The following is a 72,089-nucleotide window of genomic DNA, read 5'->3' on the forward strand; positions in this document are numbered from 1 at the left end:
CCAATGAAGACCAGTCCCTAGTGGTGGTAGGCCCTGGAGCAACTATTATACCAGCATTGTCGTCTGGCACCCACATTCCAAGCACTACCATCTGTCTTCCTACCACCCCAGATCATTGTAGCTACCCCCTGAAAGTGGCAGAGTCACCTTTGCACAGGCACCTCTGCCCCTGCCCGGTGTCCCAGTCTGTGCTTAATCAGGAGGCTGTAGACCTATTATGGACTTCCACTGTAGGCCAGAATGCACTTCTGAATGCCATCCCAGGGCTGGCTGGCCAGAACACCCAGATGCTAGCTTACCTGGATGGCACTCATAGTGCCCTGTCTGGCCTACAGTGGTCATTCCAGGGCCTGGCCTCCTCTTTGGGTACAGCCTCCCAACCACCCCCAACCTTGTGCTCAGACTCCCACCCTTTCCCCATCCAAAATCCCTCCACCCAGCCCTATCCCAAGGACATGCAAACATTTGCATGGATCTACTACAACGCTCAAAAGCAGTACATCCTCACACCGACACATCAAAAAACACAGGCACACACCCCACCACAACCACAAGCATACACACAGGCATCCCACCTACATTGACACAACACACATGCCCACCATGAGCACACCCACAGACACAACACCCCACCACACCAACACCCACACTCACCACAAGTATACCCCCATTCAGCGCACCCACCACTACACCAACACTAACATACACCACAAGCACACTCCCAGTCAGTGCACACATCCCTACACATGCATGCACCAGCACACACAGACACCACATCAACACACACCACATCCACAACACACACATTCACACACACATATTGATTCCAAATGCCCACACTCACCCACCCAACAGACAATCAGCAAGAAAAACAAATCTAAACACACAGCACATACATCAGATCCTCAGGCGCCCACACCTTCAACACACATGCACAACAGACACCGACACTCCCCCTTCCTCTCAACCAGAAGGGAAGCATTGTTTTCAGCAATGCATTTACCACAAAATGTGTTTACAACAATGCCATTACCACGAATATGCCTTTACCACGCATGCCTTTAAAACAAATTTAATCCTAGAAACATGAATGGTAAAGGTATATGTGTGGTAAATGTTTTAAAGGTAAGTATTATTTTTTTGTTTTCTAAAGGCATGAATGGTAAAGAGCTGTATGAGTGGTAAAGGTTTTGCAGGTAAAAGAGAGACAGAGTGCTTTTAGATTGGATATGGTTCTTGGGGTGTTATGGGCATTTTTAGATTTCAGGGGAGTTCTGGGTTTTGGGGTGGTAAGGGCATTTTTAGCTGTTAGGGTGAGTATGGGTTTTGAGGTGGTAAGGGTATTTTTAGTTTTTAGGGTGTCTATGGGATTTAAGGTGGTAAAGATATTTTTACGTTTTAGGGTGGGTATGGGTTTTGGGGTGGTAAGGAAATTTTTAGGTTTTAGGTGGGTATTTGATTTGGGGGTAAGGGTATTTTTAGGGTTTCGGTTGGGTATGGGTTTTGGGGTGGTAAAGCATTTTTGGTTGTAGGGTGGGTGTATTTTAGTGTGGTAAGGGCATTTTTAGGTTTTAGGGTGGTTATTGGTTTTGGGGCGGTAAAAGTATTTTTAGGTTTTAGGTTGAGTATGCGATTTAGGATTGCAAGGGTATTTTTAGGTTTTAGGGTGGATATGGGTTTTGGTGTGGTAAGGGCATTTTTAAATTTTAGGGTGGGTATAGGATTTAGGGTGGTAAGGGCATTTTTTGGTTTTAGGGTGGCTATGGATTTTGGGGTGGTAAGGGTATTTTTAGGTCTTAGGGTGGTATGGGATTTAGGGCAGTAAGGGAATTATTAGGGCTTAGGGTGGGTAAGGTTTGTGGGTGGCAACTTGTGTGTGCATACACATAAATATATTTATGTATATGCAAATATATATAATAAATAGGATGGGTGTGGGCTTTGGGGTTGTAAGGGCATTTTTAGGTTTGAAGGTCGGTATGGGTTTTTGGAGTGGTAAGGGCATTTTTAGGTTTTAGAGTGGGTATGGGCTTTGGGGTGGTAGGGCATTTTTTTAGGTTTTAGGGTGGGTATGGGTTTTGGGGTGGTAAGAGTATTTTTAGGTTTTAGAGTGGGTATGGGTTTTAGGGTGAAAGGGCATTTTATGGGTTTAGGGAGGGTATGGGTTTTGGGGGGTAAGGGCATTTTTAGGTTTTAGGGTGGTATGGGATTTAGGGTGGTAAGGGAATTATTAGGGCTTATGGTGGGTAAGGTTTGTGGGTGGCAACGTGTGTGTGCATACACATAAATATATTTATGTATATGCAAATACATATAATAAATATATAATATACATAAAATATATAATAAGGTAACTGAGTTACTAAGGTAACTATAACTCACATCCCCACCATGCACAGTTTTTTCATACAATTCTTTCCTGCAAATATTACTTTGACATTATCAATGATGCTTTGAAAAATGGCATGATTGCTGTAATTCGTGGGGTAATTTGCAGTGTATGGCAAGGGTGAGAGTTATAGTTACCTTAGGGCACAAATTATAGTTACTTAAGGTTATTCTAACTGTAACTGTTGAATTTCTATCCTTCACTCATGTGCAGGGGAGTTTGCCCGCAAGACCTGGCCTGCAGCCAGACCCAGTGGTCAACACCCCCAACCACCCAAACCCACACTGTGCATAGCTCTTTGCTGTCCGTGGCAGGAGTTAGCCGCAGCTTCTTTGGGTGTCACAATAAGTGTGAGAGGGTGTATCTGGAGGTTGGAGTAGCTGCAAGATTGTCTGTCTGGGTGTGAGAGTTCATACATCAGTGTTTTAGTGGGTGAGTTAGTCTGTGCATGAGTCTGTGAGTGGCTACATGAGGGTGTCAGTGGGTCTGTGAATGTGTGCGTGAGTGGCTGAGTTGCTGTGAGTGGGCGTGTGAGTGTCTGAGTGGGTCTTTGAGTGGGTGTGTAAGTGTCTAAGTAGGTGTGTGAGTGAGAGAAACTGAAAGAGAGACAGAAAGAAAGAAAGTGAGAGAGATTTTTTAGGCTTTAATATCTCACATACTTATAATGGTATTTTTTTGTTGGATTTAACAAAAACATGCATTTAATATATTTAAAAAACTATATTTTTTAAATTAAAAAAGTGAAGAAAAAAAAAGAAATGAATCCAGCTGGACCCAAACCCCATAGCTCAGTGTGAATGGCTTTGACCATTACACTGAGCTATGGGGATTTTCTTTTTTGGCTTTTTTTTTAGCCTTTTGTGGGCTACATGGTCCCTACTTTATGTTTTAATTTTTTTAATTTTTATTTTTATTTCAAAGCCCTTTACAAGCTCTAAGGGACTGCGTGGGAGCCCTCAAGAGATCTCCCACAGTGCCTACTTTATTTATTTATATTTTTAAATTTGTATAACCAAGCCCTTTATGGGCTATGAGACAACGCAAGGGAGCCCTTAAGGGCTGCCCCCGTGGTCCTTTTTTTTTTTAATACAAAGCCCTTCTGGGCTACCTGGCATTTCAGCGCTTCCCTCACAGTGCCAATGCTTCAGCAACCATGGAGCTGCTTTGACTGCAGTTTTGTGCTTTCTTAAGCTTTCGTCTCTGTCCTCTGCATGCATGCGTGCAAGGGGCAGAGATGAAACTTCAGATTTTGACAGCTGGACCTGCTTTAATGGTCCTGCTGTTGAGACCTGAAGTGTTTGCTGTGGCTTGGCTGCAGCTGCAGTGCTGCAGTGCTGCAGCCAAGCCAAAGCAAACAGTAATGTTTTGGGGGTGAGCACTCCAGGACATAGGGGGTGGCGGTCCCCAGGGCCATCAGAGGATCCTAGATGGGGGCCCCCCACTCCAACAAGAACTTAGTCCCGGGGGTGGTGGGACCCAGGGCACGGGGGTCCCACAGGGACCCTCTTTCTTTTTGTAAACATTTGTCCTAGGGGGGTATTGGTCCCCAGGGCAGCAGGTGGGGCACATGCCCCAATCCAAATATAGTGTTGCCCCGGGGGTGGTGGTCCCCAGGGCACTGGGGGGGTGTGCCACTCCACTTCAAATAATGTGTTGCCAGAGAGAGTGTTGGTCCCCAGGGCAGCCGGAGGGGGCCATAAGGCCCCCCCTCTTTGTTTTAAAAAAATGCCTCCTGGACTTGGTCTACCCAGGTCATTAGGCTAAAGAAGCACAGGAGCTTCATTTTTTATTTTTTTATTTTACGAGTGGATTTGCGGGTCCACCGTGTCTCCACTCAAACAAAAAATGCTCTTTATCCCTGGGGAGTCCCTTTGGGACCCCACCACCAGAGCTCAGGGACCAGGGTGTCATGCCTTGGCCCCTTTTATTTTATTTTTCTTCTGTTGTTGAAGTGTTACCAGCCAATCAGATCTCAGCACAAGATCATTATGGGTCACGAATCCTTCGCATCCCTAGATATACAAATTTGTTTTCCCCTTAATTTCTCAGAAACTACTGAACAGAATTACACCAAAACAAAAAAAGCATTCTTTCTTGACCATGACCTACCTTCCTGCCAAATTTGGTATAATTCCGTCTAGTAGTATTTACGCTATCGTTGTTCAAAATCCCTATGGAAAAATGAATGGGGAAAACATGTTTTTGCCCCCCCCCATTTTTTCTCTGCCCCCCTGGACAGATCACTCTGAAACTTTCCAGGCAGCAGCTGATGGGACTGACACTTTTTTTTGGAAAGTTTTATGAAGATTCTTCAAGCGGCGCCAAAGATATAGGCAAGTAAAAGAAGGCTATTTTATAAAGAAACTAGGCTAAAACTATAACTACCTAGCTGTGACAGCCACTAGGTCATATACTGACACTCTTCAATTCATAACTACATTTAATGCAGAATCCCTTGGAGTAAGAATAATTCTGATCAAGAATTGGCATCCTATTAGAGCAGACAAGGTGGCTGGCCAGTTAGTGAGTCCCCAGCCCAGAGTGACATATAGAAGAAGCGGTTCCTTGCGTGAAATGTTAGTACATAGCTATTGCATACGCAACAAAGAGACTTTCCTTGACAAACAACAAGGTTTTTATAGATGCACAAAATGTAAGGCTTGTAAACATAGCAGGAACTGCAAGGATTATGTTTTACCAACTGGAAAAACAGAGAGGATCAGGAAATTCCTCAGTTGTAAGTCAGACTTTGCGATTTACATTATCCTTTGCCCGTGTGGATTACAGTATGTAGGTAGTACCATCTTTCCTTTAAAAAAACGGATTCTTGAACATTGGCTATCAAAATAATAATTCCGCCTATCCGGTAGCCCACCACTGCAATGCAAATCATGCAGGTATGAGTGATAGGGTGTCTTTTTTTGGAATAGACAGGGTACCTCCTACACCACGAGGGGGGACAGAGAAAAAAGACTCAAGAAACTAGAATCTGAATACATTATTCACCTCTATAGTCGCCATCCTTGGGGTATCAATAAGGATGAGGAACTTTTTGTTCATATCGGCTGACATCCGCTAGAAATTTACATGATATGTGGGCTGCATGAAATCAGAGTAATTTGACACGAAATGTTAGGAAAGCTACAAACATATATCTGGGAGCACTTCCTCTGAATTCCCTTTGGCTAATAGATTACAGATACAGGAGTGGGATTTATATTTTTAGGTGTTGTACCATAAAGACTGAATAGTTGGTTAATGAATTTATTTGTGAATTTATTTTTGATTAGGATATCTCATGGGCTTCTGAGGCCGCATATAAAGCAAATATAATACTTTAGGCATAGGGGCAAACTATTACAGGGGGAAGCAACATTGATTGGTATATGTATTTTGGTATTCGTTTTGATTTTATATAATTTTCATAGTATTTTGTTTATGTTTACTCAGGAGGTTATAAAGGTCAAGGGGAGAAGAGACTTTTTGTAATGACTTTGGCTATTGACAAAGACCGTAATGGTCGAAACGCGTTGCCAGGCTTAACAAGCCGGATTGAGGAATGTCTTTGAAGATTTAAATAAACTTTGTCATTATTCAGCAGTTGGTGGGAGTGCCTTTTTTGCTAATATTCAATTCCTGACATATATATATATACCAACCATGCCTTTACCACAAACTTTTTGTGGTAAAGGCATGCGTGGTAAAGGCATTTTCGTGGTAAAAATCTGTCATAGTAAGTGCATTTGTTGTAGTGAGGGATGCGTTGGAATTACCATGTTGTTAAGGCAATCGTGGTAATTGCACTCGTGGTTCCTTCATACAACCCAACCTAAACTCTCTGAAAAACACCATACCCATTTTCATAAGGAGGACCTACTTTTGTCCCTGGCCCTGACCCCACCCAAACCAAAACACCCCTCCCAAACATCTTTCCAGCCCTTCCACCTCCTAACCATCCCTTCCACATCCAAAATAATCCATGCCCCATCCCACCTCACCCCTTCCAAATGTAAATACACTCCTCTCAAATATCTTTCCATCCTTTCCAAATCTCAACCCACCTCTTCCCAATCCCAACCGACCCCTACCAAACCCACCACTCCTCAACCTCACACTACCCGTCTCAAACCCAAAGACTGCCACCCCACTATGATCATTGAGGTGCCTTCACTCTGCACCATAGATGCCTCTTACTTAATGAATGTTGCTAATTGTTTGCTGATAATGTAATTCTGCTAATGTGTGTGCCATGCAGTTACTCTAATTTGTCACAGTTACAAGCATAGTTTGTGGACTGTGGTTAGTTACTAAAAAATGCATACATTAGTGTTGTACGTTTGTGACAGAATTAATAATTTTGGTGCAAGCATTTATGTTGTTACTGGACACACACACCAAAATTATATGTGTTTCTGTTTTTGTGACTGGAGAATGCACGTGTGTTTATTTTCATATGATGTGTAACTGATATGCACATATATGCATTAAACGGAGAACCTGGCACTTTACAGTTAAGTGACATCTAATGTTTATGATATATTGCACACACCAAGGGTACATGTGACCTTCATACATCTCTGTCATGTTTGCATTTTAGAGGTAAAATTGGTAGTACATTCTGTATACACCCATTTGTAGCATGTCATGGAGTAATTGCTACATTATCATGGGATTGTTTAGTTAAGACTGAGTGTACTGTTTCAGTTGATACTTTCAATATTTTGGGGGAATTATTGGGCACACCTGTGTGGAGACATTCCTCTCTGTGATTGGTGTGACTTTCTGTGTAAGTGTCCATTGCCATGAAGTCAGTACTTATAAGTCGAGGTCAGTTCCGAGACATTTTCTAATTACAATATTACACTTAAGCATGGTGCATCATTATGGTGTTGTTTGCAAAACAATACTTCCACATGCACGAATCCAATAACACCCTGAAGCAACAACTCAAAGGATGACATGAATGACCGTGACTCACCTTCTTTTCCGGTGATGACAGGGTTGATTTCTATCTTGGACCTGACCCAGTAGCAACAACAAGACTGGTATTAGTAGGTTCATGGCAACAAGAAATGTGTAAAGCATAAAAAGGTGAGTTTTGTACTTATATACCTCAGAATCTGCCAACTAAGATGTGGAGGTTTAGGTGCCACAGTTGCATCCGCAGGAATGCACATCGTGATTGGCTCAGCGGTAAAAGGGGCTTGCGTCTGGCCGCCAGTAGCTTTAGCCTATGGCGCTGTCGAGGTGAGTGGTGATTTTTGGCAGTGACAGCAGACCATCAGCAGACTTTCGCCTGTGCTCCTGCTAACATCTAACTAGGGCTGGTGGACCTTCACAGAGGCTGACAGGTTTTCAGTTGAAAATTCAACAGCGGGACCATTACCTCTAAGATCTAAATCAGGCTCTTCATTTCTTAAGCTTGTACATAACATCATTTGGTATGCCTCATGAGTGGAAGTGTTCACCTACAGAGGTATATTTTATAACAGCTCGATTGCACAGTTGTGTATTAGTGGTAGACAATGGTGTTCCTGTCTGACATCTGTTTTGAGCGACATGATCAGGCAACTGGCCATCTGTATTAAACCTTGTCACATGAAATACTTTAGCATCCCAAACACTTATGATAGAAACGGCTAGAAATGGAAGAGAACATGCAAAATGCCAGAAGATAATGGTATGAAAGTGGCAATTGAGCAATAAGGTAGTTAGTTAACGAATTACAAACTGCAGGGGAAAGATAAGGGTGTGTGGAGTTCCAAAGACTTTTTTTAGTGTCCTTATGAACATTCCAGTTCCATTGAAACCATGCAGACAGTACGATGGTTTGAAGGTTTTACACTTGGCCACATTCACATGAAAATCTCAATTTGTGACACAATTTATAATGTATATACATCTTTTTTTGAAGGAAAGGATTTTTTTACAGAAAAACTTGTTATTCTAAGTAACCTTAAAAAAAAGCTTGATAAAAGGAAAACCTGAAAAAAAGGTATGTGTACATATTTGCCATTGTGAAAAGTTCTGCAAAAGGTAACTTGTGGAGAATAATTCTGCAGATATTTCCCATTATAAATAAAATAGTTCAGCAAACAGTATATTTGCAATGCGAAGGTCTACATGTACATTTTCCAGCTCAGTTGAGTTTTATTTGATGTGCTTATTAAAATATTTTGTAAAGCACAGGTATGAGAATGAAGCCCACTTGACGCCCTGTACCAGTTTAGAGATGCAACTGTGTGAAAACCCCACTACTCAGGTCAACCCAAAAACTGGTCAATATGTGTGCCTGGTAGGAGTTGATTACAATTGCTCGAAAGTGAACTTCTTTGAATACAGTATTGCACTTTTCTGTGCCCTCTCTCTCATGAAATTGGAGGCACTCCGCAGAATTACAAGATGGATTGGGAATGCCTCTTTGGCAGGTTATTTTCAGTTTTTCTTGCCTGAAGTCAAGTTAAGAATGTTCCTGAAGTCTGAGGATAACGAATTCAAGAATCTGGCATCTAAAGGCCCTATTGATTGTCCTCCATGCTTTTAAGGTCTGGCATTAGCGAAGACCTTTTGATTATATTAAAATCATATGTATAACATATTATTTAAAGGGGCTTTCAGCCACTTCGCTCAATCCATTGGTCTGGTATTGTGTCATTCGCATTTCGCTTCCACCCACTACAGCATGAGGCAATGGGACAGTCTTCTTTAACTACTTTGAGTGACTGCATGTAGCCCTTTCACAAAAAATACATTTACACACAAGATAGTTCCACTCAGTGCCAGTGATTTTGTTTTTACTTTATTATCACTTTAGCGTGGTCTTTGGGTTTAGAGCCTGAAGTAATAGCAGTCTGCTATCTATGGCTCCTCTGGGATCCTCCAGCTGCTCAAACTTGCCTCATCCAGGTCCTCATCCCCCAGCTTCATTGAATTCCTCTCCTCTGATGCACAAGCTCTAAACTGCTAGTATTAATGTTTGGCTGCTTGGTAAGCGATGGCTGTGTAACTTGCGGTACTTACGGGTCTCGCAAGTGCTGAGTATACTGCGCGATGACATTTCTCTTGGAAGCACAGAAAGTTTAATGGGAAGAAATGCATTGGAATCCTTTCTGGTGCTTGTGTGGGTTTCTCTTTACCCTCGTTTGTACAGAAGTGTTTCTTTCTGCCCAGTTGCCTGGATTTTTATATATAGTGATTTGTACCCCTAAAGACCTAAAGAGACGCAGTTGATGGTTTGTTCAGCTTTAGAGAAGGCATCAATAAACAGCACTGAACGAGAATTCAATGTGTAGCTGATTGGATTTCTTTCCCTATCCCTCCTACAAAACACAGCAATGCAGACTGGAATGGTGCCTATGTATTGGTCATTTGGAATAACTTTACACGACGTGGGTACTGTGAATCAGGGCCTGCGGGGCAGTGACAAGGCTTGCGATGGCTCTATAGCCTTTTTTGAGTCTCAGTACCTCTTCCCAAACTCGAAAATCGTTTTTTATTACAAACACGAACTTGACTGTAAGGAATAAAACACATGACCGTGGGAAGCACGCCGGTAGCCGAATGCAGCATTATATTAAATGTCACAATGTCTCTACACCTTACAGAGAGCTGCACACATTTAAATATGGGTTTGCATGTTTTGGGGTTATTCATCTGAGAGGTCCAAGGGGCCTGATTAAGCGTCAGTGCCCTTGAGCTCCGAAATTGAGCCCCTCCTCCATCTGACAGTCGTTCTTTCTCTATGTGTGCTTTTTAAATTTAAACACCAGGTCCCCAAACCAACATTCCAGCTAAAACTGTATTTTAGGCAGTCCCATATTAAAAATGGGCCTTCAAGGGTGAAAAGCCTCCCAGTGACAAGAGCTGTAGGTACTAGTAAACATATAGGGGCGTATTTACAAGAAAGTGGCGCATCAGTCCGCTGCACCAATTTTCGTTCAACCCCTAACGACACCATAGTTGTGCCTCATGTACAGCATTTTTGATGCTATTGTGGTGCTTTGCTGCACTAGCAGCAAAAATGTTGGCGCTAGAACAGCAAAGGACAGGGATGCCCACTGGCCAATACAGGAGCGTCCCTTTAATGCCTGCTTTGGGCAGGCATTAAAAATGACGGAAGAAATGGTGCAGTGAAATCTTGTAAATTTCATTACGCCATTTTTGGGCCTCCCTGTGGGGGAATGCCTCCCTTGCATGCATCATGCCTGGTGCAGGCATAATTTGGTGCAAGGAGTTGCAAGTGGCGCATTGCATGCTTTGCACCACTTTGTAAATATGGCCCAGGGAATGGCCTACTTAGTGCCGCCCTGGCAGAAAAAAAAATTACGTTAAGGCAACACTAAAAGGGGATACAGGCTTGTAAATCTGCCCCTTAATATATTTTAGCAGAACTTTCCAATGATGCGTCTTCGTAATTTTTTGTGACAGTTTCAGTAAACTGCATGTTATGTAAAGTAGAGCACCTGCATCCACATGTTGCTCAAGAAATGGATATGACTTTTGGGGGTTCAAGGAAAATATTGATTTGTATCATTAACTCTGAGCTTGTCTTTAGACAAGTACCCTTATAATTGTGATAGTGATGGCAATATGCTTGACATTTCAATTTCTGAGATGTTCAGTAGTACAGTAGGGAAACTAAGAGACTGTTTGAATATTGGAGAAGCTAAGGAATATTTGCTTTGTCCATCACTGATCTAGTGTCGCCTCTGAAAATAATTTGAAGTGCTTTTGTGCAATTTACTGGAAATTGTATTACTATGTAACTTTAAAAAGAAAGAGGATCATTAACATAAGCCCTCATTATGAGTTTGGCAATCATGAGACTGCCAAACTCGCGCCAGTGGTATACACTGCATTACGAGCTGTGGGGTTTGGCCGAAGCCAAACCTCAACAACACTACCACCAGTCTGGCAGTGAGCTCCTCTGGGCCGGTGGCAGGCCTAATGCCACTAGCGTTATTAGGAGGCAGCGGACCACTAGGCTTTTTGCGGCAGTCGCACTGCCACGCAAACCCTGAAGTAACATACTCAGCAAAAGGAATCCCTGGCACATGCACCCCCACACGTCCACTCCCATGCAGACACCTTTCCAAAAACTTCTAAACAGCACACATCCATACTAACACCCCCACCTGCTCTCACACTGACATACACCCCCCCCACTCACATAACAACCCCCCAGCTATCATCCACATCCAATCATCTGCACACTTGCACACACTCCCCCCATCATCCGCACACTTGCACACATGCATCATAATACGGCGAGCGGAGTCCTGCTGGAGTGCTGGTGCTGGCAGTGGAATTGCCTCTCTTTCTCCTTCAGGGTCAGAAATCCAAAGCAACTTCAAATATGGCGGTCTTCGGACTGCCAACACTGGCAGTCTGTTGGCGGCAGCAGCTTCGGCGGTCTGGCAAAAAGACCGCTGAAGTCACAATGTGGGCCATAGTGTGGCTGAGGGTGTCTGTGCTAAAAGTTGAAGTATCACATGGTGCTTTAAAAACTTCTTTCAGTACTCTCAACTCCGTTATTGATGGCCTTGGCTATTTATACAAAGCACACACATTGTAGGCATTGCCACACAAATTAATGTTTTTTTCTGTCTCAACAGTTGAGGGAGCTAATCCTGTATTACTAGACTATAATTTTTACATAACATTAATTTATCACATACACACATATAGGGGTTTTAAGTCAGCAGGTTTCACTAATTGGCTAGGTAAACTGTCATTCACATTTTACTTGAACCCACTACAGCAGGCAGCATGGGATAACAGGTCAGCCCAGTTTATCCTTTGGCTCCACTGCAATTTGGACAAGTACACAAAGCCTGTTCAAATCCGCCTAAAAATATCTCCTTTCACTTCAATGACAAATCTGTTCAACCTGTGCTTTTTTAATTTGTTGTTTAAAATTCAATACTGGCTATTTATTTTGACGGGGCTTCGCCTGTCCAGTTAGATTTTATTTTTTTCTATTTTCTTTTTAGGTTGAGTATATACTTTTTAGTGTACTTCTTGTGGCTTAAAGCGATTTCATTTGCTGGCTGCAGTGTCCTTTAAAAATTCTTGCTCGCTAGTGGTCAGTTCTGCCTTTTTCTCATTCCTTTTTCTGTTTCAGAGCAGTGACCAACTACTGTATTATTCCACTTTGGTTTCTTTATCTGTTGCTGTGATGGACTATGTTGTTATTTCTTTGATTCCTACCTTTCTCTGTGGGTGTTTTAGGCTGTTAGTTGCCTGCGTTTTATTGCACTATTCCGTTCCTTCCATCTCCTCTAATTCGCTGACATCTGTTTTGGCTTTATTCCGGTGCTGTCCTCGTTTACCTCTGGCTCCTAAAATAAGCTTATTTTACAAAAGGAGCACCAAGTTGTTAACCAAGAAGCAATGATGTGAAACTTGCTTAGCCTTGTATCAGATCTAGTGTCTCTCTCTCCAGGGGCCCTCCCTGCCAGCACTCACAACTCTTTACACAGGGCACTGCTTATCTCCTTTATTGGGGCCATAAATCTTCTCAGGCTGGTCTGCTCATTTTCATTCTGTTAAAATAAAATGATCTGAAATTTTGTGGTGTGTATTGGATGTATGTGGTGCTGCCCCTCATTCACAAGGTCTGTGCATCTCCAGTGTCTTAAAGTCTCATTCTGATGAGTTGTTTAGTGTGTGTGTGTGTGAGTGTGTATATATATATATATATATTTACCAAAAAGAAAGAAAAAAGTAACCACGTGACCAAGGCTGCTGTGTCAGCCGAAACGCGTTGTGCTTTGATTAAACACTGTTTTCACTTGCCCTGAATCCTGAGCGTGCGATTTTTACTTTTTTCTTTCTTGTTTTGGTGAATCATAATTACCGGCTTGCTCGTGCCGGTTTTCGCACCACCCCTCTCGGGCCACATGAGTTCACTTCAAGTATTTGAAGTTTATATATATATATATATATATATATATATATATATATATATATATATATATGTAAGAAATAGGGTCTCTAGTAAGCGTTTGATGTTCTGGTTACCACCAGTGCAGTGACCAGCCACAGAGGGATTGTCTCTGGGTAGCGGCTGGCATGGACCAAAACCAGGAAAAACCTGTTGCCTGGACAAATGAAGTCGATGCTCACCCTTTCAAAGGGGATGCCAACGACAGGAAGGGGGCTCACGGGGGCCTTGAGCCTTTTCCCTGACTTCCCACTAGCCTGGCAGATAGGATGTAGGAGGCTGGCCTGGCTTATAGTGGGTACATTGTGGTACTTACACCTTGTGCCAGGTCCAGTTATCCCTCATTAGTAGAATAGAGGTGTTTCTAGAAGCCTAGGCTGATAGAGGTAGCTATGGCAAAGCAGCTTAGGCTGAACTAGGAGACAAGCAAAGCTCCTACTATACCACTTATATCATATTGCACAGTATCATAAGAAAACACAATACTCAGAGTTACTAAAAATAAAGGTACTTTATTTTAGTGACAATATGCCAAAAGTATCTCAGAGGATACCCTCACTTAGGAGGTAAGTAATATACACAAATTATATGTACACAAACCCGAAACAGGTAAGAAACAGTAAAAAAAAGTAGTGCAAACAATGTAGAATCACAATAGGATGCAATAGGTAGACATAGGTCTAGGGGCAACACAAACCATATACTCCAAAAGTGGAATGCGAATCATGAATAGACCCCAGACCTATGGGAGGTTGTAGAGGGTCGCTGGGACTGTAAGAAAACAGTAAGGGTGTCCAAGATACCCCACCCCAAGACCCTGAAAAGTAGGAGTAAAGTTACCCTACTACCCCAGAAAGACAGAATAGTCGTGATAGGGGATTCTGCAAGAACCACAACCACCAGCAAAACACTTAAGATGTATTCCTGGACCTGAGGACTTGTAAAAGAAGGGGACCAAGTCCAATAGTCACACAAGTGTCCGGGGGGGCAGAAGCCCACCAAACCCAGGATGAAGGTGCAAAAGGGCTGCCTCCAGGTGGAAGAAGCCAAAGATTCTTCAACAACGGAAAGTACCAGGAACTTCCCCTTTGGTGAGAAGATGTCCCATGGAGTTCTGGAGGTTGCAGAAGTGTTTCCACGCAGAAATACCACAAACAAGCCTTGCTAGGTGCAAGAGTCGCGGTTGAGGATTTTGGGTGCTGCTGGGGACCTGTAAGGACCAAGATGTTGCCCCTTAGAGGAGGAGACAGAGGGGGTGCTCAGCAACTCAGAGAGCCCTCGCAAAAGCAGGCAGCACCCGCAGAATTCCCAGAACAGGCACTTAGAAGATCTGAGGACAGTGGTTGACTCCGAGTCACAAAGGAGGGTCCCACAACATCGGAGTCCAACTCAGTGAGTTGGGCAATGCGGGACAGAGTGCTGGGGACCCAGGATGGGCTGTGCACAAAGGAATCCTTGGAAAAGTGCACAGAAGCCAGAGCAGCTGCAGATCACGCAGTGCACAGGATTACTGTCTGGCGTGGGGAGGCAAGGACTTACCTCCAGCAAATTTGGACAGAAGGGCCACTGGACTGTGGGGGACACTTGGACCCAGCTCATGTGTTCCAGGGACCACGCTTGTCAGGATGAGAGGGCACCCAGAGGACAGGTGATGCAGAAGTTTGGTGCCTGCGTTGGCAGGGGGAAGACTCCGTCGACCCACAGGAGATTTCTTCTTGGCTTCCAGTGCAGGGTGAAGGCAGACAGCCCTCAGAGCATGCACCACCAGGAAACAGTTGAGAAAGCCGACAGGATGAGGCGCTACAATGTTGCTGGCAGTCGTCTTGCTACTTTGTTGTGGTTTTCCAGGCGTCCTGGAGCAGTCAGCGGTCGATCCCTGGCAGAAGTCGAAGAGGGAAATGCAGAGGAACTCTGGTGAGCTCTTGCATTCGTTATCTCAGGAATAGCCCAGAGGAGAGACCCTAAATAGCCAGAAAAGGAGGTTTGGCTACTGAGAAAGGAGGCTTGGCTACTGAAAGAGGTAAGCACCTATCAGGAGGGGTCTCTGAAGTCACCTGCTGGCACTGGCCACTCAGAGCTGTCCATTGTGCCCCAACACCTCTGAATTCAAGATGGCAGAGGTCTGGGACACTCTGGAGGAGCTCTGATCACCTCCCCTGGGAGGTGCTGATCAGGGGAGTGGTCACTCCCCTTTCCTTTGTCCAGTTTCATGCCAGAGCAGGGCTGGAGGATCCCTGAACCAGTGTAGACTGGCTTATGCAGGGATGGGCACCATCTGTGCCCATCAAAGCATTTCCAGAGGCTGGGGGAGGCTACTCCTCCCCAGCCCTTCACACCTATTTCCAAAGGGAAAGGGTGTAACACCCACTCTCGGAGGAAATCCTTTCTTCTGCCTTCCTGGGACCAGGTTGCTCAGGCCCCAGGGGGGCAGAAACCTGTCTGAGGGGTTGGCAGCAGTAGTAGCTGCAGTGGAGACCCCGGAAAGTAAGTTTGGCAGTACCCGGGTTCTGTGCTAGAGACCGAGGGATGCATGGAATTGTCTCCTCAATACCAGAATGGTATTGGGGTGACAATTCCATGATCCTAGACATGTTACATAGCCATGTTCGGAGTTGCCATTGTGACGCTATATATAGGTAGTGACCTATATGAAGTGAACGCATGTAATGGTGTCCCCGCACTCACAACGTCCTGGGAATTTGCCCTGATCAATGTGGGAGCACCTTGGCTAGTGCCAGGGTGCCCACACACTAAGTAACTTGGCACCTAACCTTCACCAAGTGAGGGTTAGACATATAGGTGACTTATAAGTTACTTATGTGCAGTGAAAATGGCTGTGAAATAACGTGGACGTTATTTCACTCAGGCTGCAGTGGCAGTCCTGTGTAAGAATTGTCTGAGCTTCCTATGGGTGGCAAAAGAATTGCTGAAGCCCATAGGGATCTCCTGGAACCCCAATACCCTGGGTACCTCGGTACCATATACAAGGGAATTATAAGGGTGTTCCAGTGTGCCAATGAGAATTGGTAAAATTAGTCACTAGCCTGCAGTGACAATTTTAGAAAACAGAGAGAGCATAAACACTGAGGTTCTGGTTAGCAGAGCCTCAGTGATACAGTTAGGCACCAGACAGGGAACACATATAGGCCACAAACGTATGAGCACTGGGGTCCTGGCTAGCAGGATCCCAGTGACATATATCAAACACACTGACAACATAGGGTTTCACTATGAGCACTGGGCCCTGGCTAACAGGATCCCAGTGAGACAGTAAAAACACCATGACATATCCTCACAAACAGGCCAAAAGTGGAGGTAACAAGACTAGAAAGAGGCTACCTTCCTACATAGGACAGGACCTACAGAATGTATCTGAGGCTGTCTGCATTCGGGCCAATAAAAGTGGGTGACAAGCCTGGCAAACGTCTTGTCTTGCCCTAAATGTCCTGCCAGGGGAATGCCGTGAGCTAGGCTCAGTAGGAAGGCTCGATAACACTGGGGGACCACCAGATAACATGCTGCCCCAGCCTCCTGTACCTTAGGCTCACTGTAAAGGAGATCTGTCTCCTAATATATAAGGTGATCACCAGAGGCTTCACTTGCTGCTTGAGCTGAGGCCTGTTGCCTCAAACCCTCAAGAGTGAGGCACACCTTCTGTGCTTTGCAGAATTCTTCCCTGGTAGGCCCACCCTCAACATGCCAGCCAGCAAGCTTAGGCAGTTCAGCTAGGGCAGCAATGTCCTCCCTGATTGGCTCAGGGGCCTCCTCCTCAGGAGCCCCATCAACCATCACAGGAACTTCTGCATCCAGTTACCCTCGCCCCCTGCCCCTCTCCTTGGCAGCTGTCTCAGCCATTCTTTCAGGCTTCAGACGCCCTTGACTCCCCTTATGGGCAGCTAGGGACCTTGTGGTCATACAGACACACTCAGTCAATCCCAACATTTCCACTGAGACCTTCCAGGTAGTGTGTTCAAGGTAATTGTCTAACAGACAATCTACAGGCATGGTAGAACTCACAGCTACTTTTAGAGTACCAGAGACCTCCCCCACTCAAAGGGAATCAGAGCTACCGGTAGGTGGCTCTCACGATTGCCAGCGACTATGACTTGGTGGAATGTATTCAGGAGTTCCTGCTCTGTTGACACCAGGTGACCCCTGCCATTAGTCATGCTGGCTTCGGTGTCATGCAGAGCCTCCACCTGTTGCCCATTGATGGTGACCCACAGCCTATACTTGGAAGTATTGGCAGGCATGTGGGTTTTTGGCACCATCTCTGCATCCCCCAGAGACACTAAGGTTACCTCTATCTGTTCCCCAAAGCTATCTGGGACTACCTTCTCCCCGAGCGCTACACTAGCTAACCCAGGTGTCTGCCCTCCTGTGGGGGGCTGTGCCTTCTTGCGACACTTGGGGTCACCCTTAGAGTGACCATGCTTAGTGCACCCTTTGCATTGGGGTACAAACCTCCCTTTCTTATGATCTCTTTTTAGAATCAGATTGGAACTGGTTACCACTATCCCCTTGGGCATTATTTTGGGGGCCTTTTGAGAACTACTTATTTTTAGGTTTTTCTCCCCCTCTTTCTTCTGGTGGGAACCCTGACCACCTTTGTGTGTGCCCCCCGATACCTTTCTGGACACTCTGGTGCTACCCTAGAGGTCCACTTCCTAAGTAAGCTTCTTCGGATCAGTCAGTTTACTGTCAATCTGGTGATGGAGCAACTCACTAAAGCACATACTGAGCATATGCTCTCTCAGGATCAAATCATATAGCCCCTTATAGTCATCTACTTTACTGCCTTGCACCCATCCATTCAGTGCCTTGCTAGGAGAATCATAAAAGTCTACCCAAGATTGTGCGGAGAGTTTGGTACTGTCCCTGAATTTCTGGCAAAACTTGGGACAGTCCAAACTTGGCAATTAAAATGACTTTCATGAGTGGGTATGTGTTCTGGTCCTTCTTCTCTAATGTGAGGAGTGTGTCCCTCACAATAGCTGGTACATGTTTCCACAGACCTGCCCCCCATTGCTCTTCAGGAACCCTATAAGTCCTTAGTGCAACTTCAGAAGCATCCAACCATTTGTCAATGTCATCTCCACACTACATAACGTGGCACCACATCTCTGGGTATACAAACCTTTTTGTCTCCAGCAGGTCCTGTATGCATCACTGCTGGACTCAGACCTCCTAGACTTGAGGCCCAGCTCCTTTAGACTCAGTTAATGAACCAGTAGTAGTTTCTTTTCAGCCAAGGCACTTTCAGCCTCAGCTCTCCTCTACTCTGCCTCTCTCTCTGCTCTCCTCCAGTTTTAATCTGGCCAATTCAGTTGGAACTCTCTCTCATCCCTCCTTTACTCTGTAGTCAGGCCGTGGCTTGAGACACTGCTCCCTGGTTTAGCACGGGGAACAAAACCTACCATTCAATGTCTTATTGAGCTCTGATCTCTCACAGCTGGAACTTTTCTTTCACGGCTGAGAATAGTTTGTGTTTTAAGGGCATTGTTTGTAATAGTATTGCAGTATGCCTACTAGACCTGAAAATGTGTAAGGCACTACGCCGTCTCGAAGTTACATACATAGTTACAGTGCAATATTTACTGCTATTCTGTTTTCATGTTGTTACGCTCTCTAGGAGCTGACTATATGGTTACATTACCATATTTCTTACAAATGCTATTTTCATTATGGTGTCCGCTATTGGCCTTTCTGAGCATAACAGTGAAGATACTGCAATATTTGCTGCACTCATGCCCCATAATCCTTTCTGGTGCATTTCTTTTACATTTTTTTTTGCCCATAACGCAATGTGTGGTGGTCCTAGAACAAAGGGATCATCATCAAAATTGTCAGCACAGCACACTCTGTCCAGGGGTCTCTGAGTCCCCATACTAGGTTGGGGGGTACCGCAAAATAATAATCCCCCCACCAGTCAGTGTCTTCTTAAGTTCTCTCATGGCTGAAACTTTTGTTCTACAGCTGGGCGTAGATTGTGTTTTAAGGGCCTTGTTGTAATGCACTGCACCCTTTAGGGGCTAAATATATGGTTACACTGCATTACGTTCTGTTTTCTTGTGGTTATGCCCTTTAGGGGCTGACTATATGGTTACATGACTATGTTTTTTACAACTGTTATTTTATAGTGGTTCTGAGTATTACAGTCAAGATACTACAGTATTCGCTGCACTTGGAAAGTCTCCCCATAATGCTTTGTATGGCACTCCTTTTACAAAACATTTTTGCCCATAACTCACACCACGATGTGCTCTTTCTGTCTAGGTCATCTCTGGGTCCCCACACTAGATTGGGGGGCAAAATAATTATATAAAAAATATAGTAAATAATGGCAATATTTTCATTTTTTGCTGAAGATAGAGGAAGAAGGTACATAGAAGTGCTTTAGTTATATGCAAGGCCACTGGTATTATGTGTCAGAGAGGTCCAAATTATGCGGCAGGGTTGACCAATTTATGTGGCAAGAAAAGTCCAGTTCTGCATTTACAACACCAATAGCTCTAACTGAAGCAAATGCAAGACCTAGTGCATTGTAAATGCTCATTTAAGATGCTGTTAAAAAGTGTTTAAGTGACATTTTAAATTGTATCTGCCTATGATTTGAGTATTTAGTTAGTCTGTGATTTATTATTCATTCTGTCATGAACACGAATACTAAAAAATGCATGGAGAAGCTATAAGGTTAGAAGGCTAGTTATTTAACAAAATATCACAAGTAAAACGGCAACGTGACTAAATGTTTTTATAGGAATTTTCATCACTGCAAGCATATTGTGGCCTTGGTTAGTTGTTTGTTTTGTGTTTGTTTTTGTGGCTCATGCCTTGAAATAAAAAAAAAAGCTTGCACCAGCCTACCAAGGCCAGGCGTATTGGCTTTGCCAATGCTTATTGTGGTTGTAGCTGCTTTGGGGGAGCAGATTCTCCTTACCTGATCTTAGATCATAAGTGTGCATGTGAGTTGAAACAGCCTAAAAGTGTTTTGGGTCAAGGTCCGCTGTGTTTTGAAGGCTGGGCAAAAAGTTTGAATTTGACTCTTTGAGTAAATTTAGGCCATTGAAGATCTTTGAAGGTCAAAAAGATTTAGGCATTCATTATGACTTCAGCGGACGGAAACGCCTGCCCGCCCTAGACCAGAGGGGTAGGTTGCCTCCAGTATGGTAGCCTTCCCACCGGGGCCATTATGAATTTCCCGCTGAGTCATCTGGTGGAAACTCAATTTCTGCCTGCTAGTCCAACAGGAAACAGCCTACAGCATTGTCTCCGCCTCATAATAGATGGTTCACCAGCACCCATTGTAATGTTCGCTGTCTGCAAAGCAGACAGTGAACATTGCGACAGGGCTGGCCATAGATCCCTGCCTGCACTGCCCATGCCAAGTTCATGGGCCGTGCAGGGCCCCCCTTGGGGCCCCCTGCACCCCATCTCTGCCAGCCTTTTTATGGTAGTGCTACCGCCATGAAACCGCTGGTGGAGAAGGGGGTCGTAATCCCCAGGGCAGAGCTGGTTGCAGTGCTGCCCCGGAGGATTAGGACCACCTTCACCATCAGACCGACGTGAAGTCGTAATCTGGCGGTGCTGGTGGTCCGATAGTGGCGCTACTGCCTTGGTCTTAATATGGCACTTGGACTGCTCTGTTGGCGGCGGTCCGACCATGACCCTGGTGGTCATCAGACCGCCAGACCTGTAATGAGGCCCTAAGCAACATTTTTTTTAATTAACAGAGTCTGGATGGATATATTTTAGGCTCTGTAACTTTGTAAGGGCTCCAGTAGATACAATATTACAGTAGTTGAGTCTTATCAACACCAAGGCCCTGGTTAACTCATATTCTACTGCAACGAGAGCAGTGACCAGATTATTATCAACATCATAAGAGACAAGTTGGAATGGTTCTCTGCTATATTGTTTTGGTGGTGAGAAGGAAGAATGTTATTGAACGTAATTTCTTGACTGCATGAGTTAAAGGTGGGATTTCTTTGGACAGACGAATTGCAGGGTGTTGCCTGAAAGGCTTCCTAGTCTGGTGGAGCTAGAGGTAGCTGGGTGATGAGCCCAAGAGAACTTCGCATTGCAAATCATTTTTATGCACACCCATATTACCATTTGAAGAACTGACCCTTTCATGGCCAGTTTCTATACTGACCGCTGTGATAGGCTGTCACTCAACATAAGGCAAAAGCTGCCTTCTATACATTGAAGAACAATGAAGAGGGAATGTGTTTGTGATGCATGAGCCATTTAAACAAAATAAACAGATACAAACACCATAGCATTATTTTCAAAGTCTGGGCATATATTTTGAGGATTTGCTAGGTCAATGGATAATCCTATATATATCCACAAAAAAACCTGTAAGATGCTGCAAGAATGGCTGATGATGTACTAAACCAAAAAAGTGTAAATTAATATTGTGTAGCACCTGTCTGCTTTGAGGAATGCTTGTTACAAATCAGCTTCAGGCTCATGTTCACTATTTTCTCAATGGTGGTCATCTGCACAACAGTCCAAGCTGCACTAACCAAGCACTATTCATACACAACGAAAGGCAATAAAATGTCAATAAAAATCTAAACTAAGTGGGTCATTGAGACCCTATTGGATGGTCTGCTGGTCCACCCGGGGATGCCATGACCTACGTTATGCAGGAGTTTGTTGCCTTTTATGAAAAACAAATCAGCCCAAACACAAGTTTTCTCCCTTTGATTAGGCACCATTCCAGTGGTGGTCCATAATACCCAGTGGGATGGGAGGGCACACACACACTCTTACACACACACACACACACACACACAGACACACACACATACTCACACCCAGCACACATACACACACCCATTCAGAGCAAACACACACAAATGCAGAAACATTCATACATACACACGCACCCAACATTAAAAAAAATCATCCCCTGTTGCGTTGGTTATCTAGAGTGGCAGGATTGGTTCTTGGAGGGTTAGGATTGGCATCTCCTCTCAATGGCCCACATTGTGATGGGTCAGCCAATGAGAGGAGGTGGCATTCCCTTACTTGGCAAACTGTAGGATGGCGTCAGTAAGACTCAATCTTGCACAAATTCCAAGTAAATGGAAAACCAAATCCAGTTGTCGAGCCTTCTCCTACACTGCTCCTAAAATGTGAAATTACCTGCCGCTACACATAAGAGCCTCCTCCTCTCTTCTTGATTTCCGCAAGAAGCTAAAGCCCTGGCTTTTCAAATCATCCAGCTAGGCCGCAGGTGTGGCTAAACTCACACCTGGTCAGTGTCAGGATACCCTCCCGAGCGATAGTGCACTCTACAAATCCATACACCATAACATAACTGCTGACCCCAACCCACTTTGTGATGAGTGACACTGATGGACACTCATCCCTGGAAACCTGAGGGCCCAACACTGAAGTGCCCAGGTCTGAGTTTATCAATAAGGCTCCTCCTTGTCATGAGAGGGAGTCTAACAAGAGACCTTGCTGGGCTTAGGAGGTCATGCCAGCTGGCTGTATAATCTTTAGCCCAGCAAATCTCAGGTCAGGCAGCCAGGTGTCTGCCCATTTAGCACATGTACAGTACTTGACTACCTGACTCAACCATGAAGAGAATCTGTTAGGCTGACCTTTGCTCAGCATGGCACTCCTGCTCAGGAAGTGTTGAAGGGATGGAGCCTCCCACCCTTAACGGTGGTCTACTTCTTCACCATTCTACATATAGGGCCTGATTAAGACTTCAGCAGAGGGGATTACTATGGAGGGGGTTACTCCTACGGAACTCGTAACATAAGAGGGGGGATATCCGTCACATTTGGGACGGCATAATCTCCTCCGCCAAAGTCGTAATCAGGGCCATAGGTGGTCATTACAAACATGGCGGTCTGGACAACCATGCCGGCTGTGGCGGTAATTTCCCCCAACGGCATGGCGGTCCAGACAACCATATTACGAACGTGGCAGAACCGCCACAGATGAAACACTGCCAACGCCAGGCTCCCGCACCAGGCAGCCTGGCGGTGGCAGCATTTCAGATCCAACAGGGCAGCACTGCTAGCAACGTTGCCCTCTGGGTAATGAGCCATTTTCCACCAGCCTTTCCCTGGTGGTTTACACTGCCAGGGAAAGGCTGGTGGAATGAGTGACTCAGGGCCCCTTGCACCGCCCCATCACACATTTCACTGCCCGAAACACTGTTTCTGCCCTCTGGCCCAGCTGGATGTTCTTAATGTGGTTCTTCACGCTGGCGGTCTTCTGTGGATCGTCAGTGCCAATCTCAGCGGGTTTAATGACCCCCATAGTGTCAACACAGGCAGGAAAAATGAACAACGGTCACTCCTCCCTTAATACCTGACTATCCCTGGAACCTGGCGATCCCTTTTTGGATGGCCACCTAGGTCAGAACTTTACACTGGTGGAGGCAGATAAGTAAACCTGCTGCTTTCCTCAAATCTAAATAGAGAAGGGGTACCATGTGTTTGGCAGGGCAGGAGCATTGCTGATTTATGGTGTTCCCACTCTGCCAAACTCTAAATAAGGTGCTGCGACTGATATAAATCTAGAAACCAGTGTTTGAAAAATATTTGTAGCTTTCACAGCTTACAGACAATATTATTCTTGACAGACCTATATCTTTAACATGCCTTTTCAACAGGTTCTCCTAGAGAGGACCAAATTCACAAAAGCATTGGTTGAAAAGTGGAAAAGTTCCACTTTTGGTCTAAACTTCCAAATTACCACAACAGCATAATGGTTCTGCAAGTTAAGTAATCAATGCAGCTATTTTCAGTGACCCTAAAGTCACAATTTTGGCAAGGCCAGTAAATTAAAGTAAGAAAATGTAATACTAACTTGCTTTTTGGTAATAATTGGCTGAAGGGACCATTTCCGATATCAATACCAGTAATACTTCAAAGTATTTCTGAAATAGATTCTTGTTAAGACTATTAGTTATGCATTGAACGTTGCTGAACTCTTGTTTTCCCATCAATGACCTCTTTTCTCTTGTGTGTCTCTCATGGATTATACGTTATAGGGGCTGCAAAGATCAACAAGAAATTTATGTAGATCTGTTCTTTAACTTCACCATCTTAGATAAGCTCACAAAATGTTTTAATACATGGGGTCACGAATGCGGTCCTACTGCTGCGAGAGTGGGATTTTCAGCAGCAGGGAATGGAGATGCTGTGGATGTCAATGTGGGAATTGTGCTTACTCACTACAAATCAGATCTAGGCTGGAGTGGAAACTCAGTGGCAGATTTTAAAAAAGTGGCGTTGCACCCAGTGCTGCGCCACTTTTCTTGCACCCCTTAGCACCTCCCTACCGCCACCATGTGTGCACCGTCTTTAAAATATGGTGCACCAATGCGCAGGGTAGGGGGCAATAGCGTCACTTTTTTCACATTATTGATGTACTCTTCAGGGTTAGCGCCAAATTCTGGGGCTAACCTTGAACAGTACATAGGGGCCCATTATAAATAATGATGTGCCCCCTTTTAATGCCTGTTCTGGGCAGGCATTAAAAACACTGCAAAAAATGGAGCAAAGAAATCTTTTTGATTTCTTTGTGCCATGTTTTTGGCCCCCTAATGGGGGAACGCCCCCCTTACATAAACTATGCCTGGGGTTACAAAGTGGCGCAATGCATGCATTGCGTCACTTTGTAAATCTGGCACGACAATTTTGGCCTTGTTGGCCCACAGTAGTGCAAAAAATAAAATATGCTACTGTGGCTCAAGGAGGCGCTAGGCTCTCTTAAATCTGGGCCTTAGTTTCCCGACGTCTTCAGATTCATCCACGTTGGTTACAGGTAATGGATAGATAAAGTATAAAACTATTCTTGAGTGAAGTCAGGGAATTTCACACTTCTATCACAAAAGGTGATAAAGGCGATAAGTCCCCATCCTGCCTTCCTTTATGAACATAGAGTTTCACTTTGCACACCTCAGTAAATGCAGTGCTTAATTTGTAAATAGAAAAGTGCCGGTGCTCAGAGCTCTCTTCTGAAACACGCGGCTGCTGCAGTTAAATGTGTGAGCACGGAATACTGAGGCAGCGTAATCCTGAAACCATCACGGGCCTCTTTAATCCATTTAAAGACACTCCCAGCGCTTCAGCTCACTCTTACAGCTTTGTGCTTTCTCCCTTTGTGACGCTTTTTCGTTGTTCCCTTTCTCCGTCTTTCTCATATGTGTCTTTTGCTCTAAGCAAATGCTTGAGGCAGAAGACTAAGCCCCAGCCCTCAAAAGTAAGTACCGGTGCTCAGCACCGGAAACAACAAGCACAAATTAAGCACTGGTAAATGCATTCTCTTAATTTGTTAACCTTTAAATTTGTTTGTGCAAATGTACGACGACCAAATGTTTTGTACTCTGATTAGTGATAAGAACACATAATGGGAGTTAATGATAAAAATAGATTACTTCTTATAAGTGAGGCATATGCTACAAAATCTAAGATCTCGTGGTGGGAGAGAGTGCTAGAAATTCAGTGTTGCATACATTGCAATGGATTCACTATTCAATCTATAATTGAAGCAAGTCATAGTAGTCAATTGAAATAGACTGTGCCCCTGAATTTCTTGTGAGGGGGGTCGTTGTTAGAAAATACGGTAGTAGAAATCTCGCCTATGCTGATCATTTGAGTGGTTGAGGATGCACTGCCTGTTAGATTTTAACTTCAATGCTGAGGTTAAAGCCTTCCATCTTTGAACTTGGCCTCACATGTCAGGCGTTGTCAGATTTTTCATATTATGCAACCGAGTCTAAAGTGACGGATGCTGTCTGACTATACATAAAACATTAGGATGTGTCAGCTGAAAAAATGAGAAAACAAAATGATTCGATTTACTCTAGATGACCTTTTTTCGGTTACAGCATCTGTTTTTTAAATCCTGACCCCACCTACTCTGCTCCATGGTATGTTTTTACAAGGAAAAAATATTTAGCCTACAGAACCATGTTCTTGTTTTCGAGTTTGCCTCCAGTGGATTTTTCTGTAGAGGCCAATACAAAGAAGCAACTTTGGGCATAGGGGAAAACTCTTTAATTTTATGATATTAATTTTAAAAGGACACTGATGATATCTATAAATGTACATATATTTTGTGTTTTTTTCATTATTCGTTGTTTTAATGTATTTTTCAGGTTCCAATATTTTAAAAAAGTACTGCAGTGGGCTATTGATGTTATATTATGTTAATGTCATTTTGGCAGTGCACGCTTCCTACTTGAACAGCTTTTAGCTCTGACAGGTGCACAGAGCAGAATATCTACATGATTCAGAGATGCTCATCATAGACTGAGCTGTCCTGTCATGAAATGTTTTGGTTATTGTATTCTGATGTTATATTATGTCATGTCAGTCATGTCATGTTATATATTATGTTTTGTTATATTAGGTCATGTTGATTTGCATAGTGCACTAATCACCCAAGAGTGTATCCAGACACTTGGGAAAGGTGTGTAGGTGTGTGGTCCCAAGATGCTTATATAAGGAACCAGGTCTTCACCTTCTTACAGAACTCAAGAACTGAGGGGGAGGTTGAGAGAACTCTTTCCATTCTTATGTGCCATACAGGAAAATTAACGACCCCCCAGTTTTGCTCTTGTGAATGTGGGGAGTGTGTGCAAGTGACAGTGAGGCACAGTGTAGGTGTCTGGTTTTGGTGAAAGTGTATGAGGCTGTTCAAGTATTCTGGTCTTGTATTGTGAAGGGCTTTCTATGTGTGCCTGAGTAATTTGAATTGGCTGCACTTGTGAAATGGGGAGCCAGAGATGTTTCCTAAGGTGTGGTGTGATGTGGGTGAAGATTAGGAGGTCGAGTATGAGTCTCGCACTGCATTCTGGATGGTCTGGAGTTTGTGTAGGAGTTGTTTGAAGATTCTGGTGTAGAGAGTGTTGCCACAGTCCAGCCTGCTTGTGATGAATGCTTGTGTGATTGTCAGTTTGGTGTTCTGAGGCAACCATTTGACGATCTTTCACAGCATGCATAGGATGTGGAAGCAGGAGGTGCACACTGTGTTGGCTTGAGCTGTCATGTTGAGCTTGTCATTCAGGATGATCTCTAGAATTTTTGCACGGTCTAAGGGTATTGGTCTTAGCTCCGAAGGCCACCAGGTGGCCACCATTAGGAGGTCTTGTTGCCAAAGACCAGTACATCAGGCTTATCGAAGTTGACCTTTAGGTAGTTGGTTCGTATTCAGTCTGCTACTATGATCATGCAGTTGGTGAAGTTGTTTCTGGTGGTGTTTGTCTTGTCCGTCAGGGGGAAGATGAGCTGGGTGTCATCAGCTTAGGAGATGATGGATGATGTTGGCGAACGGTGTCATGTATGTATTGAAAAGAGTGAGGCTGAGGGAGGATCCCTGTTGGACTCTGCATATCAGTTTCTTCGTCTCTGATGTGAAGGGTGGCAGCCTGAGCCTTTGGGTTCTTACCGTAAGGAAGGAACAGATACTTATAAGCCAATCTCATGGATTCTTCAGATAATGTTGTTGTGGGAGACAGTTTTGAAGGCCATGGAGAGGCCAAGCAAGATGAGGACCACTGTTTCTCCTCCGTGTAGGGTGTTTCAAATGTCGTTGGTGGTCGTGATGAGTGCTGTGTCTGTGCTGTGGTTCTTTCTGAATCCTGATTGTGGGTTGTCTTGAAGCTGATCCTTCTTTAAAGCTAAGTAGAGTAACTTGTGTGGTAGTAGGTTAGCTGTTGAGTCCTCAGATTCTAACTCAAGCTGTAACCAACTATAATTATGGCAATCCATAGTACTAAACGTAACACTAAATTTAACTCTAAACCTAGTTGTAATGCGGATTATTTAGCATACATGATTTACTTTTTTTTAACTTTTTTTAAAAAAAGTAGGAAATCAATTCCTTATATCAGTACAATCCAAAGAAAATATTTCTCTAATTAGTCATGAAAATTCTACTAATTTTAACAAAAATGAGCCACAGTCCCTAGCCCAATTATTGAAAATAATGTGAAAATCAATTAAAAATTCCTTAAACTAAATAAATAGAAAACATAAAAACATATCTGCCATAAGCCCTCAACATTTGCTTAAAAACAGTCATTCTGGATTGAACAGTAAAGTAAAATGTGGCACTTTTGATATCATATTATTTTACTCAGATATTAGTATTATTTAATATTATCCTTAATTCATTTTTAAAAATGTTTAAATATATTTTTGAAGTGTATATTTTCTTAAGTAAAACTTTGAAATCCAATTGCACTAGTTATGGTAATTTATATCTAAATAATGAAGCATATATAATGAAGGCCTTTTAAGAGTAGTGTCAACATGACAAAACCTTCTGAAGAGCGCACAGGGCTCTTGAATCAATAGAGCCTAATCTGGCAATAACTGTTCAACTCCTAGAAAATTTCTTATCTTGACCCAACAAAAAGATTTTCTGATAAACAAGATCATAGAACAACCAATCATCCAGCTGTTCAAACTATATCTCGCTCAGTTGCCACGTGATACATTTTCCTTTTAGATCTTGACTACAATTTGAATAGAAATATAAAGAAATATGGGCCTTACTCAATGAATCAGTGAACCAGGCCAATGATGGTACACCAGCTAGGACACAGAGCCCAAGTAGCACTCTGACTTTAATCCTGTTCTTGGGAACAGCAGCCGAAATGGAAATTCTGGAGGGGGCACCAGACAAAAAGATAGAATTGCATACACATACCCAATCAGGAAAGAATGACACAGGCAAAAAGAAGGAATTATTGACCCAAGATCAGGCACCCACATACTAGACATCCAGAAACATGCTTTAGAGACTGACTAGGTTTTGTCACAGTTTGACTGTTGCACCGGTAATAAAATGAATATATAACTAATGAGGAGAGCATCAATGGAAGAAACCACAAAATGTGGCCGAATGTAGGAAGAACCCACAAGCAGGCATTGGGAAAAGGAATGCTGCTTCTTAAATAGTTTATTTGTCTTTTTAATATTTTTGCCATGCAGCTGACAAACAGACCTGTTACTAACAACATAAATAGAGTGGACACTAGATAAGACTGTTTCAACCACTGATTTCTTTAAACAACCTCTTTCAGTCAGTCACTGGCTGGAGACTTTGTCAAACACATCTTGGATCTGCCCAGGGGAGTAATCACCACTTATTGTTGTTAGCAGTTTGGGTGTATTCTTCATCTCCAGTAGAGTACTTGCTTTGACCTGCATGAAGCACTAAATGCCATGCTCTCTCCTGATGAGAAGACATTAACTAGCCTACTCAACCCACAACTTTATACATTTGTAAACATTGGTGCTTGTGGCGCCCAGCCATCATCCCATAATAGCCGCACATTGTTTGTATGGTTCTTTTTTCTTCATCTCACTCCACATTCCATGTTTATTTTTCCATTTTCTATTTTAGTTTTTTAACTATATATGAAGAATGTGCTGTCAAAAGGTAAATGAGTATAAAAATACAAACAAAAAGTGAGCTGAATGAAAAATGTAACCTCTATAAAGATAAGTTGAAAGGGTCATCCGGTGTATGTTGTCACAATAAGTGTCATATTTAAGAGCCCCTAGAGCCATTCCAAAGCCATATTAGTGCAATTTTTATTATGTAATTTGGTGTTAGAAGGACAAAAACGCCACGCCATCTTCACGAAGTGGCGCAATGCATGCATTGCGGCACTTTGTAACCCTTTGCACTACAGTATGCCTGCGCTACGCATAGTGTATGCAAAGGGGTCATTCCCTCATTAGGAAATCTATGAGATTTCCTTGCATCATTTTTTTCAGCACTTTTAATGCCTGCTCGGAGCTGGCGTTAAAAGGAGACTTCCATTGCTTATAATGGGCCTCTGGCTGCTTTGCAGTATTAGTGTCAGAATTGTTTATGCTAATCCTACAAAGCACCGGACTAGCATCCAAAATTCAGACACCAGTCCCCTAAATACTGCCATGGTGCCCCGTATTTTAAATATGGAGCACACATGGTGGCATTGGGGGCCACTAACGGGGTGCAAGAAAAGTAGCGCTGCACTGGGGCCGTCAGTTTCAAAACCCAAGCAGACGTGATTAAAGGATTATTGTGAAACTCCTATTGTAGGTGAATGTTAGCCATGCAGGACGTGGTATAGAACACTGTTTCTTCTTTCTCTAAACCGGATGGCCCTTTTACAGATGTTGCATTAAACCTACGAGAAAATGATAATAAAGCTGTATCCCCAAAAGACAAATAGGAGGTGTTAAAAGTAATTCATGATATCGCTGAATGAAATAAGCACTTACTACAAAAATCCAGCTCAATTTGACTAACATCATAATAGAAATGATCACGCCTCGGCCAGCAAGTCGCATGCTTGATGGGCTCCCTTTAATGGGGAAATTTGTAGAACGGGGTGATTCACCTGCCACCACGGTTTCCTAATTAATACGTTTCTTCTGCGCGAGCAGATTGTGTTTCACGTTGGCTCTGAGAATCGGGAATAAAATATGCAGCTTTGCTGATATGACATACTTTTGCACTAATAGAGCTATTAAACTTCATTACTGGCAAGTGAGAAGTTCACTCCCAGTCATTGTATGGAGGTGTGCACGATGGAGCGCTTGCATCGGTCTACTGCTTCAAGGTTGAGGAGTTTGTTTACTAAAGGGTACAGCCAGTGCTTAAATTGTAAATAAAAACGTGCCGTGCCCTAAGCCCTCCCCTTAAACATGCGGCTGCTGCCATCTCGGGCCTCTTCAATCCATTTTCAGCCACTCCCTGACCCTTCAGCTCACTCTTGCAGCTTTCTTCTTTCTCCATTTTTCTCTTCCTCCGTCTTTCCCATATGTGTCTTTTGATCGCAATAAATGCTTGAGGCAGAAAATTAAGCACCGGCCCTCAAAAATAAGTGCGGGTGCTCAGCACCGGAAACTACAAGCACAAATTAAGCACTGAACAACTCGCCCAAACTTAGCAATATGTAAAGCAAGATGAATGAAAATCAGAGGCAATAATCCAGTGAGGTACTGACTGGTAGAATGGTAAATCATTATTCAACTAGCAGTTTCTGCTTTACCCCCTCTAAAGCAAGTCACCCCTCTCCTATTCCACACCCTCAGTTTCTCTCCCAGCCTATGAGATTTGCTCCCACCTCTAACCATCTCACCTTTTCAGCAGGAGCTAGATCAAATAGCGTATGCTCATTTTGCTGTCTTTAAATCATGACCATGGATTCAAATTGACCACAGAAAAGTCATTTATTGTTCATCCTTTGAATGGGCCGTCTCCTAATTCGCTGGTGTTTTTTCATCGTTCAACTTTAGCAGGATCCAGCAAAGAGTTCTATTGATGGCCAGGCACTTGCTGTTACGGAAATTATTAGGTGGTCATTTGGGGTTGCTACTTTAACCCAAGCCGTTCGTTCCCCCTTTTCTAATCCTTTGCCTGCATGTTTCACTTTCAGTTGGGTTTTGAAGTTATTTAACACTTAAACATCTGTGTATTGCCACATCTTGAATATCTTGCAAAGCCATAATGTGGTAACTTTTAATGGAACATTGATTTTGAGTACTAAACCACTTCCAAATACGCTCTGTTCATTATCCCATTTCCATTTAAGACGTAATTGCTCTCGAGAATAATACACAATTATGCGTCATACAAAGAACTGAACATTGATGCAACGTTTATGAAATACTTTATGCACTGACATTTTGCGAATTTTATGTAAACATATAATACAATGCCCTGCTACTACAGACAGGGGCTGGGACAAGAAGAGAGGCCATTTACCAAAACGTATAGCTGATATAGCAGGGAAATTATACTATTAAATTATATTATGAGAACGTTTCAAATATAGAAGGTGGGATGTTCTAAATTCAGCAGGGAGCAACAGATGGAAATTAGAATGTTGTAGTTTAATGTACATCTGTAATATAGAAGGGACTTCCTGGAAGTAGCTGAGGAGGATGGAGAACACCATCTAGGTGGCTCATTATGGTGGCAGCCATCAAGGACATTGGAAATTGTTTTCTATGTAAAAAACGTACATATAGACCACCCAATGTTAAAAAGTCAAAGTAAGAATTGCTCAAAATAAAGGTGCATAGAAAGGTTTAGTACAGTTAGCTTCATAATTTCATATAAGAATTGTGAGCACTTCTCAAAGGAAAAGGAAGTTCGTGAGATGGCTTAGGCGAGCACACAGAATTGACACATGTATCCATATAAATGTATATTCAAGTATACATCTTCTAACATACAAGGATCAATTTACCAGTATGGCCTTATACTCATGTCACAGTGCTCAAGGTAATCTACATAGTTAATGTTCCGTTACTTACCAGTAATATTCATTACCCCGATTAGGGGTCCTCCTAGTCCCAGTCCTAACAAATGAGGCTTGCCCTCCACCCAACAGTATTAACACTGAAAATCCATCTTTTATTTTTATTATTTTTATGATAAAACAGCTCTTCCCCCCTGCCTCGTCCTGTATGTTACCAAGCAGAGCCAGACAATATGCAACAGGGAGGGAGGGAGGAAAGAGGACTGGGACGAGGAGGATCCCTAATTGAGGTAATGAATATTCACTTAGCAGCAGAAGACAAAACTGCAGACCCAAAATGACCATCAAGATCTTCACACACAGAAAGACGATAATGAGTGAGGAACGTAAGTGGAGACTACTAAGTGGCTGCCCTGCAAATCTTCAAAAGGGAACACCTCCCCGAGCCTCCGTCCAGGAAGTGGAAACTGCCCGAGTGGGCTTCCTTTTTATATCAGCAGGAAGAGATTCCCCCACAGCAGCATAAGCACAGTCAATAGCTTGCCTGACCCACCTACTCAAAGTCTGGGAGGAAGCCTTGGAATCCTTGGAGAACGAACCACAAGCCACAAACAGGGACTGAGACAACCAATATGGCTTTGTACGATCCAAGTAAATCAGAAGAGGCCTTCTGACATCCAAGGAGGAGGGAAGGGATGAAGAGGAATCAGAAAAAAACAGGCAAAACCACCTCCTGAGAGAAATGAGATGACAAAGAAATTTTAGGAACAGACCTAGGATCCAACCAGAGCACAACACAATCCGGGAAGAATTTCTGGTAGGGAAAGACTGCCATGGGAGCACCCAACTCACCCAAATGCCTGGCCAAAGTAATGACCACAAGGAAAACCACCTTAGCCGAAAGCCAAAACAAATCAGCCTCTTCCAAGGCTCAAAAGGAGGCAGACCTCTCAGGACATGAATCAATCAATCAAGGCATTTGTAAAGCTCACTATATACCCATGAGGGTCTCAATGTGCTGAGGGGGGCTACTACCGTTCGAACATCCAAGTCTTGAGCTGTCTCCTGAAGGTGAGCAGGTCCTGTGTCTGTTACAGGTGGGTGGTAAGAGTGTTCCGCATCTTGGCGGCGAGTTGGGAGAATGATCTGCCACTGGTGGTTGTTCTGTGGATGCGTGGGATGGTGGTGAGGGCAAGGTCAGCGGAGCGAAGCTGTCAGGTCGGGGGTAGAAAGAGAGCCGTATGTTGAGGTATTCTGATCCGGTGTTGTGCAGTGCCTTGTGAGCGTTGGTGAGGAGTTTGGACGTGATTCTCTTGTTGACAGTGAGCCAGTGCAGGTTTCTCAGGTGGGCTGTGATGTGGCTGTGGCGGGGGATGTCCAGGATGAAGTGTGTGGAGGCGTTCTGTGTGCGTTGCAGTCTTTTCTGGAGCTTGGTCGTGGTTCCTGCGTAGAGGGTGTTGCCGTAGTCCAGTCTGCTGCTTACGAGGGCTTGGGTGACCGTCCTTCTGGTTCCAGTGCAGATCCATTTGTAGATCTTCTGAAGCATGCAGAGGGTGTTGAAGCAGGAGGAGGAGATGGCGTTGGCCTGCTGGGTCATTGATAGTGATGAGTCAAGGATGAATACCAGATTTTGTGCGTGGTCGGTGGGTGTCTGTGCGGTTCCTAGTGTGGCAGGCCACCAGGAGTCATCTCAGGAGGAGGGGGTGGAGCAGTGGATCAGGACCTCAGTTTTGTCAAAATTCAATTTCAGGCAGCTGTTCTTCATTCATTCGGCGATGGCCTTCATTCCTTCATGGATGTTGGTTTTGGCGGTGGCGGGGTCCTTGGGGAGGGTGAGGATCAGCTGGCTGTCATGTGCCTATGAGACGATGTTGAGGATGTGAGATCAGACAATGTTTTCAAGCGGAGCCATGTAGGCGTTAAAGAGGGTCGGGCTGAGGGACAATGGACAAATACCATGAAGGAATCAACAGAGGACAGGAGGACGCTGCAATCTGAAACTACGGAGAAAATACATCACCAGGGGAGACAAGAAAGACAAGTCACCAGAAAAAGTGTGGATAGCAGCTCACTGGGCAGACAGAGTCCTGGGGGCCAACCCCTTCAAGAACTCATACCGCAAAAAGTGCAGGATCTGAAAAGGAGCCACAACAGCAGAGTCCACAGAATGAGAACCGCACCAGGAGGAAAAAGCCCTCCAATGCTTGTTGTAAGACTTCAAAGTAGACTGCTTCCTGGAAGACTGAATGTCCAAAGCAACCTGAGAACAGCCCAACTGAACCAAACCTACCTGTTCAAGAGCCATGCCGTCAGACGTAACCGGGTCCCCAACAAGCCCGACAGGAGAGGAATATGAAGGGGAGACGGTTTGTGAGGGAGAACCAGAAAGCGCCCCCATGCCAGAGAAAGCAGGATAGGAAAACAGTGACGGCGAGGTCAGTAAGGAGCAATGAGGATCACATGAGAGCGTTCCACCCTGATCTTCTGCAGAACCAGGGGCAGGAGAGGGATCGGAGGAAAAGCCTAAAGTAGATCTGGTGGCCAAGGGACGGACAGAGCATCCACCGCCCAGGCCAGAGGAGAAGGAAGTTTCATTCAAAACTGATGGCAATGGGCAGTGTGCGGGGATGCAAACAGATCCAGCCAGGGAACCCTGAAACTTCGGCAAATAAAGAGGAACAAAAGCCGGGCTAGGTAAATCATCACAGAGGATGGAAGGTTCTGACTGAGACTGTCCACCCAATAATTCATCTCCCCCTGAGGTATACCGCTTTTAGAAGGAGAACATTAGTCTCTGACCAAGCAAAAATTTGGGATGCAACCTGATTGAGGGACCTGCACCTCATACCCCACTGTCTGTTGAGGTAAGCCCTGGCCACCTGATGGTCAGTCCGGACCACCAAATTCTGACCCAGTAAATGAGGCTGAAAAGCAAGGCGGGCCTGCATTACTGCCATGAGTGTCCTCCAATTTGAGGACTGCAGGCTCTCGCTCGGAGACCAAGGGGCCCTCCTCTTCAGGTGACACAGAACCGCACACCAACGCCACTCACTGGCATCCGTTGTCTAGAGAACCGGGGCAGGAAACTGGAGAAGGACACCCTTCAACAGATTGTCCCTGACCAACTACCAGGACAGGGCACGAGTCACCTGATCTGAAAGAGGAATCAGAAATTTGTAGTCTTTGGAGCAGGGATCCCAGTGCGCGAGGATGTGATTCTTCAAATGAAACCGCACCCAGATGACCACAGCAGTGAGTGGAGGCCACCAACAGGCCTTGCACCTTCAAACAGCACCTTGCAGAACTGTGTGAATGAGTCAACAAGTCTGACACTGCCAATTAAAGAGAAAGAATCCTATCGTCCGGTAGGAAGGCAGCACCCAGTCGAGTATCCAAACGAACACCAATGAACATCATTAGTTAAAATGTAATATTTCAAGAACCTTGAGCCTATTCAAATATATTTCTTACATCACATAGAGTGAAGGAGTGAAAGGGAAAAGAAGCCTGCAGGTGCCCCGTACCTACACATTCTCTCAAAGTTAACCTGAGGAACCTTAGAGAGATTTCAGACTAAATGAGAGGGCATGAGGCATACTACTCTGGGGATAAGGTTTGCCAATTTCAACTTTATTTAAGGTAGAGTACATGGAGAACTGCTGACCTCTGAAATGGGAAGATATCGCTAAATTGAGGATTTACTTGACACATCAGGAATTTGGAAATGTGCTTAATGTTCTGTCCAGAGCACAGAACTCGCACACAAAAACCGCAAACAGATTTTATTATAGAGAATGTGTATCTGTAGGTATAGAAGAATTTAACTGTGGAATCCCCTGCTAGGGGAAATCTTTAGAGATTGCAGTGGCGATAATCACACGTTCTTAAAAAAGGTTCCGCTGCTCATTGCAAGGGCTTTGGGGGTACATCAATGAATACATGTTTTGCCTTACTATAAAAAGTGGAGCAAGTTTAAGACTCTTTAATGAAGGACACAATATGATCTCTGCTGAATAAAAGCTTCTTTGGATTAGAGGGTTCTGCATGTGGTAAAGAGATCTGTGATGATAACTTTGTAACTTTCAAAGAATTTAAACTAAAGCCTGTTTCTAAATTGGCATCGATGGAATTGTTCACTTTACGAAACGAGACACAGAAGGAATTTCTGTGATGTAGTGGAAATGTAATCTTAAAGCATTTTCGTTCCATGGCTCATAGCAATTTCGCAATATTTGGGTTTTTCTATAGACGTATATCAGTGTAACGTTTAAGATTTCTAGGCAGAGACATTGCTATTTCATTTGCTTCTTGTATTAGTTAATTGAAGGGCGTTTTATTTGGATGTACACACTTAACGTGAAATTTGAATTACCAATAAACAAAATAAAATAGGAATGTAAACCATGAAGCTAAAATAAAGTTGTACCAAGGCGCAACGCCTCAATGCGGTATTACGTAATGAAGGCACCTTTTTGCTGAGGTTAACTTGACTGAAACAAATTGCCCTGATAGTGTGTTCATTGAACGCGAGGGCTTGGCTAAACCGTGTAACACCCATGTCTGAAGTTAGCAAAGCAGGAGGCTAGCATTAAGCTGCAGTGTTACTTTTTCCCTCCAAATATGTTACCATTCAATCTCAGTGACACCCCATTTATTCTACCCACTCGCCGTGCATACTAATTCAGTTTCTTGGATGTTCAGGTCCCTACTTCTAACACATAAATATTCTGCGTGTAGGCTTCTTCTTTTCTTCGCTGTCGCCTCTGCAGAGCATCAGTAAGTTATGTGACTGCCAAGCTCAGAGAAATACCCTTGTACAACTTTTGCAACTCGAAGTTTAAGACTTTAACCTGAGGGAACAACTGGAGGAAATTGATTGCTAAGCAGTGCAAAACAAGCACTAGAAAAGTCAACACATCTTACTTTGACTATGGCGGTATTGGCTTTGCTAGTGCGTGTTTTCTTTGCTGTATTTTATTTTTTGATACGAGTGCAAGAAAGCAACTCGTTTGGCAGCTTAGAATGATATACAAAGAAGGCACCTGTGCCTGCTTGTAGACACAAAGAGGGCCATCCTGTAGTATTTTTTTCGAAATTCTTTCTATAAAGATCATATTAACAGGCGTGGATCTTGGACTGCTTTTTGTCAGAAAATATAACAAGAATCAAAGATGGACACCCAAGCCTGCACATGGATGGACGTCTGCTGGAAGCCTTCCAGTAATGATTTTTCAAAGGTGGCTACTAGTGCACTCAAATGCATTCTCATGCACTTATAGCCATCTTGGAAAGGCTTTTTAGGAAGTATCACAAGCATAATAAATGACCGGCCACATTCGGGTATGCTTGCATAAGTCTAGGCAGCCACCACGGCATGGTAGAGTCTGTTTAATGGTGGTTGTCTCTACCAGTGATGAATTTAGGATTTGACGAACTGCAAGCAATAGTGAGGGCTCAGCAGAAGCGATTGAAGAACTGCTGGGGCCTTCAAAAAAGTAGAATAAAATAATAAAATAAAGCTCTTAAAAGAAAATGAATAAAATACGTTGGCCTGCCGGACACTGGTAGTGAAGGTGTATAGTTTTGAGACAAATATGCAGATTGCTCGTTAGGGGGGATAGTGGCTAAAGTAAACTGAAACATTGTTTTATGCTATATGCTGTGGTGGATGGAAGCAAAATGTGAATTACCACATAACATCCAATGGATGAAGAGGGATGATAGAAAGCCCTCTCTTTATTATATGAATTCATATACATTGTTTAATTTTTGGGGGCAGGGGAAGTTTAAGCTAATTACAGTCCTAAAAAATGACACAGATACCCTTTACTATTTTTATGATACATTACTTTGCAGAAAGCATGGTCATAAAAACATGTTTTTAGAGAAACTAAACAACTCCACAATGCTACTTAAGTTGATCCTGAATTTCCCTTTAAACATAGTGCAGATTTCATATTTTAAAAACGAGGAACAATACTGTTCTGCATATGTGCGATATTTCAGCATAACTACTGTGGAAGCAGTTTGTTTAATACATTTTCCCTTATGCAAATCCCATTTGCCCCATTCTCTGCTGTGGTTTGAAATAGTGCGAATGTTCGCTCCCTATTATGTACCAAAGAAAAACACTTGTGGAACATAGTCATACATGTAATATTTTGTGATCGGGTTTGTACGTGGTGTGGCTTGTCAGTGTAAGTCTATTAAGCTTATAACTATGGTGCCTATCCAGAGAGGGGGGCACAATAACGGGCTAATTTAATAAAAAAAAATAAACGTCACTTTTGAATTAGTTAGAAAGAAATCAACATAACTGATTATTTAACCACACTACACATTAAAACATTTAACCCTCAGAGACAGAAGATTAAGCTGCTGTGAAAGATGGGAGTATAGCAAAATATTGTATTTTCAATTTGGTAGTTGCCATCTTTAAATGATAGCTTCCAAGAAAACACATTACGTCGACATGAAAACAATGTGTGTGTTTTCTAAACAGAAACCCAGAATTTGATTGCACTGTGTCCGAGTTAGGCATTCCTATTGGATGATTCAGAAAGTGAACATTTATGCTTCCAATCATCTTAATCAATTCAACACGTAATCATGGATACTGCAAATCAAATTGATGGAGTGAGGCAATAAGCATAGAATCAGGCAATCAAATCAGTCGGGCAGTGACCATGAAAAACAAGCAACCTAAATTGTTTACTCGGACAGTAAGCACGTATACTAGAGCTGTAAGAACACAGTATTTTCACATACAGATGGGGCATCAAAGAATTGGCCTGTTAGAGCACTGTCACACATCACTTTTCACCATGACATGCCACAAATAACCATAAAATAGTTCATACTATCGTTTTGAGACACTAGGAAATTACGCAAGTAGTAAGATGATCCACACAACTAGTAAACATTTGGCAGTATGATTCAGGGGCGGCTGCTGGCAGGAAGGGCTGGTGGGGCAGCGCACTGAGCAGGGGGGGGCAAATAAAAAAAAGAACACTTACCTGCTGCGCCACCTCACCTCCACTGCTCCTGCCACCTCGGTGCTTCTGCCTTCCTCCCCTCCCCACCCAATCCAGACGCTTCTTACATGCTTTTACATAGCATGGAAGAACTGTCGAGAGTGGCCTGAGTGGGTTGAAATGCTGCTCAGGGAGGGAGTGGGAGCTTGCACTTGAGTTCTAAGTGCACATCAGTTTGTCCGACCTCAGAGGGCCAGCCAAACTGACATGCACACTTGGAGTGGACCTAGCACTCCTTCTCCCTACCGCCCGTGATGCGGAGAATGCTGGCCCCGCCCTACCTAGGCGGTAACATAAAAAAATAATAAAAATTATTTTATTATCATTTTATTTTTCTGCTTCCTCCTTTCAGCAGGGGGAGACAATGCTCCTCAACCATAGCAGAGGGACCGCCCTGGTACGACTCCCTTTTTTGGTCTAGCAAGGTTCTTAGACATCCTGTATTGTTTAACCCCTTTGCTGCCAGGCCTTTTCCCCCTCCTGTGCCAGGCCTTTTTTTGCCTATTTGGGGCAGTTCGCGCTTAGGCCTGCATAACTTTTTGTCCACATAAGCTAACCAAGCCAAATTTGCGTCCTTTTTTTCCAACATCCTAGGGATTCTGGAGGTACCCAGACTTTGTGGGTTCCCCTGAAAGAGGCCAAGAAATTTGCCAAAATACCGGGAACATTTTGTTTTTTTCAAAAAAATTGGAAAAAGTGGCTGCAGAAGAAGGCTTGTGGTTTTTCCCCTGAAAATGGCATCAACAAAGGGTTTGCGGTGCTAAACTCAGCAGCTTCCCAGCTTTCAGGAACAGGCAGACTTGAATCAGAAAACCCAATTTTTCAACACAATTTTGGCATTTTTCTGGGACGTACCCCATTTTTGCAATTTTTTGTGCTTTCAGCCTCCTTCCAGTCAGTGACAGAAATGGGCATGAAACCAATGCTGGATCCCAGAAACCTAAACATTTCTGAAATGTAGATAAAATTCTGAATTCAGCAAGGGGTCATTTGTGTAGATCCTACAAGGGTTTCCTACAGAAAATAACAACTGAAAAAGAAAAATATTGAAATTTAGGTGAAAAAAACATAAATGTTTCTCTACGTTTTACTCTGTAACTTTTCCCTGCAATGTCAGATTATCGAAAGCAATATACCGTTACGTCTGCTGGACTCCTCTGGTTGCGGGGATATATAGGGCTTGTAGGTTCATCAAGAACCCGAGGAACCCAGAGCCAATAAATGAGCTGCACCCTGACGTGCGTTTTCATTCTATACCGGGTATACAGCAATTCATTTGCTGAAATATAAAGAGTAAAAAATTGCTATCAAGAAAACCTTTGTATTTCCAAAAAGGGCACAAGATAAGGTGTTGAGGAGCAGTGGTTATTTGCACATCTCTGAATTCCGGGGTGACCATACAAGCATGTGAATTACAGGGCTTTTCTCAAATAGATGTCTTTTTTACACACTCTCCTATATTTGGAAGGAAAAAATGTAGAGAAAGACAAGGGGCAATAACACTTGTTTTGCTAATCTATGTTCCCCCAAGTCTCCCGATAAAAATGATACCTCACTTGTGTGGGTAGGCCTAGCGCCCGCGACAGGAAACGCCCCAAAGCGCAACGTGGACACATCCACATTTTTGGAAGAAAACAGAGGTGTTTTTTGCGAAGTGCCTACCTGTAGATTTTGGCCTCTAGCTCAGCCGGCACCTAGGGAAACCTACCAAACCTGTGCATTTCTGAAAACTAGAGACGTAGGGGAATCCAAGGAGGGGTGACTTGTGGGGCTCGGACCAGGTTCTGTTACCCAGAATCCTTTGCAAACCTCACAATTTGGCTAAAAAAACACATGTTCCTCACATTTCTGTGGCAGAAAGTTCTGGAATCTGAGAGGAGCCACAAATTTCCTTCCACCCAGCGTTCCCCCAAGTCTCCTGATAAAAATGATACCTCAGTTGTGTGGGTAGGCCTAGCGCCCGCGACAGGAAACGCCCCAAAGCGCAACGTGGACACATCCAAATTTTTGGAAGAAAACTGAGGTGTTTTTTGCGAAGTGCCTACCTGTAGATTTTGGCCTCTAGCTCAGCCGGCACCTAGGGAAACGTACCAAACCTGTGCATTTCTGAAAACTAGAGACCTAGGGGAATCCAAGGAGGGGTGACTTGCGGGGCTCGGACCAGGTTCTGTTACCCAGAATCCTGTGCAAACCTCAAAATTTGGCTAAAAAAACACATGTTCCTCACATTTCTGTGTCAGAAAGTTCTGGAATCTGAGAGGAGCCAAAAATTTCCTTTCACCCAGCGTTCCCCCAAGTCTCCCGATAAAAATGATACCTCACTTGTGTGGGTAGGCCTAGCGCCCGCGACAGGAAACGCCCCAAAGCGCAACGTGGACACATCCAAATTTTTGGAAGACAACAGAGGTGTTTTTTGCGAAGTGCCTACCTGTAGATTTTGGCCTCTAGCTCAGCCGGCACCTAGGGAAACCTACCAAACCTGTGCCTTTCTGAAAACTAGAGACCTAGGGGAATCCAAGGAGGGGTGACTTGCGGGGCTCGGACCATGTTCTGTTACCCAGAATCCTTTGCAAACCTCAAAATTTGGCTAAAAAAACACATGTTCCTCACATTTCTGTGTCAGAAAGTTCTGGAATCTGAGAGGAGCCACAAATTTCCTTCCACCCAGCGTTCCCCCAAGTCTCCCGATAAAAATGGTACCTCACTTGTGTGGTTAGGCCCAGCGCCCGTGACAGGATATGCCCCAAAACACAACGTGGACACATCACAGAAAACAGAGCTGTTTTTTGCAAAGTGCCTACTTGTAGATTTTGGCCTCTAGCTCAGCCGGCACCTAGGGAAACCTACCAAACCTGTGCATTTTTGAAAACTAGAGACCTAGGGGAATCCAAGATGGGGTGACTTGTGGGGATCGGACCAGGTTCGGTTACCCAGAATCCTTTGCAAACCTCATAATTTGGCTAAAAAAACATGTTTTCCTCACATTTCAGTGACAGAAAGTTCTGGAATCTGAGAGGAGCCACAAATTTCCTTCCACCTAGCGTTCCCCCAAGTCTCCCGATAAAAATGATACCTCACTGGTGTGGGTAGGCCTAGCGCCCGCGACAGGATATGCCCCAAAACACAACGTGGACACATCACAGAAAACAGAGCTGTTTTTTGCAAAGTGCCTACTTGTAGATTTTGGCCTCTAGCTCAGCCGGCACCTAGGGAAACCTACCAAACCTGTGCATTTCTGAAAACTAGAGACCTAGGGGAATCCAAGGAGGGGTGACTTGCGGGGCTCGGACCAGGTTCTGTTACCCAGAATCCTGTGCAAACCTCAAAATTTGGCTAAAAAAACACATGTTCCTCACATTTCTGTGTCAGAAAGTTCTGGAATCTGAGAGGAGCCAAATATTTCCTTTCACCCAGCGTTCCCCCAAGTCTCCCGATAAAAATGATACCTCACTTGTGTGGGTAGGCCTAGCGCCCGCGACAGGAAACGCCCCAAAGCGCAACGTGGACACATCCAAATTTTTGGAAGACAACAGAGGTGTTTTTTGCGAAGTGCCTACCTGTAGATTTTGGCCTCTAGCTCAGCCGGCACCTAGGGAAACCTACCAAACCTGTGCCTTTCTGAAAACTAGAGACCTAGGGGAATCCAAGGAGGGGTGACTTGCGGGGCTCGGACCAGGTTCTGTTACCCAGAATCCTTTGCAAACCTCAAAATTTGGCTAAAAAAACACATGTTCCTCACATTTCTGTGTCAGAAAGTTCTGGAATCTGAGAGGAGCCACAAATTTCCTTCCACCCAGCGTTCCCCCAAGTCTCCCGATAAAAATGGTACCTCACTTGTGTGGTTAGGCCCAGCGCCCGTGACAGGATATGCCCCAAAACACAACGTGGACACATCACAGAAAACAGAGCTGTTTTTTGCAAAGTGCCTACTTGTAGATTTTGGCCTCTAGCTCAGCCGGCACCTAGGGAAACCTACCAAACCTGTGCATTTTTGAAAACTAGAGACCTAGGGGAATCCAAGATGGGGTGACTTGTGGGGATCGGACCAGGTTCGGTTACCCAGAATCCTTTGCAAACCTCATAATTTGGCTAAAAAAACATGTTTTCCTCACATTTCAGTGACAGAAAGTTCTGGAATCTGAGAGGAGCCACAAATTTCCTTCCACCTAGCGTTCCCCCAAGTCTCCCGATAAAAATGATACCTCACTGGTGTGGGTAGGCCTAGCGCCCGCGACAGGATATGCCCCAAAACACAACGTGGACACATCAAAGAAAACAGAGCTGTTTTTTGCAAAGTGCCTACTTGTAGATTTTGGCCTCTAGCTCAGCCGGCACCTAGGGAAACCTACCAAACCTGTGCATTTCTGAAAACTAGAGACCTAGGGGAATCCAAGGAGGGGTGACTTGCGGGGCTCGGACCAGGTTCTGTTACCCAGAATCCTGTGCAAACCTCAAAATTTGGCTAAAAAAACACATGTTCCTCACATTTCTGTGTCAGAAAGTTCTGGAATCTGAGAGGAGCCAAATATTTCCTTTCACCCAGCGTTCCCCCAAGTCTCCCGATAAAAATGATACCTCACTTGTGTGGGTAGGCCTAGCGCCCGCGACAGGAAACGCCCCAAAGCGCAACGTGGACACATCCAAATTTTTGGAAGACAACAGAGGTGTTTTTTGCGAAGTGCCTACCTGTAGATTTTGGCCTCTAGCTCAGCCGGCACCTAGGGAAACATACCAAACCTGTGCATTTCTGAAAACTAGAGACCTAGGGGAATCCAAGGAGGGGTGACTTGCGGGGCTCGGACCAGGTTCTGTTACCCAGAATCCTTTGCAAACCTCAAAATTTGGCTAAAAAAACACATGTTCCTCACATTTCTGTGTCAGAAAGTTCTGGAATCTGAGAGGAGCCACAAATTTCCTTCCACCCAGCGTTCCCCCAAGTCTCCCGATAAAAATGGTACCTCACTTGTGTGGTTAGGCCCAGCGCCCGTGACAGGATATGCCCCAAAACACAACGTGGACACATCACAGAAAACAGAGCTGTTTTTTGCAAAGTGCCTACTTGTAGATTTTGGCCTCTAGCTCAGCCGGCACCTAGGGAAACCTACCAAACCTGTGCATTTTTGAAAACTAGAGACCTAGGGGAATCCAAGATGGGGTGACTGTGGGGATCGGACCAGGTTCTGTTACCCAGAATCCTTTGCAAACCTCAAAATTTGGCTAAAAAAACACATGTTCCTCACATTTCTGTGTCAGAAAGTTCTGGAATCTGAGAGGAGCCACAAATTTCCTTCCACCCAGCGTTCCCCCAAGTCTCCCGATAAAAATGGTACCTCACTTGTGTGGTTAGGCCCAGCGCCCGTGACAGGAAATGGCCCAAAACACAACCTGGACACATCACATTTTTTCATAGAAAACAGGGCCTACCTGTGGATTTTGGCCTCTAGCTCAGCCGGCACCTAGGGAAACCTAGCAAACCAGCGCATTTTTGAAAACTAGAAACCCAGGGGAATCCAAGATGGGGTGAATTGTGGGGCTCTGACCAGGTTCTGTTACCCAGAATCCTTTGCAAACCTCATAATTTGGCTAAAAAAACATGTTTTCCTCACATGTCAGTGACAGAAAGTTCTGGAATCTGAGAGGAGCCACAAATTTCCTTCCACCTAGCGTTCCCCCAAGTCTCCCGATAAAAATGATACCTCACTGGTGTGGGTAGGCCTAGCGCCCGCGACAGGATATGCCCCAAAACACAACGTGGACACATCACAGAAAACAGAGCTGTTTTTTGCAAAGTGCCTACTTGTAGATTTTGGCCTCTAGCTCAGCCGGCACCTAGGGAAACCTACCAAACCTGTGCATTTTTGAAAACTAGAGACGTAGGGGAATCCAAGATGGGGTGACTTGTGGAGATCGGACCAGGTTCTGTTACCCAGAATCCTTTGCAAACCTCAAAATTTGGCTAAAAAAAAACATGTTCCTCACATTTCTGTGGCAGAAAGTTCTGGAATCTGAGAGGAGCCAAAAATTTCCTTTCACCCAGCGTTCCCCCAAGTCTCCCGATAAAAATGATACCTCACTTGTGTGGGTAGGCCTAGCGCCCGCGACAGGAAACGCCCCAAAGCGCAACGTGGACACATCCAAATTTTTGGAAGACAACAGGTGTGTTTTTTGCGAAGTGCCTACCTGTAGATTTTGGCCTCTAGCTCAGCCGGCACCTAGGGAAACCTACCAAACCTGTGCATTTCTGAAAACTAGAGACCTAGGGGAATCCAAGGAGGGGTGACTTGCGGGGCTCGGACCAGGTTCTGTTACCCAGAATCCTTTGCAAACCTCAAAATTTGGCTAAAAAAACACATGTTCCTCACATTTCTGTGTCAGAAAGTTCTGGAATCTGAGAGGAGCCACAAATTTCCTTCCACCCAGCGTTCCCCCAAGTCTCCCGATAAAAATGATACCTCACTTGTGTGGGTAGGCCTAGCGCCCGCGACAGGAAACGCCCCAAAGCGCAACGTGGACACATCCAAATTTTTGGAAGAAAACTGAGGTGTTTTTTGCGAAGTGCCTACCTGTAGATTTTGGCCTCTAGCTCAGCCGGCACCTAGGGAAACCTACCAAACCTGTGCATTTCTGAAAACTAGAGACCTAGGGGAATCCAAGGAGGGGTGACTTGCGGGGCTCGGACCAGGTTCTGTTACCCAGAATCCTGTGCAAACCTCAAAATTTGGCAAAAAAACACATGTTCCTCACATTTCTGTGTCAGAAAGTTCTGGAATCTGAGAGGAGCCAACAATTTCCTTTCACCCAGCGTTCCCCCAAGTCTCCCGATAAAAATGATACCTCACTTGTGTGGGTAGGCCTAGCGCCCGCGACAGGAAACGCCCCCAAGCGCAACGTGGACACATCCAAATTTTTGGAAGACAACAGAGGTGTTTTTTGCGAAGTGCCTACCTGTAGATTTTGGCCTCTAGCTCAGCCGGCACCTAGGGAAACCTACCAAACCTGTGCATTTCTGAAAACTAGAGACCTAGGGGAATCCAAGGAGGGGTGACTTGCGGGGCTCGGACCAGGTTCTGTTACCCAGAATCCTTTGCAAACCTCAAAATTTGGCTAAAAAAACACATGTTCCTCACATTTCTGTGTCAGAAAGTTCTGGAATCTGAGAGGAGCCACAAATTTCCTTCTACCCAGCGTTCCCCCAAGTCTCCCGATAAAAATGGTACCTCACTTGTGTGGTTAGGCCCAGCGCCCGTGACAGGATATGCCCCAAAACACAACGTGGACACATCACAGAAAACAGAGCTGTTTTTTGCAAAGTGCCTACTTGTAGATTTTGGCCTCTAGCTCAGCCGGCACCTAGGGAAACCTACCAAACCTGTGCATTTTTGAAAACTAGAGACGTAGGGGAATCCAAGATGGGGTGACTTGTGGGGATCGGACCAGGTTCTGTTACCCAGAATCCTTTGCAAACCTCAAAATTTGGCTAAAAAAACACATGTTCCTCACATTTCTGTGTCAGAAAGTTCTGGAATCTGAGAGGAGCCACAAATTTCCTTCCACCCAGCGTTCCCCCAAGTCTCCCGATAAAAATGATACCTCACTTGTGTGGGTAGGCCTAGCGCTCGCGACAGGAAACGCCCCAAAGCGCAACGTGGACACATCCAAATTTTTGGAAGAAAACTGAGGTGTTTTTTGCGAAGTGCCTACCTGTAGATTTTGGCCTCTAGCTCAGCCGGCACCTAGGGAAACCTACAAAACCTGTGCATTTCTGAAAACTAGAGACCTAGGGGAATCCAAGGAGGGGTGACTTGCGGGGCTCGGACCAGGTTCTGTTACCCAGAATCCTGTGCAAACCTCAAAATTTGGCTAAAAAAACACATGTTCCTCACATTTCTGTGGCAGAAAGTTCTGGAATCTGAGAGGAGCCAAAAATTTCCTTTCACCCAGCGTTCCCCCAAGTCTCCTGATAAAAATGATACCTCACTTGTGTGGGTAGGCCTAGCGCCCGCGACAGGAAACGCCCCAAAGCGCAACGTGGACACATCCAAATTTTTGGAAGAAAACTGAGGTGTTTTTTGCGAAGTGCCTACCTGTAGATTTTGGCCTCTAGCTCAGCCGGCACCTAGGGAAACGTACCAAACCTGTGCATTTCTGAAAACTAGAGACCTAGGGGAATCCAAGGAGGGGTGACTTGCGGGGCTCGGACCAGGTTCTGTTACCCAGAATCCTGTGCAAACCTCAAAATTTGGCTAAAAAAACACATGTTCCTCACATTTCTGTGTCAGAAAGTTCTGGAATCTGAGAGGAGCCAAAAATTTCCTTTCACCCAGCGTTCCCCCAAGTCTCCCGATAAAAATGATACCTCACTTGTGTGGGTAGGCCTAGCGCCCGCGACAGGAAACGCCCCAAAGCGCAACGTGGACACATCCAAATTTTTGGAAGACAACAGAGGTGTTTTTTGCGAAGTGCCTACCTGTAGATTTTGGCCTCTAGCTCAGCCGGCACCTAGGGAAACCTACCAAACCTGTGCCTTTCTGAAAACTAGAGACCTAGGGGAATCCAAGGAGGGGTGACTTGCGGGGCTCGGACCAGGTTCTGTTACCCAGAATCCTTTGCAAACCTCAAAATTTGGCTAAAAAAACACATGTTCCTCACATTTCTGTGTCAGAAAGTTCTGGAATCTGAGAGGAGCCACAAATTTCCTTCCACCCAGCGTTCCCCCAAGTCTCCCGATAAAAATGGTACCTCACTTGTGTGGTTAGGCCCAGCGCCCGTGACAGGATATGCCCCAAAACACAACGTGGACACATCACAGAAAACAGAGCTGTTTTTTGCAAAGTGCCTACTTGTAGATTTTGGCCTCTAGCTCAGCCGGCACCTAGGGAAACCTACCAAACCTGTGCATTTTTGAAAACTAGAGACCTAGGGGAATCCAAGATGGGGTGACTTGTGGGGATCGGACCAGGTTCGGTTACCCAGAATCCTTTGCAAACCTCATAATTTGGCTAAAAAAACATGTTTTCCTCACATTTCAGTGACAGAAAGTTCTGGAATCTGAGAGGAGCCACAAATTTCCTTCCACCTAGCGTTCCCCCAAGTCTCCCGATAAAAATGATACCTCACTGGTGTGGGTAGGCCTAGCGCCCGCGACAGGATATGCCCCAAAACACAACGTGGACACATCACAGAAAACAGAGCTGTTTTTTGCAAAGTGCCTACTTGTAGATTTTGGCCTCTAGCTCAGCCCGCACCTAGGGAAACCTACCAAACCTGTGCATTTCTGAAAACTAGAGACCTAGGGGAATCCAAGGAGGGGTGACTTGCGGGGCTCGGACCAGGTTCTGTTACCCAGAATCCTGTGCAAACCTCAAAATTTGGCTAAAAAAACACATGTTCCTCACATTTCTGTGTCAGAAAGTTCTGGAATCTGAGAGGAGCCAAATATTTCCTTTCACCCAGCGTTCCCCCAAGTCTCCCGATAAAAATGATACCTCACTTGTGTGGGTAGGCCTAGCGCCCGCGACAGGAAACGCCCCAAAGCGCAACGTGGACACATCCAAATTTTTGGAAGACAACAGAGGTGTTTTTTGCGAAGTGCCTACCTGTAGATTTTGGCCTCTAGCTCAGCCGGCACCTAGGGAAACATACCAAACCTGTGCATTTCTGAAAACTAGAGACCTAGGGGAATCCAAGGAGGGGTGACTTGCGGGGCTCGGACCAGGTTCTGTTACCCAGAATCCTTTGCAAACCTCAAAATTTGGCTAAAAAAACACATGTTCCTCACATTTCTGTGTCAGAAAGTTCTGGAATCTGAGAGGAGCCACAAATTTCCTTCCACCCAGCGTTCCCCCAAGTCTCCCGATAAAAATGGTACCTCACTTGTGTGGTTAGGCCCAGCGCCCGTGACAGGATATGCCCCAAAACACAACGTGGACACATCACAGAAAACAGAGCTGTTTTTTGCAAAGTGCCTACTTGTAGATTTTGGCCTCTAGCTCAGCCGGCACCTAGGGAAACCTACCAAACCTGTGCATTTTTGAAAACTAGAGACCTAGGGGAATCCAAGATGGGGTGACTGTGGGGATCGGACCAGGTTCTGTTACCCAGAATCCTTTGCAAACCTCAAAATTTGGCTAAAAAAACACATGTTCCTCACATTTCTGTGTCAGAAAGTTCTGGAATCTGAGAGGAGCCACAAATTTCCTTCCACCCAGCGTTCCCCCAAGTCTCCCGATAAAAATGGTACCTCACTTGTGTGGTTAGGCCCAGCGCCCGTGACAGGAAATGGCCCAAAACACAACCTGGACACATCACATTTTTTCATAGAAAACAGGGCCTACCTGTGGATTTTGGCCTCTAGCTCAGCCGGCACCTAGGGAAACCTAGCAAACCAGCGCATTTTTGAAAACTAGAAACCCAGGGGAATCCAAGATGGGGTGAATTGTGGGGCTCTGACCAGGTTCTGTTACCCAGAATCCTTTGCAAACCTCATAATTTGGCTAAAAAAACATGTTTTCCTCACATGTCAGTGACAGAAAGTTCTGGAATCTGAGAGGAGCCACAAATTTCCTTCCACCTAGCGTTCCCCCAAGTCTCCCGATAAAAATGATACCTCACTGGTGTGGGTAGGCCTAGCGCCCGCGACAGGATATGCCCCAAAACACAACGTGGACACATCACAGAAAACAGAGCTGTTTTTTGCAAAGTGCCTACTTGTAGATTTTGGCCTCTAGCTCAGCCGGCACCTAGGGAAACCTACCAAACCTGTGCATTTTTGAAAACTAGAGACGTAGGGGAATCCAAGATGGGGTGACTTGTGGAGATCGGACCAGGTTCTGTTACCCAGAATCCTTTGCAAACCTCAAAATTTGGCTAAAAAAAAACATGTTCCTCACATTTCTGTGGCAGAAAGTTCTGGAATCTGAGAGGAGCCAAAAATTTCCTTTCACCCAGCGTTCCCCCAAGTCTCCCGATAAAAATGATACCTCACTTGTGTGGGTAGGCCTAGCGCCCGCGACAGGAAACGCCCCAAAGCGCAACGTGGACACATCCAAATTTTTGGAAGACAACAGGTGTGTTTTTTGCGAAGTGCCTACCTGTAGATTTTGGCCTCTAGCTCAGCCGGCACCTAGGGAAACCTACCAAACCTGTGCATTTCTGAAAACTAGAGACCTAGGGGAATCCAAGGAGGGGTGACTTGCGGGGCTCGGACCAGGTTCTGTTACCCAGAATCCTTTGCAAACCTCAAAATTTGGCTAAAAAAACACATGTTCCTCACATTTCTGTGTCAGAAAGTTCTGGAATCTGAGAGGAGCCACAAATTTCCTTCCACCCAGCGTTCCCCCAAGTCTCCCGATAAAAATGATACCTCACTTGTGTGGGTAGGCCTAGCGCCCGCGACAGGAAACGCCCCAAAGCGCAACGTGGACACATCCAAATTTTTTATAGAAAACTGAGGTGTTTTTTGCGAAGTGCCTACCTGTAGATTTTGGCCTCTAGCTCAGCCGGCACCTAGGGAAACCTACCAAACCTGTGCATTTCTGAAAACTAGAGACCTAGGGGAATCCAAGGAGGGGTGACTTGCGGGGCTCGGACCAGGTTCTGTTACCCAGAATCCTGTGCAAACCTCAAAATTTGGCAAAAAAACACATGTTCCTCACATTTCTGTGTCAGAAAGTTCTGGAATCTGAGAGGAGCCAACAATTTCCTTTCACCCAGCGTTCCCCCAAGTCTCCCGATAAAAATGATACCTTACTTGTGTGGGTAGGCCTAGCGCCCGCGACAGGAAACGCCCCCAAGCGCAACGTGGACACATCCAAATTTTTGGAAGACAACAGAGGTGTTTTTTGCGAAGTGCCTACCTGTAGATTTTGGCCTCTAGCTCAGCCGGCACCTAGGGAAACCTACCAAACCTGTGCATTTCTGAAAACTAGAGACCTAGGGGAATCCAAGGAGGGGTGACTTGCGGGGCTCGGACCAGGTTCTGTTACCCAGAATCCTTTGCAAACCTCAAAATTTGGCTAAAAAAACACATGTTCCTCACATTTCTGTGTCAGAAAGTTCTGGAATCTGAGAGGAGCCACAAATTTCCTTCTACCCAGCGTTCCCCCAAGTCTCCCGATAAAAATGGTACCTCACTTGTGTGGTTAGGCCCAGCGCCCGTGACAGGATATGCCCCAAAACACAACGTGGACACATCACAGAAAACAGAGCTGTTTTTTGCAAAGTGCCTACTTGTAGATTTTGGCCTCTAGCTCAGCCGGCACCTAGGGAAACCTACCAAACCTGTGCATTTTTGAAAACTAGAGACGTAGGGGAATCCAAGATGGGGTGACTTGTGGGGATCGGACCAGGTTCTGTTACCCAGAATCCTTTGCAAACCTCAAAATTTGGCTAAAAAAACACATGTTCCTCACATTTCTGTGTCAGAAAGTTCTGGAATCTGAGAGGAGCCACAAGTTTCCTTCCACCCAGCGTTCCCCCAAGTCTCCCGATAAAAATGATACCTCACTTGTGTGGGTAGGCCTAGCGCCCGCGACAGGAAACGCCCCAAAGCGCAACGTGGACACATCCAAATTTTTTATAGAAAACTGAGGTGTTTTTTGCGAAGTGCCTACCTGTAGATTTTGGCCTCTAGCTCAGCCGGCACCTAGGGAAACCTACCAAACCTGTGCATTTCTGAAAACTAGAGACCTAGGGGAATCCAAGGAGGGGTGACTTGCGGGGCTCGGACCAGGTTCTGTTACCCAGAATCCTGTGCAAACCTCAAAATTTGGCAAAAAAACACATGTTCCTCACATTTCTGTGTCAGAAAGTTCTGGAATCTGAGAGGAGCCAACAATTTCCTTTCACCCAGCGTTCCCCCAAGTCTCCCGATAAAAATGATACCTTACTTGTGTGGGTAGGCCTAGCGCCCGCGACAGGAAACGCCCCCAAGCGCAACGTGGACACATCCAAATTTTTGGAAGACAACAGAGGTGTTTTTTGCGAAGTGCCTACCTGTAGATTTTGGCCTCTAGCTCAGCCGGCACCTAGGGAAACCTACCAAACCTGTGCATTTCTGAAAACTAGAGACCTAGGGGAATCCAAGGAGGGGTGACTTGCGGGGCTCGGACCAGGTTCTGTTACCCAGAATCCTTTGCAAACCTCAAAATTTGGCTAAAAAAACACATGTTCCTCACATTTCTGTGTCAGAAAGTTCTGGAATCTGAGAGGAGCCACAAATTTCCTTCTACCCAGCGTTCCCCCAAGTCTCCCGATAAAAATGGTACCTCACTTGTGTGGTTAGGCCCAGCGCCCGTGACAGGATATGCCCCAAAACACAACGTGGACACATCACAGAAAACAGAGCTGTTTTTTGCAAAGTGCCTACTTGTAGATTTTGGCCTCTAGCTCAGCCGGCACCTAGGGAAACCTACCAAACCTGTGCATTTTTGAAAACTAGAGACGTAGGGGAATCCAAGATGGGGTGACTTGTGGGGATCGGACCAGGTTCTGTTACCCAGAATCCTTTGCAAACCTCAAAATTTGGCTAAAAAAACACATGTTCCTCACATTTCTGTGTCAGAAAGTTCTGGAATCTGAGAGGAGCCACAAGTTTCCTTCCACCCAGCGTTCCCCCAAGTCTCCCGATAAAAATGATACCTCACTTGTGTGGGTAGGCCTAGCGCTCGCGACAGGAAACGCCCCAAAGCGCAACGTGGACACATCCAAATTTTTGGAAGAAAACTGAGGTGTTTTTTGCGAAGTGCCTACCTGTAGATTTTGGCCTCTAGCTCAGCCGGCACCTAGGGAAACCTACAAAACCTGTGCATTTCTGAAAACTAGAGACCTAGGGGAATCCAAGGAGGGGTGACTTGCGGGGCTCGGACCAGGTTCTGTTACCCAGAATCCTGTGCAAACCTCAAAATTTGGCTAAAAAAACACATGTTCCTCACATTTCTGTGGCAGAAAGTTCTGGAATCTGAGAGGAGCCAAAAATTTCCTTTCACCCAGCGTTCCCCCAAGTCTCCTGATAAAAATGATACCTCACTTGTGTGGGTAGGCCTAGCGCCCGCGACAGGAAACGCCCCAAAGCGCAACGTGGACACATCCAAATTTTTGGAAGACAACAGAGGTGTTTTTTGCGAAGTGCCTACCTGTAGATTTTGGCCTCTAGCTCAGCCGGCACCTAGGGAAACCTACCAAACCTGTGCATTTCTGAAAACTAGAGACCTAGGGGAATCCAAGGAGGGGTGACTTGCGGGGCTCGGACCAGGTTCTGTTACCCAGAATCCTTTGCAAACCTCAAAATTTGGCTAAAAAAACACATGTTCCTCACATTTCTGTGTCAGAAAGTTCTGGAATCTGAGAGGAGCCACAAATTTCCTTCCACCCAGCGTTCCCCCAAGTCTCCCGATAAAAATGATACCTCACTTGTGTGGGTAGGCCTAGCGCCCGCGACAGGAAACGCCCCAAAGCGCAACGTGGACACATCCAAATTTTTGGAAGACAACAGAGGTGTTTTTTGCGAAGTGCCTACCTGTAGATTTTGGCCTCTAGCTCAGCCGGCACCTAGGGAAACCTACCAAACCTGTGCATTTCTGAAAACTAGAGACCTAGGGGAATCCAAGGAGGGGTGACTTGCGGGGCTCGGACCAGGTTCTGTTACCCAGAATCCTTTGCAAACCTCAAAATTTGGCTAAAAAAACACATGTTCCTCACATTTCTGTGTCAGAAAGTTCTGGAATCTGAGAGGAGCCACAAATTTCCTTCCACCCAGCGTTCCCCCAAGTCTCCCGATAAAAATGATACCTCACTTGTGTGGGTAGGCCTAGCGCCCGCAACAGGAAACGCCCCAAAGCGCAACGTGGACACATCCAAATTTTTGTAAGAAAACAGAGGTGTTTTTTGCTAAGTGCCTACCTGTAGATTTTGGCCTCTAGCTCAGCCGGCACCTAGGGAAACCTACCAAACCTGTGCATTTCTGAAAACTAGAGACCTAGGGGAATCCAAGGAGGGGTAACTTGCGGGGCTCGGACCAGGTTCTGTTACCCAGAATCCTGTGCAAACCTCAAAATTTGGCTAAAAAAACACATGTTCCTCACATTTCTGTGGCAGAAAGTTCTGGAATCTGAGAGGAGCCAAAAATTTCCTTTCACCCAGCGTTCCCCCAAGTCTCCCGATAAAAATGATACCTCACTTGTGTGGGTAGGCCTAGCGCCCGCGACAGGAAACGCCCCAAAGCGCAACGTGGACGCATCCAAATTTTTGGAAGACAACAGAGGTGTTTTTTGCGAAGTGCCTACCTGTAGATTTTGGCCTCTAGCTCAGCCGGCACCTAGGGAAACCTACCAAACCTGTGCATTTCTGAAAACTAGAGACCTAGGGGAATCCAAGGAGGGGTGACTTGCGGGGCTCGGACCAGGTTCTGTTACCCAGAATCCTTTGCAAACCTCAAAATTTGGCTAAAAAAACACATGTTCCTCACATTTCTGTGTCAGAAAGTTCTGGAATCTGAGAGGAGCCACAAATTTCCTTCTACCCAGCGTTCCCCCAAGTCTCCCGATAAAAATGGTACCTCACTTGTGTGGTTAGGCCCAGCGCCCGCGACAGGATATGCCCCAAAACACAACGTGGACACATCACAGAAAACAGAGCTGTTTTTTGCAAAGTGCCTACTTGTAGTTTTTGGCCTCTAGCTCAGCCGGCACCTAGGGAAACCTACCAAACCTGTGCATTTTTGAAAACTAGAGACCTAGGGGAATCCAAGATGGGGTGACTTGTGGGGATCGGACCAGGTTCTGTTACCCAGAATCCTTTGCAAACCTCAAATTTTGGCTAAAAAAACACATTTTCCTCACATTTTGGTGACAGAAAGTTCTGGAATCTGAGAGGAGCCATAAATTTCCTTCCACCCAGCGTTCCCCCAAGTCTCCCCATAAAAATGATACCTCACTTGTGTGGGTAGGCCTAGCGCCCGCGACAGGAAATGGCCCAAAACACAACCTGGACACATCACATTTTTTCATAGAAAACAGGGCCTACCTGTGGATTTTGGCCTCTAGCTCAGCCGGCACCTGGGGAAACCTAGCAAACCAGCGCATTTTTGAAAACTAGAAACCCAGGGGAATCCAAGATGGGGTGAATTGTGGGGCTCTGACCAGGTTCTGTTACCCAGAATCCTTTGCAAACCTCAAAATTTGGCTAAAAAAACATGTTTTCCTCACATTTCAGTGACAGAAAGTTCTGGAATCTGAGAGGAGCCACAAATTTCCTTCCACCTAGCGTTCCCCCAAGTCTCCCGATAAAAATTATACCTCACTGGTGTGGGTAGGCCTAGCGCCCGCGACAGGAAATGGCCCAAAACACAACGTGGACACATCAAATTTTTTCATAGAAAACAGTGCCTACCTGTGGATTTTGGCCTCTAGCTCAGCCGGGCCCAGGGGGGGCAGAAATGGCCTAAAATAAATTTGCCCCCCAGGGGAGCGACCCTTGCCTAAAGTGTCGCTCCCCATCTCTAAAAAAACAAACAAACAAAAAAAAAACCACACACAAAAAAAATTGCCCTGGCGCCTAAAGGTTTCTGCCCCCCCGGGGGCAGATCGGCCTAATACCAATAGTCCGATCTGCCCCCAGGGGGGCAGAAATGGCCTAAAATAAATTTGCCCCCCACCCCCCCCCGGGGAGCGACCCTTGCCTGCAAGGTTGCTCCCCTTGCGTGACGGCGCAAAAAAAAGATCCCTCGTGCCTAGTGGTTTCTGCCCCCCTTGGGGGCAGATTGACCTACAATCGGCCAATCTGCCCACAAGGGGGACAGAAATGGTCTAAATAGACAATTTGCCCCCCAGGGGAGCGACCCTTGCCTAATGCGTCGCTCCCCATCTCTAAAAAAACAAACAAACAAAAAAAAACCACACAAAAAAAAAATTGCCCTGGCGCCTAAAGGTTTCTGCCCCCGGCAGATCGGCCTAATACCAATAGGCCGATCTGCCCCCAGGGGGGCAGAAATGGCCTAAAATAAATTTGACCCCCCACCCCCCTCGGGGAGCGACCCTTGCCTGCAAGGTCGCTCCCCTTGCGTGACGGCGCAAAAAAAAGATCCCTGGTGCCTAGTGGTTTCTGCCCCCCTTGGGGGCAGATTGACCTACAATCGGCCAATCTGCCCCCAAGGGGGGCAGAAATGGTCTAAATACAATTTGCCCCCCAGGGGAGCGACCCTTGCCTAATGCGTCGCTCCCCATCTCTAAAAAAATAAACAAACAAAAAAAAACCACAAAAAAACTATTTGCCCAGGCGCCTAGAGGTTTCTGCCCCCCCTGTGGGCAGATCGGCCTAATACCAATAGGCCGATCTGCCCCCAGGGGGGGCAGAAATGGCCTAAAATAAATTTGCCCCCCTCACCTCCCCCCCGGGGAGCGACCCTTGCCTACAAGGTCGCTCCCCTTGCGTGACGGCGCAAAAAAAAGATCCCTGGTGCCTAGTGGTTTTTGCCCCCCTTGGGGGCAGATTGACCTAAAATCGGCCGATCTGCCCCCAAAGCGGGCAGAAATGGCCTAAATACAATTTGCCCCTCCAGGGGAGCGACCCTTGCCTAAGGGGACGCTCCCCATCTGTAAAACACAACAACAACAAAAATCCCTGGTGCCTAGTGGTTTCTGCCCCCCGTGGGGGCAGATCGGCCTAATAAAAATAAGCCAATCTGCCCCCAAAGGGGGCAGAATTGGCCTAAATATAATTTCCCCCCTATGGGAGCGACCCTTGCCTAAGGGGTCGCATCCCACACCTAAAACACAAAAGAAAACAAATCAAAAAACAAAAAAAACAAAAGTATCCCTGGTGTCTAGAGGTTTCTGCCCCCCCTGGGGGCAGATCGGCCTATTATTAGGCCGATCTGCCCCCAGGGGGGCAGAAAAGGCCTTAAAAAAAAATGACCCCCTGGGAGCGACCCTTGCCCAAGGGGTCGCTCCCTTCTGTCAATTACATATAAAAAAAAAAAATCCCTGGTGTCTAGTGGGGTTTCAAAAGCCGGATTGCAAGCAATCCGGCTTTTGAAACCCTCGGAGAGACTTCAAAGGGAAGGAAATACATTTCCTTCCCTTTGAAGCCCCTCCGGGCCTCCCCCACGTGATCGAAAGAGAAATGCTGAGCATTTCTCTTTCGATTGCGCTGGAAGCTCTGCTTCCAGCGCGATGGGGGAGGTTGTGTGATTGTCAGCGCGCGCTCGTGCGCTGACATCACAGGGGTGGGGGGGGGGGGGTCGGGGGTTGAAGGGGAAGGGATTCCCCTGTCAGCCCTGACCTAGCGGGGTGGGGGGGCGGCCCTCGGGAGGAGCGCTAGCGCTTCTCCCGAGGGCAGCATTCAGGACGTAATGGTTACGTCCATGGCGCCACACGGGCGCTGCCATGGACGTAACCATTACGTCCCTGGCGGGGAAGGGGTTAATTTGTTTCCTGGTGTAAACAAACTTCTTCTCGAAGGGATGAATTAAAATGAGAATTTCCCATGGTGTCACACATTAGGCAGCCACAAATTGTAGGAGAAAATAAAACAGTGGGTTTATAGACATTGATTCATCCAGATACCAAGGGCAGAGTAAATTACCACACGTGCCCTTTGACTCCCTGATGGCATTAGATGATCGACCGCATGTCCCACCATTAGCCCTTACATAGCTACTATTTGCTGCTGAAGGTTCAGGCAAAGGACAAGGCGTGCCAAACAGTTTGAGACACATTTACCATGTCTTTCTGTTGGTGCAAAGTTGTGCAGTTTACTTTCCAATTCAAAGCATCTTAGCTAGAAAGTTTAAAAAGTAAAGCAAATAGCTCTTTGCCCTACTTTTCAGTACTTTGCATTAAGGAGTCGATCCTAGAAGAGTACCTTTTTAGTTCAAACATATATTTGACATAACACACCTACCCTTGTGGAAAATTCAGAGTGACATCAGAGGATGAGAGAGAAATAATGTCATGTCTTTGTTGTTATAAACTGTCCTGCAATAAACCACACTCAACGCAGGGCAGCAACTTTGGTTGTTGTGCTGCATTGCATGACGTATTGGTATATCTGCCACTTTGTCTCGAGTCCATAATAGAGAACTGAAGGGATGCAAATGGATTCCAAGGAACTGTGCAAAGAAAGGAAGTAGAATCCAACCAAATGTGTGATGAAATTATTCAGTATTGTTATCTAGCAGTTTTGCATGTGATCAGATGAATCACTCTCCAGGCTTCATGAAGGAAAGTGGGCTCTTCCATACACGATTACTTTCAGTTTTTTGTTTCCTCCATAACCCGTCAGACGAGGGGTAGCAAGTGTAATTCATGCATGCTAAAAGTCAAACCAATGATAGCAAAGTCGAAAACTGGATGCTAGTCCAGGGCACTGTTAATTTGTTTTGTGAATATAAATATAGTTCAGAACACTATGGCCCATATTTATACTTTTTGACACACAACTGCGCCAACGCAGTTGTGCGTCAAAACTTTTACCGCCGGCTAACGCCATTCTAACGCGCCATGCGGGCGCCTTATTAATGGAATGATGTTAGCTGGCGCTGCGGACTGGTGTGCGTAAAAAAAAAAGACTCACACCAGACAGTGCCGGCGTATGGGAAAATGGGGGTTGTGCGTAAAAAAACGGTGCAAGTCAGGTCTGAGGCAAAATTCAGGCCTCAAACCGGATTTGCGCCATTTTTTTTGACGCCCAGCCTCAATTGACATGACTCTAGCAAAGACAGGAGTCATGCCCCCTTGCCCAATGGCCATGCCCAGGGGACTTATGTCCCCTGGGCATGGTCGTTGGGCATAGTGGCATGTAGGGGGGCCCAAATCAGGCCCCCCTTTGCCACAAAAAAAATCGGAAGAAAATACTTACCCAAACTTACTTTTCCTTCCCTGGGATGGTTCCCTCCATCCTTGGGTGTGCTCCTGGGGTGGGCAAGGGTGGCAGGGGGTGTCCCTGGGGGCAGGGGAGGGCACCTCTGGGCTCCTTCCGAGCCCACAGGTCCCTTAACGCCTGCTCTGACCCAGGCGTTAAAAAACGGCACCCATCAGGATGTGTGCCGTTTTTTAAGGCCCACCCCCTCCTGTGCGTCAAAATGATGCTAGAGTATAAATAAGGGGCACAGGCCTTAAAGTAATTTTTTGGAAGGGAACGCCCACCTTGCATATAATTAACGCAAGGCTGGTTCCCCCTTCCAAACAATGGCGCACATGGTGGAATTTTGATGCCCGCGGGGTCGGACGTCAAAGTATAAATATGGGGCAGGGTTTGCGCCGATTGTGCGTCAATAATTTTGACGCACATTCGGCGCAAACAGAGTATAAATATGCCCGTATGTTCATAAAACTCTACAGCAGAATAGTTCAGTAGATTTAAAAATGTTACCTGAAGGTTAATTTAACACGTCAGTCATTAGTTCACAGGTCTTCACAATGCGAGGTATCATATCGCAGTCTTTACACCAGGAGTGCCATTACACGTCATGGCTTTTGGAGAGCCTTTACTTCACAGGTAAGTTTGTATGCGTTACTTTATATGACCCTCTGTAAATCTAGTATTCAATGTAATTATTTCATTTAAAATGTAATTATATAATTTAGTAATTACGTGTTCCTATGTGTTCTACACTAACTTGAAATTAATATTTTAATGTAATTCAAGTTTAATGTAATATTTTAAACTATTATTCCTTTATCCTATAACCCTTTACTAGTCCCCTACACAAACCATCCTTGAGATCTAAAAACGGCTTACTATGCATACACCTTATACATCATGAGCCCTAAAATCTCCTTACTTACTATCCCTATACATTGCACATTTCTTCACTCCCCCTATAAACTACTTATCCCTAAGCTCGAAACACTCCTCACTAACCTACACACTACCCATCCCTGAGACCTAAATAAATCTTAATATCCCTTGACACTAACCTTAACTAAATCCTGGAATCTCCTTACTACCCCTATAAACAACACATCCTTGAGCGCTAAAACCCCTTACTTACCTTATAGATTACCTATCCCTGAGCCTTTAAAACTCCTTCTAGCCCTGTACACTACCCATCCCTGAGTCCTAAAGCTCTACACTGCCCTTAAACACCACACATTCCTGAGCCATAAAACCCCCCTACACACTATTCATCCCTGAGCAGGAAGAACACCTTACTCTGGCTACTGTCAAAAACTGGGTTTCTGGTTGAGCTCTTTTCAAGCAATAGTTGCAATCCTTGCCAGGGTGAATGACCAAAGTCACAAAATTAACCCGTGCCTAAACCTCTGCAAGCATTGTATAAAAGAAATCAGGCTTAACTTAGAGGCACTGTATAAAGTATTTATATGGCACATAAACAGCAATAACGTGAAAGTACATTACAAGAAAAATCCCACACCAATTTATAAAAAATAGAGTAAAATGTAACAAATTATTTGACACCAAAAAGACAAAAATCAAAACAGTGGAACCAAAAATGTGCATTTTTAAAGATGTAGGGTAAGTATAACATCTAAAAGCACAAAGCCCCACTTGCAGTTTTCTGGATCGTGTAAGACTGGTTGAAAGTCAAAAGTTCAGGTCGACTATGATGGAGTGCGGCTGGACACAACGAACAGGTTAGTCCTGCTGAGAAAGTTACCTTCTAAAGTAAAATTCCATTAGTCCATATTGGAGGAGACTGCAAGGCACAGGGAAAGCATCACAGATGGTCATCACTGTAGAGCTAAGAGCAGGCTGAGCATCATGGATAGTCATCACTGTAGCCCGAAGATCCTGTCAGCCATGGCAGGTGGTCATTGCTGGAGTTTCATGTTAGTAGTCACTGTGGGCTGTCAATGCTGTAGTATGAATTGCAAATCTTGCATTGCCAGTTGTCGCTGGTGGTTGTAGAAGAGCAAAGAGTTGGGTTCAAAGGAGCTTCTTGATGGTGGTTGGTGTGAGCAGCAAGATCTTGGGGCAAATAGGTCTGTTCATTGTTTCAAGGAACCCAAAACTTCAGGATTTCTTCTTTTCTTCTTGGAAGAGCTGAACTGATGCCACACCAAGGGTTCACAACATGAAAGGAACCTCTTGGGATGAGACACTCACTCCAGCAGGGCACATGCAGGTCCAGTACAGCAGGTAAGCTGGGAAGCTGCAGAGAGACCTGTGGAGTGTGTTGTAGCCATGTAGCTCAGAATAGGAGGCCAGGTAACTAGCCCTTAGAGTCACTCAGATAGCCTGGGGTGAACGGTACAGGTCTTAGGCAGGAGGCAGTCCTCTGGCAACAGGGAAGTCCTTCTGTATTCTATGGATCTAGAAGTGTATTGAAGAGTGGATGTGAGGGTCCCCTTTTTTTTTTTTTACACCTGGTGCCTACTTTGAAGTGGAAGAAACATCTGGAGTCTTACCCCTACAGAAGTGTCTGAAATGTCCTTCCTCCCTTCCCTGGTCTCAGTTTGTCCACAGGCACAACAGGCTAGTGTGACGTTCTTTGTGTGTGAGCTGAGGCAGTGTCTTTGAAGTGCAAGGGTGACAGGTGACACCTCCGTCCTTCTCATCAAGTCAGAGATGGCCCATCCTACCAACATCCAGAACTTGCATTATGTGGCTGTCTTGGGGGAATACCCAAATGCCAGCTGGCAACTACAACTAGTCATGTGATCCAGGAAACAGGCTGCAAGCTCCAAAGTGTTGGGACAGGGAAATACCAGTTTTCTAAAAGTGTGAACTGTGACTTAAAATCAGACTTCAACATTAAATAGAGGGTTAAATTATAATTCATCAGGTACAAAATATGATATTCCTGCCTGCTCCGAATCAAATGTTATCTCTTATTAAATGTAAGGTAACTTGATCTTAATATTATTATAGGGGAGAGTAAGGTCTTGCAATAGTGAAAAACGAAGTTGAGAGTTTTTCGCTACCAAGTTAGGTAAAACTTAAAAGTGCATATCAAACTTTTCAAATACAATGCACCCTTCCCTAAGGTGCTCTTTAGGGCCTAACCTAGGGGTGACTTATATGTATCCAAAAAGGAAGGTTTACGCTTTGTAAAAGTTTTATTTTTCCTGGTTGAAATGGCAGTTTAAAGCTGCACACACAAGCAACAATGGCAGTCCTGATCCATATTTTACAGGGCTACTTAGGTGGGTGGCAAAGTAAGTGATGCAGGCTCACCAGTAGCATTAAATTTACAGGCCCTGGGTTTATGTAGTAGTACTTTACTAGAGACTCACAAGTGAATTCAATATGGTTATTTTGGTGTAAGCCAATTTTACCAAGTTTAAAGGAAATAGCACAAGCACTTTAGCACGGATTAGCAATGGTAAAGGGCACAGAGTCCTAAAGGTCAACATGTACGAATTCAGAAAGAGGAGGTGTGAGGGTAAAAAGTTTGGGGGTGTCCCTGCAGAGAGGATTAGGTGGAACAACTACCCATCCCTGAGCCTAAATCTCCTTGCAACTGCTGTATATTGCCAATGCCTAATCCATAGAAATGCATTACTAACTCTATACAACTTAAAAAAATTAAAACCTGTACCCCTTTCTTAATGTTAATTCTTTTAAATTAATTATTTATAAGCATTTAATTATTTAAAAATACATTATTTTGTACTTAATGACTTGAAGTTCATGTGATTGACATCACATGGGAAGTCATTAGATTGTGGGAGTTCCATCTGAATCTCTTACATTGCAGGCAAGTGTGTGGATATATATATTTGAAACATGGCTGTGGGGATGGGGTCTCTTAGGCCTCTTAGATGCTAAAGTATGGGCTCTATGTCCCCCTCTCCTCCTAAATAATACATGCACCAACCGCATGGGGCCCTGGCCCACCTCAGGAGGTGTCTTTTACCCAGCTCCCTTATTTGTTTTACTTTTTCTCTAAGACTCCGGAGTAAGTCCCATGCCCTAAAATGGCGGCTGTCACATCCTTATTGATGTGGTGGTAGGGAATACAATTTCACCATGAGATCTGTTGCCCCACAGATTCTCTTCTGAGTGATATATACAATGTTTTTGAACATTAATTGTTCAAAAACTACTGATCAGTTTCACACCAAATCACTAAAAGCACTCTTTCTGGACCAAGGGTTAGCTTTCTACAGAACTTAGTGTAAAGCCATTCAGCCGTTTGCTCTGTACCTTTGTCTGAAGTTCCTATGGAAAAATGAATGAGGAAAACCCATCAAGTGGGGGCTGAGAGAACGGGAGTCATAAAACACATATCCCAGAGTGTCTAAAAAGGTATCTGGGGTGACTCGTAAAAGGGTGGCCTGGGATCTTAGCAGAAGAAAGAACGGGGAGAAAAACATCAAAATAAGAAATTCTCTGAAGGCTTCCAGTATAATTCCCATGGCAACAGTAACCAGTCCCAGTGTGAATGATAGAAGAAGGGTTTCTATGACAAGCAGACTGCGAGGTTCATCTCTCAGTACTGTGTGTTACATATATGTGTATTCCAAGGGAGACACCAAATGCCTCAAGAGGTCATAGTCTCCCAATGGTGGGCAGACAGCAGAGTTGGTGAGTGTAGCATTTGGGGAGGAGGTACTTCCAGTTAGCTAGGGTGCTAGAGCAGAGGTTACCCTAATGTCCTTGGGAGATTGAGAAACAGTGCTGAAAGCCCACATTCCTTTAAATGTTTCTAAGTATAGTCAGTAGGTCACCATCAATGGACAGAGGCTGGAGGCTTTAAGAGACACAAGAGCCAGTATGACTACTGTGAGGTGTCATTTGGTATCCTCAGAGTTGGTGGTACTCAATACATTCCACCAGGTCAGAGTTGCTGATAACCTTGAGAGTCACTACCCAGTAGCTCTGGACCCTTTTGAGTGCAGGGGGCATCTCAGGTTCTCTAAAAGTATCTGTGAACCCTGACATGCCTGTAGGTTTTCTTGCAGGCAATTATCTACAGCATAATGTATGGACTGAAATGGAGCTCAGATCACACCTGGAGATGTTAGGGTTGCCTGATTGGGTCTGCCTGACCACATAGTTAAACACTGCCCAAGAGAGGCGTCAAGGAGACCTGGAGCCTGGAGCAATGGCCCAGACCTCTGCCAAAAAGAGGAAGGGCAAAGGGTGTGGAAAGCCAGCCCCCAGAAACTCCTGTGGACCAGCTTAAAGGGGTCCCTTAGGGTGCTGACCTGGGAGACCTGCCTCAGCTTGCTGGACGGCAATTTGAAAGTGGGTCCACCAGTGAGACATTCTATAAAATGCAGAAAGAATACCCAACTTTAGAGGACTTGACATGGTCAGCTGAAGCCCAGGAGGCTGGTGACACCTCTGGAGATCACATAATTTATTGGGAGAACAATTTCCTATGTAGCTAGCCTAGGGCTCCTGCGCATGGGGCAAACCCTGTGTTTGGAGTCTCACAGTGCTGCAGGGCTTTCCTCCTGCACCTGACTCATGATGTACCTTAGGCAGCACATCTCTGCCAGGACAAGACCTTTTCCAGGCCTGTCATCCCCTCTATTGGCCTCGGAAGAAGATGGCCTCAGATACAATCTGCAGGTCAAGCACCACTTGCCAGGCCAAAGGGAAAGCAGGGAAAAAGCTAACGGATCCCCTTCTTCCCTTCCCTGTCATGTGCATCCCTTGTGAAAGGGTGGGCATCAACATTGCTATGCCCCTGGATCATAAAACTGCCTTGTGCAAAAGGTTTAACCTGGTTTTGGTGGCCCATGCCACCAGATGCCTAGTGATTCCACTCCTCTGAGGTCTGCTACTGCACCTGCAGTGGTTAGGGCCCTGGTGGGGATTTTTACCTGAGTGAGATTCCCCAAAGAGGTGATGCATGACAGAGGTGAAAGCTTTGAGTAAGTGTACCTGAAATCCAAATAGGATGAATGTGGGGTTCCCTACTAGTTCTCTACAACCTACAACAACAAATGGGATTGTGGAGAGAATCAACAAGAACCTCAAGGGCTTGTTTATGGAACTGCCTGAGCCCATGAGGTGGAATTGGGACGTTCTCTTGCTATGCCTACTCATTGCCTACAGGGAGGTAACAAATAAGGGATTTGGATTTTGCCATTTTGATCTCCTCCATGGTGACCCTGTTAGGGGACTTCTTTGCTTAGTGAAGGAGGGGTGAGCGTAAGCTCCCAAGAAACCCCCAGGATGTAGTCAGCTTCATGCTGGCACTTTGGAACCAGATGCAGCACTTCTGCAATAAGACTACAGAGAATCTTGAGGTCAGCCACAAGATTATGAAACTCTGGTATGGCCAGAACACCACTTTGGTAGAGTTTCAACCTGGCCAAAAGTGTGGGTTATGGAGAATATGGAACCCAGGGCCCTCCAAGACCCCTGGTCTGGCTGTACAAGGTGAAGGAATGAACAAGGGAGGTAACCTAACTGGTGAAACCCCCTATGAACCCCTAAAGGGTGCCTCATGCCATCCCTTTGAAATCATACTATGAGAGGTCTAAGGTCACCATCTGGTGACAGATGTTGGGTTGGAAGAGGAGAGTGAACCTCTTCCCAACCTCCTATCTTGAAAGGAGCATGAAGGGTCAATGGACGGTGTCAACTTCTCCCCTACTCTGACTCCTGAACAGCAGAGCAACTGCCATCAGTTGTTGGGTCAGTTTGCCTCCCTGTTCTCGCTCACCCCTGGGCTTACACACTTGGGTACCCTCGACACTGATTCTGGAGACAGTATGCCTGTAAACAAACAAATGTACAGGTTGATGGGCAAGGTGAGGCTAGAATCAAGGAGGAAGTCACCAAAATTATATCAAATGGGGCGATTGAGCCCTCCAGCAGTCCCTGCCTTGTCCAGCTGGTTGTGCTGGTGCCCAAAACGTAGGTTCTGTGTGGACTACGGAGGACTTAATTCAGTCACCAAGATTGACTCTCACTCTGTCCTGGAGCTGATGTGCTCTAAACAGGCTGCATGCTGCTACGTTCCTCAGTACCTTTGATCTTACATCAGGGTACTGGCAAATTGATCTTTCTGAGGGGTAAAAAAAAGAGTTCAGCATTCTCAAACCTAGAGGGCTACTTCCAATTTCGGGTAATGCCCTTTGGCTTAATAAATACTCCTGCCACCTTCTACAGTCAGCCGAACTGGGTCCTGGCTGGTAAGTGGCTAGCAAGGAAGCATTCTGTGCCACTTACCAAGATGACATGCCTGTCTTCAGTTCCAGATGAGAGGGACACCTATACCACCTCTGGGAGGTGTTTCAGGCCCTGCAGCAGGCAGGCCTGACCAGCATGGCTAGTAAGTGCCAGCTAGGGCAAGAAACTGTGGTATATGTGGACCATATTGTAGGTGGAGGAAAGGTGCAAACCCTACAGGCCAAGATTGAAATTATCCTGGCATAGCAACCCCCCAAAACTCTGTCAGAGGTGAGGGTCTTTCTCAGTCTTACTGTATATCACACAAGGTTTGTTATGGAATATAGCACCAATATTGCTCCCTCAACTTAGCTGACTTCCAAGAAGCAGCCTAAAAAGGTGATCTAGTAAGCCTTTGGCACCCTCAAAGATGCCATGGGTACAGTCACTGTACTCAAGGCTCCTGATTCTCCAAGGAACTTATTGTGAAGGTATATGCTTTAGAGTATGGCATAGGGGCTGTCTTAGCAAAGGTTGATTGAGGAGGGCCTAGACCAACCTGTAGTCTTCATGAGTAGGAGGTCATGTCCCCACGAACAGATGTGGAGTGCTATTGAGAGGGAGGCATGTGATATGGTATGGGCACTGAAAAAGCTGGGCTAACACTTGATTGAGACTCACTTTGGGGTTCAGACAGGCCACAGGGCCCTCACATGGCTGATGAAAATGTGGGTGAAAAGCCCAAACTGTTGAGGTGGTCCATTTCCCTACAGGGAATGGATTTTATGGGGGACCATACCCCTGGCTCAGCCCACGCCAATGCTGATGGTGTATCTAAGTTCTTCCGCCTTAGTGATGAGAACTCCCAGGAAGTTGGGTAGTTCTCTGCACTTTTAGCTGGGGGGACACATATTTGACCTGTGAGTTTTAGGTCACTCTTCCCCCAAATATTTTGCCTTTACTCCTCCTGTTTGCTGACTTTGTTTTTGTTGACTTTAGTACTCTGCAAATGTTACCACTGCTAACCACTGCTAAAGTGGTTGTGCTTAATCCTTTAAACAGGGTGAAATTGGCTTACACCCAATTGTCATATTTAATTTACTTGTAAGGCCCTAGTAAAGCGGTATTACAGGTATGCAGAGCCTGTAAATAAAATGCTATGAGTGGGCCTAAAGCACTGATTGTAACATCACTTAAGAAGCCTTTTAAAACGTTCCCAGCCTGCATTGCAGCCTGTGTGTGCTGTTTTAGGCTGCCATTTCAACCTGGCAAAATAAATCTTTTGCCAAGCCTAAACTCTCCCTTTGAATACTTATGTCATCGCAGGGTGACGTGTATTTAAAAAACTGGACATGTACTTTTAGGTTTTATATGCCCTGATAGTGAAAAACTCCTAAATTCATTTTTCACCATTGAAGGGCCTACTTCTCCCATATGATAACATTAAGTTACCTTAATATATTTAATTAGTGATCATTTTTGATGGGGAGCAGGTAGGAAAGTTATGGTAGGTGCCTAAGGTATTGTAATTTAAAAGCAGCTTTTATGGTAATGTCGGATTTTAAGTCACAAATCTGAAAATGCCACTTCTAGAAATGAGACATTTTTATGTAAACATTTGGTGCCTGTTCCTTTGTCACATGTCTAGGTGTAGTTGGCCTTTGCATATTCCTCCTAGACAGTATAACAAAGGAAGGTCTTGTTGTTGGCAAGATGGGCCGTCTCTGACTTGATAGAGGGGTGGAGCTGTCATTTACCACACTTACACTTCACATGTACTGGCTAAGCACACACACAAAGGACTTCACACTAGCCTATTGTACCTCTAGGCAATCTGGGACCAGAGCAGGGAGGGAGGAAATTCCAGACACCTCTGTGGAGGGTAAAGTCCAGAAGTTTCTCCCACTTCAAAATGAGCACCAAGTATAAAAAGGGGACCCTCAGATCCTCTCTTTAGTACACTCCTGGACCTGTGGATGGTATGGAAAAAGGATGCCCTGCTTCTTGAGGTTCGCCCTGCTTGCTGAGGAGGAAGGCTGGACATGCATCCTTCATCCCATACTGAAGTGATTCCAAGGGTCATCTGACTGATCTCCTGCTATGAGCTACAGAGACATAGCAAGCTCCAGAGGACTCCCTGCAACTTCCCAGCTGACCCATTGCACTGGACCTGCAACTGGGCCTGCAGGAACCCTGATAGCCTGTGACTGAGGAGTTCCTGATTCCCAAGAGGTGCCCCTCAGGGCCTGGACCTATGATGTGGCATTTATTTAACTCCTCCTTGACCAATAAGAAAAATCTTGGAGTTCTGGATTCTTCGTGGCCACGAACAGTCCTGTTTGTACTAAGATCTTGCCACCCATGCCGAGTGACAACGTGAAGCACCTGTAAAACCGACTCTTTGCACTACAGCGACCACCAGTGACGACCGGCAACATTAGATTCGCACTTGGAGCTACAGCATAAAGAGCCTGCAATGACTACCAACACAAATCCCCTTAAACAGGACCTACATGCTACATTGAAGACCATCCAGGAAGGTCTCTTTGCTCCAACCCATGCCAGATGCTTGTCAGTGTGCCTGATTTTGTGCCAAGCTACCAGAGGGTTAAGCACAGGTTAATTTAGATACTTTTTGTGGTTCATCTGGACAAGGATTGTGGCTATTGCTTAAAGAGGGCTCACAACTCCCTCAGCCAACAACCCAATTTCTAATATCCCAGCATCTGCAATGGGCATCGTCTTAGCCCACACTAGGATATATTTCATATTCTAAAAGTGTTGTCAAGATAATAACAATTTACTACACAAAGGGTGTTTTTTCAGTCCAGGTTATCACTTTCCTACAAATTGATTGATCTTTCATCTCAAAATATACCTGCCTGATGTTGTCTCTGGTTTGAAAATTTAAAATGGATCCCTGCTCATTAAACCTATGTCTTTCTAAATTGGACTTTTTGTGATTCCTGTGAGCACTTGTCCTATCCAGATTGGCTGCTATACATGCTGCTTGCATTTACTCTGTCACTAAGGGCACAATCTAATAAGGTCATAGCTCTGGGTGCCATTTAGCATTGCAAACCACCCATTCAAATATCATAAAATAAATTCTAGATCCTCACCTCTAGTATATCTTTGCTGCATGGATCCTGCATATTGCACACTGGGGTGCACTCTTGATGCAGATATAATATGTACTCAGAGAGATGGCCTCTTAATCTTTTTCATGATCAGCTAACTGCCTAGCCCCTTGTAAGAGTAATGCTTGTTGGGATTCCTGGTGATTGATCTGGTCTTGTTGCTGCTAGAACTGTATCCAAGTTGCTGCTATCCTTTAAACAGCTTCACTAATGCTGCCTCCATTGTGGTGGTATTTCTTTCAGTCTCTCTTCAGAAATCACCTTTGTTCTCTGGTGGGTTACATTGTCGCATAGGTTCTCATTATCCTATTGAGACTACTGGATTTGCGTGCAGAATCACCTGTACTGCGATGGACTGAGTCTGATTCAGCACCATGTGACACCTGTCGGCCTAATCCAGGTTTGTTCCTGCTAACTAGCAGTGTCTTATCTCCACCCAAGAGCAGGGATGATTGGGGCAACTGGGCGCATGACATAAATGACTCCTCAGGGGAATTGTGGTCACTCAGACCTCATCCGTTTCTCTCAGTTACGTTAGTCTCACATATGCAAGGACAATCAGAGGCAGAGTACAGTTCAGTAGGGTTTTATTGAAGAAACTGAATCTTAGATAATAAGCCATGTATACAATAACTAGGACAATGAAGCACAAGAAGGTTAAACATGTGACAAAGAGAGTAAAACACAAGAATAACGCTACCATATTGTCACTAGAGTTTGTAGAGATAGTTTCTGCCTAGGCTATGTTAGAGCACAGCATGTTAAGCTCTAATTCCCCCCTTCAGGTTCCCCCTGGGAAGACATCATCCCTCATACCTAAGCAAGAAGCCTGTAGTCTACATAAGCAGCTGCAGCAAAACAATCAGCATACAGTCATGGTCATCTGGCTGGAATCTCCCTCTAAAATACATGGGTCAAAGTAGTGTTTTTATAATAAAACATTTGATGTTCCAAGAAAGGATCCCTACGTAAGAGTGTGTATGTTTCTGTGAACATTGGCGACAAAGCGTACCACTTTTGTCGGCAACCTATCTTACTGCAGCCTTGAGAAAAGCACAAAGTGAAAGAAATGTCTTGTTTAAGAACGCAGTGCTGACCTAGGTGAAAAACAGCTAAATAGAGAAAATAAAAAAGACCGCAAATGTAGCTACTGTTAAAATAATATAACAAAGCTAAAACAAAACATATCTAGGTTAAAGTGCACAGCGGCAGGCCTAGTTTGCTAAAATAACGTATGTAAAACTGTAGCTAAAATGGCTACACAACACCATAACGGGTGTCAAAATCAAAGAGATTCTTAAGAATGTGTTCATTACTCAATATTATCTCAAAACATTATTTGGGTATTAATTTACTACCCAGCGGAAGTGGTAATGTTCTCAAAAACAAATCTTGATCCATACAAGTTTGTTTTCATTCTGTGCAAGGACAACTGTACTTATTTTCCCCAAAGGAACTTTCAGGGTGACTGTAAACTGAAGAAAGGGTGCTCCCATCAGGATTCAGCCTCCCAGTCCAATGGGCCTCTTATGAATGTTCTCCTTCTCGCCTCTTTATAAACCAGTTATATATGGGTTCCCTACTCCCTGATACCCACCATGTTAAGTGATTGTCTGGTGATATCCTTTCTCTGCCTCTTCCTCCTTCTGATTGCCAGTTTTGGCCTAAGTAAGGCCCATCCCTTCAAAATCCCTTGTTCTTCCTTGAGATCATGTCAGTGCATTTTTGCCGTTGTGCAGTTTCTCCACATCTATCTAGAAATATTAGTTTTATTTCCATCCAAAGATGCTTTTGCATCTGCTGCAAGAGCCAAGTGACAACAAGCCTTTCATCTCAGCTTTTTTCTCCATTGTGGCAGCACCAGTACATGTCTCATATGGGTAGTAGTTTACAAACTCATTATCTGCAAGACTTCTCCTTCCTTGGAAGGTGCTGTCGCAAGGCTTGTAAATGGTCTTATTCAAAGCTTCTCTTGACTACCAGTTAGGGAAAAATACCAAGTTTGTCAAGAGAGAGCAGAAACATTGCGTCTTTTCAGACAGGATCTCTTCATTAGAATGAAGTTCAGCTACCTACTTCAAAAGACAAGTTTTTCTCCTTGCAGGGCAATTCAGAAGCCCATGTATTAAGATTTTTCATCCAGAATTGACCTCAACCTTATAGGGGGAGGCATTGAGGCAAAACGTATTCCTGGAATTCAGACCTTCTCATCAGCATGGCTTTACAGCTTTTCCCTTGGTTGAGATTCTGGAACCAGTTGTTGAAGAGAGGCAGTATCATTTGTGTTCAGTGTTGT

This window comes from Pleurodeles waltl, chromosome 3_1, assembly GCF_031143425.1.
Source record: "Pleurodeles waltl isolate 20211129_DDA chromosome 3_1, aPleWal1.hap1.20221129, whole genome shotgun sequence".
NCBI lineage: Eukaryota > Metazoa > Chordata > Amphibia > Caudata > Salamandridae > Pleurodeles > Pleurodeles waltl.